This window comes from Camellia sinensis, chromosome 2 (genome assembly GCF_055761805.1).
Source record: "Camellia sinensis isolate YWXY chromosome 2, ASM5576180v1, whole genome shotgun sequence".
NCBI lineage: Eukaryota > Viridiplantae > Streptophyta > Magnoliopsida > Ericales > Theaceae > Camellia > Camellia sinensis.
In genome coordinates, this window is record NC_138962.1 from 56,178,513 (window position 1) to 56,250,601 (window position 72,089).

Sequence of the window (72,089 nt, forward strand, 5' to 3'; positions counted from 1 at the left end):
GAATCCCTTAAGCACCACATGTAGGGATATAATTGCATTACACAATTATAGATCTATCCTTGGTCCTAGGGCCATGATCTGAGTTTTATTCTTATACCTAACTTCATAAAACTTAAGGTGTCATTTAACTTTTTTTTGCATCTCAGAATTTTTGAAGGCCAAGTGTTTGATGAATTGTAAAGTTTCCTTAATTCTTGAGCATAAAGATGAGCAGCTGCAGCAAATGGCTGATGATCCAATGAACCGAGTTTCTCAGTGAGTATTACTTGTACAGGTTCATCTCTCATTCTTTTATTTTTCCTGTTAATTATAGATAACATTACAAATTAGTGCCGTTGAAGAACTTTTCACGATACTGCTATGCTGCCATTATGTTTCCACTTTGGTACAAATTACCATCAATTTACTTCTGTGTGTTGGTTAAGTGGTTTGAACTTATCTACTACCCACCATTTCATTGGATAAGGGCTTAACAGAAGCTGTTGAAACTTCTTGGGTCATGCTATAGGCTGAGTGCTTCTTTGGACTCGATGGCTAGATTCCCACATTAAGCATCATTAAATGGAGGCTTATGATTTCAAGAAATACTGCAACTTGACTTTTTCTCTTGACTAAAAGAACAATACTCAATTTTCATTCCTGAATTAGGGTTTTGCCTTTGAAGGGCAGACAAATAAATCAGGAGTTATTATTTCTTGAGATCTGTTTTTATTTCTTTATTTATTTATGTTGGGTTTATATGGATGGAATTGTAGTGATAGAACATGTGGGGCTTACTCCTCAAGCCACCAGTGTTCTTGGAGGATTTAGGCCTCAAGGAAAGAATATTACTAGTGTTGTCAAGGTCAAAATCCCCCCTTACTTACTATGTATACATGAAAGAGAGACACGGACACTTGTATGTTGCCCTTAGTACGTAAATATCATTCTGTCATTAAAGAAAAACACAGACAATTGTATGAATCATGAAAGAGAGTCTGAACTCCACAAGTTATATCTTCTTCAGCTTTTACTTGATTTTTAACATCTTGGGTAGTAAGTCTGACTTTCTGCAGACATATTGTGTTTAAATATTGCAAGCCAGGTCTTGAGTTTGGTACTAATTTGGGTTCTCATGCTCAAAAGTACCTCATATATATATATATATATATATATATATATATATATATATATATATATATGTATGTATATATATCCTGTTTCTAACTGCTTTGTTTCTAACGCCTTTTTGGTATCAAAGCCATCGTTTTGTTGTATCCTGTTTCTAACTGCTTTGTTTCTTCCAATTAATCAATTCTGTTGTTTATTTGATTAATCTAGTTTTCAGTTCATCTTAATCACCCAAGAGATCAGTCTGTGTTTATCCACCAGGTTTAAGTCACCCACTTTCGTTCCCTGTCCAGAGTAAGTCCTTAGAGTTAGGCAGTGTAGGACATAGGGGTCTCCCGAATAGGGTCTGTACTCAAACCACTTTGGTATGTGATAACATGACTAGAATAGGGTATATATTAAGGTATCTGTAAAACTGATTAATTAAAACAAACAATGAATCGATTATTTAGAAGTAACTCATCAGTCAGTTCTAGGTCCACAACTTTGCCCTCAATACCTAATCAAGGATTAGTAATTAATGAAGAAGATGTTGAAATGCAAAATGATAAAATTGATGCAGGATGGAATATACCCAAACTACAAATTAAAGAAATTTATAAAACTACTTTTATACAAAATGTTTTAAAGTAGCTCTACATGTTAAAACCATTGAACAAGTTTATACTTTAGAAAAACCTCGAGAAACCTGCCGATTATTTGATGCTAAGTTAATCAAAAGACATTTAAATAATTGTTACAATTTTATGCATATTGGTTTAATTAAAGTTGGTGTTAATCCATTAACAATGGTAGGAAAAAATACCTCTGTTTTATTATATTTAAGAGATGCTCGCTTTCTTAATTATAATGATAGTTTAATGGGTATGATGGAAACTGGTCTTCATAAAGGTCCAGTACATTTTAATTGTTTTCCTGATTTTACACTTAGTTTACGTGATCCGCATATTTTAGATGCATTGACATTAAACATTCAATTACATGGTTCATTTACTAACATGAAAGAAAAAGTTCATAATATTGCTTTAATATATCGTGTTCATTATAAATGCATGCAAACTAATTTAAATGTTCATGCTTTACACAAGAGTCCTAAAAATAAAACTCTATTAATTCAAAGCAGTAGTAATCATGAATCCAATATTAATGTTCCTCAAATGATTGAATAGAAAAATATCGATTTACCTGATCAATGGGTTACTGTCAATGAAAATTACAAACATAATCAACAACAATCCTCTATTCAAGATATTTAAGATATTCAACAATACAATGATGGTACTGTCCGTATTAAATTTAATCGTAGTCAATCCTCTCGACATAGTACATCTAGTGTTCCAACTGAAATAGCAACTGAAGATGAAATATTTAATACTCCATTATTTCGAAAAAATAGTCAAATCCATCTTGGTCAAACTTCCACTAGTAAATTAAAAGGCATTGATAATACTACCTCCTCTCAAATTAGTAAACATGTTTATTCTACACACACACATTTACCTGAAGAAGAAATTGCTTCTAATAATTCTCCAACTCAAACTGATTTTGAAGAATTTGTACCTCCAGTCAATCCCCAATTAATGACACTCAAAAAAGAATTTAAACCTGACTTAGATAAACTACTTATTGACTTCAAATCTAAGGCAAATAGAATGCAAAGACATGCTTATGCTAAATATAATTCTACTCAGATGTCCAACATTATTAAACAATGGTATAATTTTATGATTGAATATGGTTTTGAATTACCTCTACTAGAATATGTTGACAAATATTACAAAAAGATTAATACAATCACAAAACATAAATGGAAAACTTCCGACACTACTTCTGTTAGTTCTAGTCATCCTCCTTTAGAAAAAATACTTCTTACTCAACAAAGTTCTGAAATCCTTGCTTCACCTTTCAAATTACCTGGTACTGATAATGAAATTAAAAAAGTTATTGAACAAAATAATTATACTAATCAATGTTTAAACACAATTGATAAACAATTAGACAAGATCGAAACCAATTTAGAATCTGTTCAAAACACATTCACTAAACAACCTTTAGATCCACCTTTACTTAATCTACCCAGTAATCGTTCCAAACGAACCAACTTAGTTACTAATGATCAATCCATTGTCAAGGCTATTGAAAAATTATTTACTAAGATAACTACCAATGATACAGCTTCGCCTTCTCAAGATAAAGGTCTTACTGTTTTAAATCAACAACCTAATACTGAAATTGTTTCTACTAAATCTAAAACCGAAACTACTGATAATGAGATACATCAATTAGCTCAACAATTCCAATCTTCTAATCAGCTTGCAAAAATTCATTATCCCAAAGTTAATCCTCAAACTACAAAAAATTGGTATACTAAACCTACACCACCTGATCTCCAATATGAAGAAAATAATATTAGTAACCAATTTCTGTTTCTGCTAAACGTTTATACGAATGGAATATTGATGGACTTAGTGAAGATCAAATCCTCCAAAAATTAAATCATTTATCTATGGTTTCCAATAGTTATCTCTCGAATTATCCCCAATATTCTCAACCTGAAATTGTTTCCTTGATTACTTTCGATTTTACTGGTATACTCAAATCTTGGTGGGAAAAATATCTTACTGAAGATCAACGTGAATCCATAATTCATGCTCATCAGACTGATGATAATGGTCTGCCTATCTTTGATGAAAATATTGGATGTTGCCACCCTGATGGTATTAATGCATTAATCTATACGATTGTTAGACATTTTATTGGTACTCCTACCAATATTTATTCTCGCATACATGATCAACTTAGTAATCTTACTTGTCCAACCTTAAGTGATTTTAGATGGTATAAAGATGTATTCACCTCAAGAGTTATGTTACGAGAAGATTGTACTAAATCATTTTGGAAAGAAAAATTTATTAATGGATTACCTAGTTTATTTGCACACAAAATTCGAGATGTTCTTAGTCAACCTACTGGTGTTATCGAATATGATAATCTAACCTATGGCAATATAATTAGCACTATTCAAAAGGAAGGATTAAAAATAAGTATTAATCTTAAACTTAGTCAAAAAGCTACTAAAGATAAACATAAAGCTAAATATGAATTAGGAAATTTCTGTGAACAATATGGTTTACCTCCTGTAGCACCCTCTCGTAGAAAATCACATAAATATTCTAAGTACAAATATAAATCCAAATATTCCAATAAATACAAAAAGAATTATTCACCTTCCAAATCCAATGATAAATTTTATACTAAACCCAAAAAGAAATATTACAAAAAATCACATCCAAAATCTAAATCTAATAAAGATATTACATGTTATAATTGTGGTCAAAAATGTCATTATTCTAATAAATGTAAAGCGAAACAAAAATTAAAGGATAAGGTTAATCAATTACAAATAAATGATGAATCTAAGATTCAAATATTTGAAATTTTTCAATTAAACCAATCTGTTAGTAATTTCTCTTCTGATAATCCAGAAACTTCCTCTGATAATGATTCCCCCAGTACTGATTCTGATAATAATATAACATTAGGATGTAATGATGTCTGTTGTAAACCAGTCAAGCAACTTACTGTTCTTACAAAACAAAATCAAGAAGAATCTGCTTTAATTGAATTAATCAGCAAATTGGATGATCCCAAATTAAAACAAAAATACATTGATAAATTAAAATCTTTATTAATTCATTCAGATAATAAACCTAAGTTTGATAAACCTATTATTAGTTTATCTAAGACTTTAGAAAGATTTAAAAATAAAAATATCGACATTACGCTTCAAGATTTACAATCTGAAATCAACCAAATTAAACAAGCTATCAGAAACTTACAGCAAAAAGATAAAAAATTGGAAGATGAAATTATTAGTCTAAAACTTAATCAAAGTTTAGATAATTTCCAACCTAATCCAAATGTATCACCTCATGAATCTGAAAATAATTCTGACCATGATTCTGATCATACGAATCCAGATAAACTCTTATTTGATAATCGATCTCCATCTAATAACCTTGAAGACAAACGATTAAATCTAATCAATAAAATATATATTCAAAAATGGTATTCCAAAATTAAAATCGTTGTTGAAGATTCTGAATTAGAATTAATTGCTTTAATCGATACTGGTGCTGATTTAAATTACATACAAGAAGGATTACTTCCTACTAAATATTATGAGAAATGTCACGAGAAATTAACTTCTGCTAATGGTAGTCAAATGTATATTAAATATAAACTACCTAAAGTTCATGTTTGTCAAGATAATGTATGTTTCAAAACTTCATTTGTTTTGGTTAAAAATATGACTGATAAAATTATTTTAGGTACCCCATTTATCCGTTTACTATATCCATTTACTACATCTAGTGAAGGAATAACTACTCACGTTTTAGGCCAGCCCGTTACATTTAAATTCTTATCTCCACCTGAAATGCTAGAATTAAATCAATTAAAAGATTGTTTTATTTCTCATACTATTAGCAGATTAACTAGACATTTAAATTTTCTTAAAGATGAAATTAACTACAAACGAATTGATCAACAATTAACTGATCTAGTTATTATTTCTCAAATTAATGATTTTAAATTAAAATTAGAATCAACTGTTTGTTCCACTTTACCCACTGCGTTCTGGCATAGAAAAAAGCATGTAGTCACTCTACCATATATTAAGAATTTTAATGAACGACAAATACCTACTAAATCTAGACCTATTCAAATGAATCATGAATTACTTGAAATGTGTAAAAAAGAAATTAATGAATTATTGAAAAATCGGATAATTAGTCCTAGTAAATCTCCATGGTTTTGTCCCGCCTTTTATGTTAATAAAAATGCTGAATTAGAACGAGGTGTTCCTCACTTAGTTATCAATTACAAACCATTAAATGTTGTTTTAGAATGGATTTGATATCCTATTCCTAATAAAAAAGATTTGATTAAAAGACTTAGTCAAGCTGTTATTTTTAGTAAATTTGATTTAAAAAGTGGTTTTTGGCAAATTCAAATTCATCCTAAAGATAGATACAAAACTGCTTTTAATACACCCTTTGGTCAATATGAATGGAATGTCATGCCCTTTGGATTAAAAAATGCTCCTAGTGAATTTCAAAATATAATGAATGACATATTCAACCCATTTACTCATTTTTTTATTGTTTACATTGATGACATCCTGATTTTTTCCAAATCAATTCATGACCATTGGAAAAATATAACTGCATTCTTTTACACAATTAAAAGTCATGGTTTAGTTATATTTGCTCCTAAGATCAAATTGTTTCAAACTAAAGTTAGATTTTTAGGTTATGATATTCATCACAATACTATTCTCCCTATTAGTCGCTCTATTGAGTTTGCGTCTAAATTTCCTGATGAGATTCTTGATAAAACCCAATTACAAAGGTTTTTAGGATCACTCAATTACATTGCAGAATTCTATAAAGACCTTAGGAAAGTCTGTCAACCTCTGTTTGATAGGTTAAAGGATAATCCTCCTCCTTGGTCTTCTGTTCATACTGCTATTGTTCAACAGGTCAAATAATATGTTAAGTCTCTTCCTTGTCTTGGTATTCCTACTGAGAATTCATTCAAAATCATTCAAACTGATGCTTCTGATATTGGTTATGGTGGCATTCTTCTCCAGAAAGTCACTCCACAATCCTCTGAACAAATTGTTCGTTATCATTCTGGTGTCTGGAATAAAGCACAATTAAACTATAGTACTATTAAAAAAAAAAAATTGTCTACTGTTTTATGTATTCAAAAATTTCAAGATGATATTTTAAATCAAAAATTTTTACTTCGTGTTGATTGCAAATCTGCTAAATATGTGTTAGAAAAAGATGTTCAAAATCTTGCTAGTAAGCAAATTTTTGCCCGTTGGCAATCTATTTTAAGTATTTTTTATTTTGATATTACTTATATACCTGGTTGTCAAAATTCTCTTCCTGATTTTCTTACCCGAGAATTTTTACAGGGGGGGTAAGGGATGACTGCTACACCATTTATTTCTTACCATAAATCCCGAATTACCCATTTCAAAACCTAGATTAAGCAACTTACATATCGTATTCACCGCCTCAAATTAGCCCGACCAACCACTAAACGAGCCCAATACATCAATTACCATCAGATCCAAGCTCGTCGCAATTTACTTGCTCACAATTACAACTGTTTGAATCATCATCAAAATTATTTAGATCTCCTTTCTGGTTGCTAATTATTGTTTCTTGCTTAACAGATGTCTCGCCCAAGGCCTCCCTCCAAGGCTTTGATCCCATCTTCTAGTAAACCTAATCAACTTCTTGTTCCTCCTCCTTCAGAGTCAATAACCCAATCTCACCCTCTTGAAATGGTTAACCGTTACCAAGTCCTTGGTAACATTTATCGACCCAATTACTCATCTGCTTTGGCCTCAGACCTTTTTGCTTCTTCCAGCCAAGCAGTCTCAGTTACTCCATTCCCTGCTAACCCAGTCAGGTTATCTCGATCTAATTATACCAAATCACATACCACTAATCTGTTCTACAAAGAACCTAGTCACCCCAAAGGCTAAGTTATCCACGAAATTGCTAAATCCTATTTTGGCTCTGGATGCCATTTCATTCTCTCACATACAGAGAAAACACTCACCTATTACAAAGATATTTTGATCCATCACCAATCAGTTTTGATCAAACCCATTTATGATCGAACCTATGCTAGCAAGGTTCTGTACCATTCTATCTACATTCATAGCATTGTTTCCCTAGCTGAATGGGGTCCTCCTTATCGGCTTCATGATTTACCTGGTCACTCTATTCAATACAATTACCATGATTACATCGATGCTTGGTTCAAGATCTTCTTGTACCAAAATGAAACTTTCAGTCACTCCTAGTTCATTTCTTTTGATCAAAAATTCAAGTCTGAATTACCTTCCTAGTTTCTGAGATGGTGGACTCATTATGGCGCCATTTCAGATATCCTCCCTGGTGATCTTATTGAACTAATTAATTATTTTGCCTTTGTTTACCCATTCACTGCTCATCAAAGAACATTTTCATTTTTGTTAATTTTTATATCCAAATATAAAATCCCTTGGATATTTAAATGGCATTATGGAATTGAAGATAATATAATCATCCATCAACACTCAGTTAAGTGGTGGGCTAAATTCAATGTGCCTCGCATATTTGAAATTGTTCACGAAGAATTCCCCATTGATCAATGTGATCCTACTCCTGCACTTGCTAAAGCCCAGCAGAACCCAACTTCTGCAATCAGCCAAGGAAGTCAACACAGTCTTCCTCCAATCAACCTTGGAAGCCCCTCATCTAGTGGTTCCAAGCCCAATTCATCCAAGTCCAAGATTCAGCCCACAATTGACAAATCAAAGTCCAAGGCTAAGTCCAAAGCTCCTGCAATACCGGCTCAGCCCAAGACTCAATCAAAGCCCAAATCAAAATCCAAGTCCAAGGCTCAGTCAAAACCCATTTCACCCCTACTCAGCACAAAGTCAAATCCAAAAGCAAATCCAAGTTATCCAAAGATGAAGTGCTCCAGTTAGTCCAAAAAATCATGGATCAAGGTGAAGCCTAGTCAACCAGCTCAGAAAATTCAGAAGACAGTTCAGACCAGTCACAATCTTCTGAAGGTTCAACTACTCAACTCATCTCATATGGAAGATCTGAGTTCCAAGATGCTCAGGACCCATATGCCTGATCAACATAGGATTCCCTATAAATACAATTAGCTTCAGTCAATACTCTTTTTGAGAAAAGCTGCCAATTTGTATTTATATTGATTCATTTATTCAAGTGATCCACTGAAAGTGATAAATAGTAAAAGTTACTGTTCACTTTTACAGTTCATTGTCACTATTCACTCAATCAACTATTGTTAAAGCTGCCCATCTATGCAATCACCCCACCGAAAGCAACCAATAGCATCTTCTTTGCCCCATCCTCTGCCAACTGCCTTCATCAATGAAGTCACATGCTACTTTGCTTTTCCTTTCTATATATTGTAATCAAATATAGTCATTCAACACTCTTCAATTTTTCATTCTTCAGTTTTGAGAAAAACAGAGAGCTCTTAGTGAAAATTACCTCTTCCTGTTTGTAACCCAATTAAGATCCTTGCAGTTGCTACAATTGTAATTGTAAGTTATTTTCTGTATTTAATTAAAAGTTTGATTAAATGATTTTCTTTAATTAGTGCATTCCAATTCTGTTGTTTCAATTTTAATCATATTTGATTTCGTAATCCATGTTCTTCATTCTATATATATATATATATATACATTTTCTATTGAGGCATACAAATATATTGCATAAAGATAGCATAATTGTTAGATAGCATAATTTTTTTTTTTTTTAAGATAGCATAATTCTGCAGACATATGTTGCCCTTATCTTATTGTCTCCTTAAGATAGCATAATTGTTATTTATTATTATTTTTTTTTACAGTGGATAAACTTGTTGATTCAAAACTATTGCCATATTTTTTTACAACGGAATGTGTGATCCATTCTTAATCAATTGAGCTCATTTCTTTCATTCTCACACTTACTGTTATATCCCTTTGGCTAACCTTTGAAATTCTTCCAAAACTTGTTTTGTAACTTCCTTATCTGAATTATACTAAGCTTGCAAGTGTTTGGTATCTTCTTTGGATCCTTTTATACAAAAGCCCTCATTTATGTGTTTTTGATTGTATCACAAGGGGAGAAATTGTGATGTTTTGTTTTGGAAAGATGTTTTGGAATGATGTTATGTTTTGCATTGGTGATGATTTGCCTAAATGTTTTGCCTAAGTATTTATGTTTGCCTTAGGGAAGTCAGAACATCAGGATGAACTTTTCATTCTGAAAAGCTGTTATGTTTTGGTATCTTAGCATGTTTGCCTCTTTTATCATCATGTCTTGCTTATATTGATACATATTTTTCACAATTGTAGTCCGAAATGGTTGCGGATCAAGGAAGCAGCAGAGAAAACGAGAGATGCTGCAACTCTAGAAGGAGATGAAATTGGTGAACTGACATGTTCAGAACTTTTGGAAGCTCTTGAGCTAAGCCAATGTCTTTTTCTGATGAAGTGCGAATAGAACATGATTGTATTGTAAATGAGGTGTTATAATGGAGCACCATGGAATACCCTTGCTTCCTTTTCTGCTTACTGTCTACTTATTGTATGTCCCAAGTGGCATAAAGAAGCCAATCAATTTATCTCAGAACTATTAGATTGAATGTTTATTGGATTGAATGGAATACCATGGAATACCCTTGCTTCTTTTTCTGCTTAATATTGGATTGAATGTTTATAAACAAAAATTGATTGTTCTAAAAAAAAAAAAGAGAGAGAGATTTGACGACTAAAAAATTAGTCGGTAAATTCTACACTTTTGCAACTAAAATCATTGGTCGACAATTTCTTACCTTTTGGCGACTAATCTGTTTGATCGTGGAATGTGACAATTGGCGACTAAGATATTTGGTCAGGAACATATCGCTTTTTCGCAACCAAAGTGTTTTACCGACAAAATGGATTAGTCGCAGTAATGATATATTTAACGACAAACAATTTAGTCGGCAAATCCAACTTTTCCCGACCAACAAAAATTTTGATCGTAAATTACTTTTGCCGACCCTCAATTGGCAACCAAAGTAACGACCAAAAAAATTGGTCGCGGATAACTTTTGCCGACTAAAAATGGGCTTTTAGCAACCAATTTTTTGGTCGGCAAATGTGTTATTTCTTGTAGTGGTAAAACTAAATCACAATCAAAAGCGTAAATCATGATAACTGCCAAAACAGAAAGATAGTAAAAAAAGGAAACGTGTATATCTTTCTTGTTTGTAATATATATCAACAATAAATATAAGGGTATAATAATCTAACAAATAATTTAGATCAAGAAAAAATGACCTCATAGAATAAAAATATAAATCTATGAGACTAATTAAGTTATAAATTTCCTACATGAACCTATTAGGTTAGAACACTCTTAAATGAGATTTATCAATAAAAATTCTTAAAAAAAAAAGAAGTGTGTAACGCAAAATAATTTGTTAATTTATTAATATTAAAAATACTGTGAAAGGGTCAAATAATTTTGAACCTGTTAACATAAATAAATAAAATAAAGAATTGCTACTGTTCAATGGACACGTCCTGTAATTCCGCAAATGGGGACAACAGGACAACAAAATGCTGTGGAAAAGCGCGTCACTGTTGGTGAAGGACATTTTCGTAATTTTGTGTGCAAACACCTCATTCCCCAGTCAGTAAAAACAAATCGAAAAGTGGTTACTCAACAACAAAATAGTTAAAAAAATCAAAAAAAAATTAAACACATTCCAAACGAAAGTTAAATTAAAATAACTTTTTTAATCTCAAAAAAATAAGACTAAGGGGCCGTTTGGAAAACTCATAAAAATTAAAATTCAATTTTTAACTCATTTTGAATTACATCACTTTTCACATAAAAACAAAATTAAAAAATACTAAAAAAATTTAAAAAATTAACTTTTAACTCTTCAAAACAACCTTAAACTGCACAGATCAACAGGCGAAATTAGGGGCGGAGCCACCTAAGGCATGGGAGAGTCATGTGCCCCTAAACTTTCAATATTTATATTGTTACTCACATAAATAAATATTATGTATTATTTATCCTTTATAAAATTTAAGAGTGACCCTCCTTAAATTATGTAAAATTTCTTATATTTTAAAATTTTTAAAATTTTTCTATTTTATTATTTTGATTATTCTTGTACACTTTTAATTGATAGGTCAAGATAAGAATTCAATCAATTAATAATTCATTTCTTATTATAGGATTTGTTTAGTTGCTTATTTCTCCTCATTGTGGGTACTATTTTTAAGTTGATAGGATTGAACTTATTAATTATTTGGTTAATAGAATTTAGTTATTGATTGTGAATTTATAAGTCACATTAATGTATATCTCAAGATCATTATACTAAAAATAAAAATAAAAATATATAAATTTAATAATATCTCATTATTATTTATTATGAAGAAAAAAAATTAATATTATAATTAATATATACCCTCTCTACACAAAACTTCTGACTCCGCCATTGGGCGAAATCTACCGCCCCCTGCCAAACCAAATACGATCCCCTCTTTGACTCTCTCGCTCTCTCTGTCTCTCTCTACTATAGTCCGAGATGAGAGACTGTTTTGTACTCTTCATTTCCCGCCAAATGTACCAGCTGAAACAGTACTATAAACAATCAATAATTCAAAATAAGGTTACCATCTCAATTTCAAAGAATTTAAGGGTTTGTTTTAATTATTGAAATTGTGCATTTTATAGAACTCTTAATTTATATCATTTATGAAAAAAAAAATTTGCTCAATTTGATAATCGTAACACTTATATTTTATCATATTTTTTAAAAAAAAGAGACGATAATTACATTTTTTAAAAATAGACCATCAATTCATTTATAAACAAACAAAATAAAATAAAATAAAATAAAATTATAATTATAATTATTGAATCAACTTAATTTTTTTAAAGATGATATATACAAAGAGAGTCCTACAAAATGAAAAAAAAAATTAATTAATTATTAAAACAAGACTTGTGATAGATCCCATGGACCTCTCAAATTTTTTTAAATTCAAATAATTATCCTATCTAAGTTTTGAAGTTTATCTCAAAAAAGACTGGTAAATAAAACTTTATTTATTGATTCACCATTTAAAATTTAAGCCTACGGCCTTTAATATTTGAGTGAGACTCGGCCTCGTTTGGAAACAAGTTATTATAGTAATTTTTTGATTTTTTATGAAAAGATATAAAAAAAAAGTAGAAAGAGTAATATGACAACTTTTAGTAACTTTTTTACTAAAATATATAGTTGTCAAACGAAACCTCATAGTAGATTAGGTCTCGTTTAGAAAGTAGGTTGGGACTAATTTAGTTCACTAAAAGATAAAATAAACTAAAAAGTTAAGAAATTAAAATGTTGCATTTAAATCATAATTATTTCACTTTTTCTCTCACAAAATTACAAAAAAAGTCAAAATTGCTTCCCAAATAAATATTTTGAAAAATGCTTGGGAGCACTAATTAGTGCTCCCACTAATTAGGTGGCAGTGGGTCCCGCCATTAATGATGTGATGTTTTGGTCTTGGAGTTATATTTTTTTTATTTATTTTTTATTTTTTTAATGTATTAGTGCTATTAGTGGTGATGTTTTTAGTGGGATGAATCATTGTTGAAATATTTTTTAGCCAGACTAAAATAACCAAAAAGTCAGACTAAAAAAGTTCTTTTCAAATGAAGGCTAAGGCCCGTTTGGCAAGATGGTTGGGATTCAATTAGCTCACTAAAAGACAAAATAGACTAAAAAATCAATAAGACAAAATGTCACATCCAAATCATAATCATTTTATATTTTTTTTTCATAAAACTAGAAAATAAAATAAAATTTCATCCTAAATGGAATTTTTTTAGCTAATCTAAAATAGTCACCAAAAAATACTGAATTTTTTTTCCCAAACAAATACTAAGAACAATATTCTAGCTAAGCTAAATTTTTTTAGCTAAGCTAAAATAATAGGATCTCTAGAAGATTTAGGCTTCATTTGTAAAGTGGAGGACTTTTTGGCTACTTTAGCGTGAGGGTTAAAAAGATCGTTTGGGTAAGGTTTTTTGACTTTTTTTTTTATTTTTGTGAGAAAAAAAAATAATTATGATTTAGATGTGATATTATATATATACATATATTATTAAAAGTAGCGTTTTTTCTTTACTTAGGTGGCATATTCTAAAGGCTTTTTTTTTTCCTAAAAAAACCATATCAATGTCTTACATATAAAGTTCTACACAAACTCCAATTATAATAATTCATTTTATACCGACTCTATTTAAGAAATACTTATTTTTCATATATTTTTATATAGTTGATATTTTAATTTAATTATTATGATATTTAGAAAAAAAAATATTTTGATATACAAATAAATAAATAAGACAAAATTTGCTTAATTATATGTATCGTATGGATCAAAATATATATATATATATATATATTTTTTTTTTGTCTGTCTTATTAATATCTTAATATTAATTTTTATTTAATTTTTTATTTAGCAGGATATTATTTATTACAAAATATTTATATTTAAATTAAATTTTATATACCTATATAGAATATGTATGAATAATTCAAAACAAATATTAAAGAAAAAATTAATACTCTACATAATTAATTTATTTATTTTCTTTTTAATCCAATCACAATATATTTATATTTATTCTTTAAAAAATTTGTGTAGTTCTATTTACACATATTTTCATCTTCCAAATAAAAATAAGTAATTAGAATCACTTTTAGTTTTATATTACTAATTTTCTTTCTAATTTAACAATTATTTTTAATCAAAATTAGTGTTTATTTTACTATATTATAATTTAATATATATATATATATATCATATAAAATCATTATATGATAATTATACTTTTATAGCACAATAGAACTAAAATGATCAAAATAAGCAAATAATTTAACTAATTTATTATATATAAGTATTCAATTAACACTTTTATAGAATGATAATGCTAAGATTATTAAAATTAATAATTAAAATTAAAATTTTATTTTAAATTAAAATTAATATTATTCCTTTGTAACACATATCATAATATAAAATACTATTACATTGATTAAAATTAACCTTATTGTGATTTTATGTCAGACATTCTAGAAGTGATTTACATACACATGTAGCATCCAATTTGATATTGATTGATTAAAATAATAGAACTCAATACTTTTTTTTGTTAAGTTTTGGAAGATAAATTGACAAATGTTAAATGATAAATAGTGTAGAGTATTATTTTAAAAAATAATGATTCATCGAAAATGATTGTACATTTTTGAGGCACATATTGATGTTTCTTAAATAATTTTTAAATAAAAATTTTGAATTTAAAATGTGCTACCTAAGACCATCTCCAACGGTTCATCAAACTTTGCATCAGATTTGAAATTTGGTGAAAAAGTCATTCTTTGGAGCTCCAATGGTTTCACCAAATTGGTATCAAAATGAGAATGGAACAAAAAATTCATCAAAATTAGAACAGGCTTCAGATTTCACTATTTCACTGTGCGTTACCGTTGAGGTGGGCCAACCGGTAAACCAACCGGTTGTCCGGCCGGTTGACCCACCGGTCGATCAGTTCCCTCTCAAATAGGTATATTCAAACCAGTCAAAAAGGTTCAAACAAGTATAAAAAAATAAAAAAATTACCCTTACCGATCGACCAACCGGCCGACCCTTCACTTTTGATACACGGTTGGAGCAAGCCATATCAGATTAAGAAAATTGGCTTTTTTTTCCTCAAATTTGGTAAAAATTTTAGTTCATCGTTGGAGATGCTCTAAGTAAAGAAAAAATACTACTTATATATATATATATATATATAATTAGAATCCATTTGAAGACTGAAATTATTAAGGTTATAGAGAGTTTATGCCTGGTTTGAAGACACTGTTTATGATTTGAATTTGTAATTTTGTATGCATCAATGTGAATAATTCTTACAATCTTACTAATACAAGGATAAATCATACCTTTGAGTCAACCCATCTTAAATACTTTTCCGTGTAATAAAATACTTAAATATTATCACATAAAAATATTATAATAAATCATAATCAAACACCACTTGAAACATATATAATTAAAGACCTATTGCACCTTTTTTTTTTTTTTTTTTTTTGGAGAATATAAAAAGCATTTATATTAAAAAACAACAACATACACTTTAGACCTAACAAAGAACATAAGAAATTAGTAAAGATCTTTTTGATTAATAAACATAATACTTTGTATATTACGGAATTTTTTGATTTTTTATTTATTTTTTAAAAAAAAATATTTTGGTGCATGTGGAATTCATGATTTTTGATAAATTTGATTAATACAAATGATGATTTGATTTCAAATTGGGAATATACTTTTTTTTTTTTTTAAAAAAAAAAAACTTTGAAAGAAATTATTTTTATAAACTTTTTACATAAGGTCATACACAATGACAAAAAATTTCATCAGTTATTAACAAATTTGTTTGTATTTAACTTTAAATTATTAAAATTTTCTACACATAAAGTATTAACACTCAAAATTAATTTTTTATTTTAAAAATAAATTATCATACATAGTACAAGTCAACTATTAACTTTATCTTATTAATTTTTTTAATTTATTTTGTCGTTAAATTGACTCCAATCTCAAAAAAAAATTCAGGTCAAACGAAGGCTTATTAAAAGAATTCATTAGCGTCTGTAGTTAGCACAGATAGCAAACAAACAAATGTAACCAGACCAAAGTACAAATGTACCAAAATATATTGGTAGTAGAGTAAAACTCACTTTTTATTAAAAAAAATTTGAACAAATTATAAATTAATAGGACAGTAAAAAAAATAATTACATTATAAATATTTTTAAAAAAAAAATTGGTGTAACTCTTTAACACATATGAAGGATTTGTGCTAAACACTGGGCTCATTTGGGAAATTAGTTCAAAGTTAATTTTTGACTTTTAATCTATTTTAAGTCACATCACATATCATATTTTTTACTCATAAAAAGACAAAAAAATAAAAAAATTAATTTTTAACCAACTTCTCAAAACATCCCACAAAAAGGTATTTGCATTATATACACCACAAATTTCCATTACTATAAATATTTTTTCATTGTTTTATTGATCTGCAATTTTCTTAACTATAGACTCATTAATGAACATACAATCTTAATATATTAAATTTTTTTATAAAAAAATATATTAAAAACCCATTTTTTGAAAAATTTTACTTTCTTATTTTTGATATTTTTTTTATTTTTACTGAATTTTTTAATATTTTAAGCAATTTTTTTTGTTTTTTAGACATATCTAACATAAATACACATAAAAGTATAATTTTTGTGAAAAAAAATATTTTAAAAATTCACTAAATATCAATAATATAAAAAAAACGAGAATTCAGTATATTTTTCATATTTTTATGTATTCATTAATTTTTAAAAATATTTTTTCATAATTTTTTTTTTAGATAAATCTAAGTAAGGTGCATCTAAAAATCAAAAAAAAATTAAAATTTTAAAAATATTCACTAAAAAAATATACATATAAAAATAAAAAATTTAATCTAAAAAACTCAAACTAAACCCACACAATTTGATACCTTATACAATAAGAAAAATGCTTGGGAGCACTAATTAGTGCTCCCACTAATTAGGTGGCAGTGGGTCCCGTCATTAATGATGTGATGTTTTGGTCTTGGAGTTGTGTTTTTTTTTTTTTTTTTTACTTTTTTAATGCATTAGTGCTATTAGTGGTAATGTTTTTAGTGGGATGAATCATTGTTGTATACAATAATGCTACATACCACTAAATTCTTACCACTAACACCACCACTAATGATGTGTCAAATATAAAAAAAAATAAAAATAAAATTAAAATAAAAAACACATGTTACAATGAGTGAAATCCACTATCGCATTCCTAGTGCAACCACTCATTAGTATGGTATCCATCATTTTTCTACCTTATAAGGCCTCGTTTGGCAAGAGGCTATTTTAGTCAATTAGTCAAAAAGTTACTAAATTAGCTAAAAAGCCAACAATCCATACCAAAAAGTCAAAGATTCTCTTTTTCTTCTACTTTTTGCACATCTTTTTGTAATTAGCTAAAAAATTATCCCAAACATACAAGTTTTTTTTACCTACCTTTTTAATCAAATAATCAAAAAATTACTAAATTAACCTGTTACCAAACGACGCCTAAGTTTCAAAAATGTGTGAAATGAGCGTATGAAAAGTCAGGGGGTGAGTTGTATCAGCATTTTTTTTTTGTTTTTTTGTGGCAGCTTTTTATCATTGATTAAACCTTTTGGAAAGCATTTACTCTGTTTGGCAAAGAAAGTAAATATGGGGAGTTGAAAAGGTCAAAAGAGGAAAGTAAATGGGAACAGAAAGAAATGAGGATCAACATTGAATTATCATTTAAGTGCCACTTGATATCTTCACAACAGTTGGGTAATTTCAGTATTGTACTAACCAATAATAAACACTGTTTTCTTGAAGTAGTCCAACTGTGGGGCTTGCATACTTCTGACAGTACTGTCACAGTATCATTTGAAATTTGATGTAGTATTTAATTTTAAAATTTTGTTAGTTGGATTAGAATTGAAGAGAGAGAGAGAGAGAGAGAGAGAGGAGGAGGAAAAAAAGACGCCAGGGAAGAGTCTCTATCAAAGATGGTATGATATGTATGAACAATAATTCCACTGTGACCACTGTCCTTACATAGCTGACACAGTATTAAAATTAAGGAAAATGATTGGTGGCCTTAAAAAATTTGCCCCTAATGCCCCTAATTTCCATTTTTGGAAACTGTTTTCTTTTTTTCTTTCTTTTTTCCTTTTTTTTTTTTTTTTTTTTACCAAAAGTGGAATTTCGGGGCATTCGAGCCCCGAAATTTAGGGCCCTCAAGCAGCGCTGTAAAATTAAAAGAAATAAGGGTAAATTATAAAAACAACATTCAAAATTTACTTAAGATTCGTTTGAAAAGTAGATTGGTTTTTTAATTTTTAAAATTTTTTAATTATTTTAATTTGAGATTAAAAAATTTGATTTGAAATGGGTTTTAGGCTTTTTAGTTTTTTTAAATTTTTTGTAAGAGAAATAATGTAATGATTATAGGTTGAATGTGATGTTTTGTCTTATTACATTAAAAAATTTATTTTATTTTTTGAATATTATAAATACCTCTTTGTTAGCATTTTTATTTAATGAAATTAATTAAAAAATAAGATTCATATGCAATAATAAAATTACTTAAATTATTAATTGAATATATTTCTAATATTATTAAAAATTATTAATTGACTTGATAATTTATTAATAAAAAGAGCGATTTATTATGAAATTAAAAATCTCGGGAGGTGGAATGTAATTTCCAAAATCACAAAGAGCGATTCATATGTTAATCAAACCTCAAGGGGTGTATTTGTAATTTATCCAAGAAATAATTATTAAAATTGAATACAATTTTTTAATTTAAAAGGTTGTTTAGTGAAAGTAAATTAATGATTGAAATAGGATACAATTTTTAAATTTACATGCATACCCATTTTTCTTGTTTTGTATAATGAAAAAAAACAACAAAAAAAATTGCCAAACAAACTGTTTTTAAAAAGATTTTTGAAAAATAACGTAATTTTTAAAAAAGCACCAAAAATTAATTTTATACAAAAATGAGAATAGTATGAAATAAAGCGTGCTTTAAATTTTTTTTATTCTTTTGTTTTTGAAAACATAAAAAAATGAAAATTGAAAACAAAAATATAACCTAACATGCTCCTATACTTTTATTTATGGAGAGAAATTATATATGCACTGCAAGTTGGTTTGTAACTATTTTAGTCACAAAAGACAAAATAGACTATTTTAGTCACAGCAAACAAAATATCACATCCAACCCATAATTATTACACTCTTCTCTTACAAAAAAATCAAAAAAGTCAAAAAAATCCTTCCTAAACTAAACGTTTTAGTCCAAGTTAAAATAGTCAAAAAAAATTAAAAAGTTAAAAAGCCAACCTATTTCCCAAACGGAGGCTATATATAATATTGGTGGAATGATTGAGGATGAGGATGTGTGTGGGTTGGGTTTGTGTGGCTATTTGAATTCATATTATATCTGATGATTATCTATTCAAATTGATATAATTTAAAAGAGAGGAAGTGGGTCCAGGTGGAACTACCTGGCTAATTAGTGTTTATGAATCATATTATATTTGTGTTGGTTTGAAAATTTATACAGAAAGTGATGATGATTTGAGAGCACCTCTCATATTTTAAAATATGGGATTTGAGTTGACAAAAATGTCCCTCTATCTAAAAAAGCATACTATAAATGTATTAGGTTATAATCATTGATTAGCTGGCTCACTTGAGCTTCATCACATCTTATATCACTTTATTTATTGCAGTTCATAGAGGCTGTTTATAATTTTTTTTTTATTATAAAAAATGTGTGTTTTAATATTTGTATAGTTTCTATTTATAATTTATAAGATAAAATTAATTTAAATAAATTAAAAGAAACATTTTTACTCTCTGACTATTTTCTTCCAATTTGTAAAAAGTTAGTATTTTAAAAATGTAAAGTGTAGTTTTGTCTTTTCACATATTTCCTACAATTTATGAAAAAACATGCATGGGTAGCCAAATTGCCAAATTAAATAAATAAGTAAATAAAATGTTATATAAATAAATAATTTATATTAGAATTTAAAAAATAATGATATTTCTTTTCATTTCAAGCAAAACACTTATTATTGTGATTCAAAATTATAAAAATATTACTATCACATTAATTACATTTTAGTAGGACAGTGAAAAATATAATTACACTACAAATAAAAATATTTCTTAGGCTATGTTTGGCATAAATTTTTTAGGCTAAAATAACCACAAAAAGGTAAAATAGGTTAAAAGGTCAATAAGACAAAATGTGACATGCAAACCATAATCATTTCATTTTTTTCTCATAAAAGTCAAAAAAAAACAAAAAATCAATCCCAAACGAGACTTTTTAACCCCAAATAAATAGCCAAAAAATCAATCCACATCTCAAACGAAGGCTTAATACAATTCTGACATATAAAAAAAACTTACATCATATGCATAAAAAAACTTGCACTTCATAAAAATAAAAATATTTGTTTATTACTCCACACATTTAAATTTTTCCTTAGTTTTATCTATGAAAAAAAACATACATATATATATAAATAAAAATAGACAATGTGGGGTTGGGGTTGGGATGAGCTGTCCAAATGCATTAGATGCTTTTTATCTGATGCTCACCTGCCTGTCATCTGGCACACTGGACTCGCTCTCCATATTCACCGCACATCAAATTTTGTTTGGTTTAAATTTTTTGAATTTAATTATTTAGAAATTAAAAATTTTATTTTAAATGTTTTTTGATTTTTATGAAATTTTTTAGTATTTTAAATAATTTTTTTAAGTTTTTAGATATACTTAATATAAATATAATTAAAACGTATATTATTTGTGAAAAATTTTTTACAAAATTCACTAAATATCAAAAATATATTAAAAAAAATTCAGTATATTTTTGTATTCTTGTTTATTTATTAATTTTTAATTTTTTTTTATAAATATTTTACATTTTAGGTTCATTTAGGTTAGATACATCTAAAAAATAAAAAATAAAAAATTAAATTTTCAGAAAATTAAATTTAAAAAATTAGTACCAAGCAAAGTGATTCTATTCTATATATCTTGTTATTTTCCCTACCAATTTTATTATTGGTTCTACATTATTTTAGAGGGGAAATAAACAGCGTTTTGAATTTGAAAATTTAAAAATATATATTTTTAACAACTGCCACCTAGCATTTTTTTTGAGTTGAGGGTTTCATGAAAAAGAGGGGAAAAGGTAGATGAAAATGTGTGGTAGATGGTGGTAGTTAACAAAGGGCTGTTCTTCTGCACTTTCTGCCCTGCTACTGTAGCTCTTCTCTGCACAATGCAGTTTTAGAGAGAGGAGTAACTCATTAGAGAAATAGTAGTACGTATTGAAAAATATTTTTCTTAAAAAAATTGATTGATAGTGCATATTTAAATTTGATGATAAATAAACGATAAGGTTACTCATTTTCAAGATTCTTATATTTAAAAATTCTTATACAATTTAACAACTGTAAATAAATTAGGGGAGAAAAACTGAGACAGAAGATTATTAATGAAGAACCTCCAGTAACCAATAGACTATTCTGGTACACTTTTAGGAGTTGTTTGGCATGACAGATTTTGGCTAAGAGCAAGGTTAAAGATCTCAAAAATTCTACCAGTCTTACATGAATGTAGGACCCACACAATGTGGGTTCCATGTGGGTTTCACATGAGACATTTGGTAGAATTTTTGATAAAATTTTTGAAATCTCTAGCATTTTTGTTGGCTAAAGGATTGTTTTGAGAAGTTAGTTAAAAGTTGACTTTTTAATTTTTTTTTTAAAAAATGTGTAAAAAATAAAGAGTTAATGTGATCCAAAATAAGTTAAAAATCGAAATTTGGTTTTAACCAAGTTCCCAGATTAGCTTATAAAAAGACAAAAAAATTAAAATAATTAATAAGACAAAATGTCGCATCCTAAATATCAATCAATTATTTTTTTTTCTCACAACCATCTATTCAACTATAAAACAAATTCACAAATCATCTAAAACCTAACTTTCATCTCATAAAATAGTTAAAAAACTAATTAAAATAGTCAAATTTTCAAATAAAGTATTATTTTTTATTATAGCTTTTTTTTTATTTTTTATTTTTTGTTTTGGGTTGTTGGTATTAGCTTGTGAATATGTATCGTTAAACTTTTTTAAATGATTTTAACATAATTATCTTGATATTTATAAAATTCTCTTACTGATAGAAAAAAGAAAAACATAAAAAACCCACCATAATAGAGTATTTGGATAATTTGGATGTTACCTATATAATTTTTTACCAATTCAAAGTCGATAATAAAAAAAAATAGAAGTAAAAAAACTCATATATTTTTCTTTAAATAATTAACTTATTTAAGTTATTTCTACTTAATAGTATAAGCGAATCTGCACCAAATAGTATGTAACACACTTTCAAAACAAAAAATATAAATAATTTTTATATAAGTTGCACTAAACAATCTCATGGTATAATGGGGCACTTTGGTAAGCTGCTTAAAAGCGAGCTTTTAGCTTTTAACTCATTTTGAATCACATTACTTCTCATATTTTTTACTTACAAAAAGACAAAAAAAATTCAAAAAGTCAGTTTTTAACTAACTTTCTAAAATTGTGTATATAACATTAAGGTCTTTAATGGCACAAAACGACGATAAAATTTGAAAGATTTCAAATATTTTTCACATATTTTAAAAATAATTTTAATAATAAGTAGTGATATCCAAACAAAAAATTTATATAAAAAAATTAGGTTAATTTTTTTCAAGTTTAAAAAAAAAATTATTATCTATTTTTTTAAAAACAAACGAGTTAAATTGAAAATGTTGTTATTATTGGATAAACTTAAGTTTTTCCATAAATAAAATAAATGAAGAATTTTATAAAATGAATAATTTAAATCATTAAAATGAGTTCTTGGGACTCGAATAGATCTCTCTTAAATTTGAACTTGAAACAAATTCAACACAATATAATGGGTGATCATTCAGTAGTCTACGAGTACGGTCACATGGTACTCTGTGATAGTATAATTAGTGGAGAAGATGAAATATTAATTATTTATATTGGGTGATTGAAGAATGTGAGGAACATAATAAATAATAATTAGTGTTAAAATATGGTCACCTGATGCTCTAAAATTATTGTATAATTTTCCTAATATAACATACTGCATAAAACCTTTTACATGATTAGACAATAATTTTCCTATGACCTTCATAACTCTTTTAACATTTTCCACATGTACAAAGTTTTTTCACGCCAAATTCAATATTAAGCAATTTACAAAAACACTTGTTACCATTTTCCATAACATTAACAGTAAAGTAAAAATAAAGTAGTAGTAATAGTAACACAACAACGACAAAGACAAAGACGAAGACTCCGTTAAATAGAATAAAATGTTATATTTAATTTATAATTATTTTATTTTTTTTTTTAAAAAAGTTTTAAAAAGTCAAAAAACTTATTCGAAACGAAATTTTTTTGCCTAAACTAAAATAACTAAAAAATAAAAAAGTTAAAAACTCAATCTACATCCCAAATGAGCTCAAAATGGCCTGTTTTTGAAAAATATGTTAAAAATTAAAATTTTAATTATTTTTATTTTTTTTAAGAAACCGTTTAAAAAAATAAACAAATAAAATAACTCAAAAAAATTAAAACAAAAATGTTTGGAACCTCCATTTGGGAATGACCCCATACCCTCAAAATAATCTTCACCCTCTATGCATGTGTAGGGCCCACTCATGTATGTATATAGTCTTGTGAGATAGAGATCTCAATCATTGCTCAAGTTAAGAAGCCACTTTTTTAACTTTTAGACTTCATTTGGAAAGTAACTATTTTAATCAAAAAATCACTGTAAATTATCACATTACTTTCTTTAATTTTTTCCATATATTTTCATAAAAAACCAAAATAATTTATTTTCAAACCAACCCTTAATCAAATTGCCAAAATAGGCCGAGGATCATTTTTAACATTCCCTCTTTACTTACTCCTAGCCTAGACTAGAAAAAGAAGACCCCACGAGCGGCTTCTGCTACTTTTCTCTCAGGTCCCCGCCTGCTTCCCCCCTCTCTTTCTCTTTCTCTCTCTCTCTCTCTCTCTTCCAAAACTTGAGAGTAAAGAAAGAAAGAAAAACAACAGTCAATCACAACCCCACAAACTCCTAGTCCCAGTTAGGTCCCCAGACTTTAAAAAGCCTTTTCTCTCTCTTCTTTCTCTGCTTTCTCTCTCTACCAGGAAAGAGGAGGAGGAAGAGTGGTGGAAGAGAGTGGTGGTGGTGGGGTGGGGATGGCCTGGTTGATCATCATCATTCATCAGCAAAGAAAGAAGAAAAAAGCAACAAAGAAAGATCACCTTTGAATTTCAATTTCAATTTCAATTTCAACCAACCCACAAACAAACCCCACCCAAAAAAAAAAAAAAACAAAAAAAAAAAAATATTCCTGACAAAATACATACCCATTAAAAAGCCCCACACATGGAACTTACAGATATGCAAGGCAATAAACACAGCACCACCACCACACCCACCACTTCTCAATCCCACCACCACCTCCACCATCACCTTCACTCTGGTTTTGATGGCCGATCTCATCATCAACCTCCATTCATTGGCTCCATCTCCATCCAAGCTGGCCTCACAAGCACTGCCGGTGGCGGAGGTGGAGGTGGAGGAAGTGGATCTTCCTCTGTTTCACCATCTACCTCCTCTACTAACACTTCAACCACCTCCACCACCACCACACAACTTCCGCCGCTGCAGCTCGTCGACGCCTCGCTAGCCATCGCCACCAGATCCGAGGGTCTGGCCGCCGTAGATCCCTCCAAAAAAGCCAATAACCAGTTGCAATCGCCACCGCAGCAACTAACAATCGCCACCGTGCCTCCCAAGAGGTCCACCAAGGACCGCCACACCAAAGTCGACGGAAGAGGGCGGCGCATCCGAATGCCGGCGACCTGCGCGGCTAGGGTTTTTCAATTGACGAAAGAATTGGGGAATAAATCTGATGGGGAGACAATTGAGTGGCTGTTACAGCAGGCGGAGCCGGCGATTATCGCCGCCACGGGCACCGGCACAATTCCGGCGAACTTCTCGACCCTCAACGTGTCGCTACGGAGCAGCGGATCGACGATTTCAGCGCCGCCGTCGAAGTCAGCGCCTCACTCGTTTCACGGCGCCTTAGCCCTAGCCCACCACCACTACGAAGAAGGGTTCTCTCACATGTTAGGGTTTCACCACCACCAGCAACAACAACAACAACAGCAGCAGCCTCATCTTTTGACCGCCGATCAAATTGCCGAAGCCATGCCTGGCGGTGGCGGCGATGGAAGTAATTCGGCGGAGAATTATTTGAGAAAGAGATATAGAGAAGATTTGTTCAAAGAAGAATCGCAGCAGCAACCTCAAGGGGAAGTATCGGAGTCTACTTCGCCTTCGAACAAGCAATTCAAAGGCGGTAATATGCAATTGCCGAAGCAACAACAAGAAGCCGGACCATCATCCAGTATGCTTCGGCATACTAACATGATGCCCGCCACTGCCATGTGGGCAGTGGCTCCGGCTCCCAGCAGTGCAGCCGGCAGCACATTCTGGATGCTGCCCGTCACTGCTGGTGGTGCAGGTGGCAGTGCCCAATCTCTGGCCGCTGCCACCGGCACATCTCCATCTGAACCTCAGATGTGGCCCTTTGCCACTGCGCCAACAACGAGTGGAAACACGCTGCAAGCACCGCTGCATTTTATGCCGAGGTTTAACATCCCGGGGGCATCACTTGAATTTCAAGGGGGAAGAGCCAGTCCATTGCAATTGGGTTCCATGTTAATGCAACAACAACAACCACCACCTTCTCAACATCTTGGGTTGGGAATGGCTGAGACTAATTTGGGCATGTTGGCTGCTCTCAATGCTTACTCGAGAGGTGGTTTGAATATGAATTCTGAGCAAAATAATCCATTGGAGCATCACCATCATCATCAACATCAACATCAACAACAACACCAGTCTCAAGCTACTGATAGTGGAGAGGATGACCCAAACAGTTCTCACTGACAAATTTGAAATTAAAGTTGGTTAGTTGATCTCAATTCATACATTTAATAAATTTATTTGAAATTTTGAATTAATAGGGTTTAGAACTGAAGAATGATGGGTTTGTTTTTGCAGATTTTGAAGTTGAATTTGTGATGATGGGTTGAGTGGCTGATCAACATAGAATAGAGGTATCGAGTTCTCATTTTAGTTTTGTTTTGTTTTGTTTTTGTTTTTGTTTTCTGTTTTGGTTATTTTTGTTAAGATTGTTGTGGAGGATTTGAGATGTAATTTGTTAGTTGGGTCTTGAAGTGAGGAAAGAGAGAGTGTGATTTGTATAGGAGGATATTGGTTTGTATTTAGTATTATTATAATTTGCTTTGTTTGTATGATGAGAAAGTGGAAAAAGGAAAATGAGAGAAAATTCAAATAATTTCAGGGTTTACTTTGCAAGATATGTGTTCTACTTTTCATAACAAAGTCTAACACGTTCTTTTTCTCATCCATGAAAATTGTGAACAAAACTAAAGGGTCGTTTGGTTGCAGAAAATTGGTTTTACTTTTCAGAAAATCAATTTTTTTATTTTTATATTTAGTGATTTGTTTTAATATTTTACATAATTTTTTAATTTTTTTGATATATCTAATCTAAAAACGCTTAAAAAAATAATATTTGTAAAAAAAAAATTTTAAAATTCACTAAATATAAAAAATATATAAAAAAAATTACAAAAACTTAATATATTTTCGTATTTTGTTATATTTAATAAATTTTTAAAATATTTTTGTATAAGTTTTTTTTTACTTTTTAAATATATTAATTAGGATCTAAAAATTTAAAAAAGTATATTAAAAAAATTTTAAAAATTATTAAAATATAAAAATAAGAATTGAAAACTCAAAATGAAAAGAGAGATTAGCATTCTCCCTCTTTCTTAATGAAGATTTGATGTGCTTATACTTTTTTTTTTTTTTTTTTTTTTTTTTTTTTTTTGAGGAGTGATGGATACCCCTCCGATCACCACCCCACCACCCCACACACACGTGACGGGTAGTGATTGGAGGACAAAGGGAAAAAAAAAAAAAAAATTCAACCAATAAGAGAGAGAAGGGGTAAAGGGGGTGGGGGAAAAAAAATGTCTTAGACATTTTTGTTTTTATTTTTTTTTTGACATTTTTTTTAACGGACATAATTTTTTGGACATTAAGGATTTGATGCTGCTCGTCCTGGGGAGTGTCCCGGGAAACTACTCTTTGTATTAGCGATAAATTGTTTATATATAAATTTTTTTTCCCCTCCAAATATACATCTATATCTATACTATACATTAAGTAAAATGAGGTTTTTAACCCTCATGATTTGTAGGAGTTATAATATTTCAATCCTAATTTTTTAATTTTTTGATTTAAAAAAAAATCTCAGCATTTATTAATTTCTCTCAATTCCCATGCCTTTTGGGAGATTTGGTCAAAACCTCCTCATAATTAAACTTTAATGCATTAAAGACCAGCATAAACAAAATTTCTTGAAAATTTCAACACATCTATCTATCCATATTATATTATCTATATCTATATCTATACTATATATTAAGCAAAAGGGGTTTTTTAACCCCTAAGGCTTGTGGGAGTTTCAATATCTCAATCTGAATTTTCTAAATTTTTTATTAAAAAAAAAACTCAGCATTTATTGATTTGGTCAAAATTCTCTGATCAGCATTTATTAACTTTTTTCAATCCACATGTCTTTCCACATGCCTGCATTTATTGATACAATCCCCTGATCAGCATTTTAAATTCCCTTATACATACAATACGTGTATAACTACTGCAGTACCATTTTCAACTTCTTACATACACTATGGTTAGTGATAAGATTGTTAAATTATTTTTATAAAAAATCTTAAAAGCATAATTTATATATTAAAAAAATTTAAAACAAATATAAATATCTATAATTATCCCGTGCATAGCACGGGTGATAGGCTAGTATTATATAAGAAAAATAGAGTTTTTAACCCACAAGCCTTGTAAGAACTTCAATATCTCAATCTTAAGGTTTGTTTCGTTTGTAATTCAAACCATGATTTCACACCTATTATCAACCTTCTGTTTGCTTACAGTTTTCAAATCATAATTTCAAATCAATTTCAAAACACATTTTGAAAACATATTTGGCAAATCAGAAAATTTTTCAAGTTTGATCTAACCAGTCGTCCGTCCGGACATCCGCCTAGACAATTTCTGAATTTTTAGGTCTACTCGGACATTCGGCTGGTTAACCGAAATAGTTTTTTTTTTTTTTTTTTTTTCAATTGGCACCTGTTTTTGATATTTTTAAAATACAGAAAATATTTTTTTGAGATTAAAATGACAAATTATTTGGACATTTATTTAAAATTAACAAAATAAAAATTGAAATAAAAATTAATTTGTCACAGTAATTTTTAAAAAATTAAAAATAATAATATTTTTTAATATTTTAAATAAATAATATTTTCGGAATTTTTTTAATTTTTTAAATAAAAAAATTATTTTTGTCAACAATTATTTTTTTGAATTAAATTTTAAAAAGAGTTTGATTATGAGTTTTGAATAGAATTTTCAATAGAGTTTTAAGTTGTGTGTTTAGTTATGAGTTATAAGTTTTTGAATTAAATTTTGAAAACTCTTTTCAAAACTCATAATCAAATAACTTTTCACAAATTTAACACTCATTTCAAAAATTCAACAGTCAATTCAAAATTCAATTCAAAACTCTTTTCAAAACTTATAACCAAACAAATTTTCTCTTTTCAAATCATAATTTCAATACTCACAAATTCAAAATATGACTCCACACTCTAATTATAATTCTTAACACAAACCAAACGCAAACTTAATTTTCTAATTTTTTGCTTTAAAAAAAAAATTCAGCATTTATTGGCTTCTACCAACCCACAAGCATTTTTAACTTCTTTCATACTTACTATAGAACCTTTGTCAACTTCTTCCATACACTATGGTTAGTGATGGAATTGTTAAATTATTTTTATAAAAAAATCTAAAATAAATATAAATTCTTATTAAAAAATAACATGTTGCAATTGCAAAAAAAAATTTAAAAAAAATTATACCATGCATTTCATTAAAAATGTTCAAAAAATGTACTAAGTGTTTGTTTAAAGACTTGACACGTATCTATCCCCAAATTATGAAGTGAATATAGATGAAACCAAAGAATTCAGCTTTAATTGCTAACAAATGTAAGAAACCCGATTATTGAAGCCTAATAGCTATTAATTAATAGAAATCAATAATTGAAATGTCTCAAACCACATCTCTTTATCTTCTCAATATTTTTTTTTTTGGTTCATTCATTCATTCTAATATTGATAGTGAATTGGACGTATGAAAAAGTAACAGACATTAAAATCATATATTGAGTTATGTAATTGTTGTGATGAAAAATAAAGGTTGTCTTCCCCTTATATGACGATTTATCTAGTTATACCTCCAATTAAAATGTCAGGTGTGCTTCTATATCATCATTAAACATTACTTTCACAATTGTTTGTGTTTTTGTATTATGAAATTTATTACATCTATGTTTGCTAAAACTATTATTAGATGGACCTAATGCAAAAAATGCAAACTATTTCAATGTCATTCACGAAATTAGAAGTACAAAAAACATATACAAAAAGTATATAAATTGACAAGATTTTATAAAATTTGTTTGTGAGTCTCACTTTTTGAAAATCTTATAATTCATTTATTTTTTGTATTATATTTTATATTTGGTTTCTATATTTTTTTTAAATAGTTTTATTTGTTTTCTTTAAAAGTGTATTTTTAAAAATTAATAAATAAATAAATCATTTTCTATTTCAAACAATTTCATTTTGTTTTTATTTTTTATTTTTTCTTAAAGTAGGCAATTACTTTCTTTTATATATATATATATATATATATATATATATTGTAATTTTGTGCATTATAAGTGTATGATATTTTCAATAATACACTTGAAGATGCACTATGAAATAAGTATCATGCGAAAATCAAGCAACACTTCTTACAAATCCTATAATTCATTTATTTTTTGTATTATATTTTATGTTTGGTTTATGTATTTTTTTTAATATAATTTTCTTTGTTTTCTTAAAAAGTTTATTTTTAAAAATTAATTAATAAATAAATAAATTATTTTTTATTTCAAGCAATTTCATTTTTGTTTTTATTTTTTACTTTTTCTTAAAGTAGTTTTAGGCTAAGTTTGGCATCTTCAAAATAAGTTAAAAAGTCAAAAAGTCACTATCTTATTTAAGTCACATCATCTTATTTAAGTCACATCACCTCTCTACCACATCACTTCAAACCCAACCCATATTTCATAAAAAGTCAAAAAGTGCACTTATTTAGAACATCCCAAACAACCTATTAGTTTTGGACAATTACTTACTTATATATATATATATAGACATTTTAATTTTGTGCATTTTAAGTGTATGATATTTTCACTAATACATTCGGAGATACACTATGAAAAAAGTATCATGTAGAAATCAAGCAAGAAGAAAATAAATAAATAAAACAATATAGTGAATGTGGAGCAAATATCAAAAATCAAAACTCCCAAAATAAGCAAACAAATAAACAAGCAAGTAAAACATAATATTTAACAATAGACATTTGAAAATTTGTAACAAAATTTTATAACTTTCCTTTTTGCTAAGAAAATTCTATTTGGTACTAGCTAAATAAAATGCTTCTAAAATGCTTTTCTTTTTTTAAAATTTGAAATTAAAATTATAGTAAATTTATGTGAGCATAATTGCTAATCACATTTTTTAACTTAATGTATACTATTATATTGACTACCTCTTTCAAGTTTATTTTTTTAAGTATTTATATAAAAGTAAAAAAATGTCATTAGGAATAAGTTTTTCCTTAAATTTGTTATAAATTTTGCACGTACATTATTTTTAAATTTTGAATAAAAGCAAACATAAAATAATTAATTAAAAATATGCTGCATTTGTTATATTCCTTATCTGTGTGAAAAAAGAAAAGAATACATTTAAATATCATAATTCACATATATATAAATAATTATAGACACAATTTGTGCATAGCATGGGTGGAACACTAGTTTATATATTAAAGTAATGTAATATATATATAAATTTCTTATCCGATTTATTATCATTAGAGATAAAGATAGTGGGGCGAATTGTTTGTCCGATTTATTATCGAATTGTTTGTGGCTCGAATAGCCAGAATCTCTTTCTCTCCCTCTGTTCATCTCTCTCACTCCCTCTATTTGTCTTCCTCTTCCTCAGCACATCATACTCACTCTCATCTCTTTCAAGATTTGCATCATCGTCGTTCTCCACCGGCGACCACCGTCCATGAGCAACATATTCAGCCAAAAAAAGCAGCAATTTTCGCACAAAATAACAGCAAAACAACAATAAAAAAACAAAACAAAACAACAGCAATTTCAGTAGCAAAACATCAGCAATTTCAACACCAAAATAGCAACAAGAACAACAACAAAACAGTAGCAATTTGAGCAAAAATAAGACCAAAACAACAGCATTTTTGAATTATTATTTTTAGTTAATCTGATATGTGATTTTTTTTAACAAAAATCAAACCCATTCTCCTTCTTCGTCTCCGATATAGCCAAATCGCGACTTCCCATTCGGCTAGCGAAGCCATCTCTGGCGTCCTCTCTTCCTCTTCTTTCTCCTTCTTCTTTGTTCCTCTTTCTCTTTTATTTCTCTCGCCGTCACCTCACCTCTCTGTTTGTTTGGATTTGGTTCTCAACATTTGAGAGAGAAACGAGAGGTGGAAGGAAAAGAAGAAGAAGAAAAAAAAAAAATGCCAAAACGACATCGTTCATGGCATTCGAGCCATTTAAGACAGTGAAATTTCGAGTTACAAAACATTATTGTTAATAAATACTGGTGAAACTTATTGATTGTTATCTCAGATAAGAGAATCAAGTAAAAATAAAAGCATTTATATATAGCACTTTTTTCATTTGCTTGTTTTTTAACAGTTTTGAGTCATTGTGGCTACAAAAATTGTGACCCTCTAGCATTGTTGTTTAAATAAACCTACTTCTCCTAGATGTCTTGCTGGTTTCAAGGGATATTATTTTTATTTCCACATGAAATCTCTTGGATTCTTTCAATGTACTGCATTTTTTTTCCCCCCCAATAATAATGAATTTGAAATAAAGAAGAATATCTTTTTCCTTTATGGTAGTTAAAGAAGAATATCTGGTGTACCAAACTGTTGCGGTCTCAGGCTTAGTGGTTTATGAATTTATTTTTACTTTTTTAAACCCTAATATATGTTGTAAGAATTATGAGAATATTGAAGGGGGGAAGAAAAAAAAAAAAACACCTATTTGATTGTGTTTTTATTTTTTACTTTTCATTTTCTGAAAAAAAAAAAATTATTTGACAAACTACTTCTGAAAATTCAAGATTTTTTCTGAAAACAATTCATTTTTAGGAAACATAAAAAAAATGCACACAAATAAAAAATTATATGAAAACAATAACCATTTAATTTTTTTTTATTTTTTCAAAAACCCAAAAAAAATATTGAAATTAATAGAAATGTGTAAAAATTTTAGATTTTTTTTTCTAGAAATAAATCATTTTACGAAACGTTAGAAAGTTAATTTAAAATTTTTAAAACAATTTTGGCACAAAAGTGAATGTAATAATATAAAAAAAAATTAAAAAAAAAAGACGAGTATTTTTAACTCCATATTGTTTTTATTTTCAAAAACTCAAAAAATAAAATACAACCAAATTATGAAACTTTGAAATGAAGAGGAAGTTAGAAGTGTGCGAATGTAAAAATTTCAAAATAACATATAAGATTTTAAGTGTGAATTTCTTAATGAGTTATTAGAGGTTTATCTGATCGTTAATTTCAAAATATAAAGGTTAGTTATTAAATGTCTAAATACAAAATAATTTGAATTTAATTAAATTAGAATAGTCAGGGGTCAGGCCAAGTTTGGGTACTTTCAAAAAAGTCAAAAAGTCAAAAAGTTACTCAAAAAGTTAAAAAGTTAACATTATTCACCAAAAGTCAACAATTACGGCTGCACAACTCCCAATTCAAATTTTTCCCTACAAATCAATTTTTACAATTTTTTATTACACATTTTTCAATAAAAAGTCAAAAAGTTAACCCAAACATCCATATTTTCAACCTCAATTTTTTAGTCCAAAAAGACAAAAAGTACACTTTTTTAGTCTTCCCAAACTTGGCCTGAATTATAAATAAATAAAAACTGTATGGGAGACTAAAAGGACACGTCGTTTGGTGGTTTTGAAACACGATCATGTAATGTTTCAAATAAATTATAATTAATAAAAAAAAAGTAAAATTTATAATTTTATATTAAATAATTAAGAAATTAAAAAATATCATAAATTGTGAATGATCAAAGATAAAACCATGTGAAGTGTCTGGACCACGATATAATTTTTTTGGCTCAAAGGATGTACAGTTTCTTTTTTCCACTTGAGCATTCACACACAGAAAGAGGACGGTGAGAGTGACATTTTTTGTTATTGACTTGCACAGTCAATTTGTATGACTTTCTGGTTTTCATTGCTTAATCATTTTTTTCACATTATATTATTGTGTGTGGGGGGCGGTTTTGCACTGAGCCTCCCTAGATATTTCCCTATTTATTATTGTCCCCACCAATTTATTTTTTTATATGTTATTTGTATCTTGTTTCAAGAAAAAAAAATTATAATGATAAGGCTGCTTCAAACAGTGACAACAACCACATGACATCACCTCACCCACATGAATTTGATCAATGCAATATTTCAAAAAAAAAAATTAGAATTTAAAATTTTGATAGGTTTGATAATTGTCAAATGAATATTTTCTTCATAATTAAAAAGTTAACTTTTTGAATATTTTTACTTAATTTTTTACCCCAAGACAAATGGGACGCTATTTCATGCGATTATTATATTAATTTAAGGATGAAATATCAATAAATCTTAAAATATGATTTTATGAATTATTTAATTCTTTATTTTTTTTATGAACCTAAAAGTTTTATTAAAGTAAAAGTATATAAAAGGATAGTCATTTACATATTTAATATAATTTTTTAGGAATAAAAATGAATTTCTCAAAATGTAAAATTACACATTTAGATAATTTGAACTATAAAAGTTTTGAATTTTCTCTCATTCTAAAACAAATCCCATGTTACGAACAAAAACCTAACACTCTAAGGGAATGCTCCAATAACGTAATACTTCAATATAACACACTAAAAAACTCATTGATGTACTTTTTCCAAACGTAACAACGTATCACTAAAAAAAAATTATTTGGTGTAATTTTCCAAAACGTAACACTTTAATGTAACACAAAAAACAAAAAAATGTATTTTTCTCAAACGTAACACTTCAATCAGTGTAATCCCAAACGTAACACTTCAATGTAACATACTCCAATGTAACACACAAAAACATTAAAAAAACTCATTAGTGTACTTTTTTCAAACATAAAACTCACAGTTTGAAATTATACATTTGTCCAAAGCTTACTAAGGAATATTTATATTCCTTTTGAAATGGTTTGAAGAATCTCACTTTTTTTTTTTAGTGTTACATTGGAGTGTTATATTTAGGAAAAGTACACTGTAAAGTTTTTTTTTTTTGTTACATTGGAGTGTTACGTTTGAAAAAAGTATACCAAAGAGTTTTTTTTTTTTTTTACGTTAAAGTGTTACACTAAGATTTTTTTTGGAATATTGTATTGAAGTGTTACGTTTGGAAAAAGTATACTAATGAATTTTTTGTGTTTTACATTAGAATGTTACACTAAATAATTTTTTTTAAATATTATATTAGAGGAATTGGGGTGCCTGTTGTGCACCCAACACAGCAGGCACTGTTGTGTGCCTTTATGGGCTTATTTCGGGATTTATTTTGATAATCTGAACTATTCACATTTTAGAATATATTTAGTAAAACATACCTGTAAAAAATTAAGTTAATTGGATATCGTTAACCCTTTCATCCATTTACATTTATATTCATTTTAATACTTAAATCACAATGTCATTTATTGTTGAAGATACAAATATGAGTGAATGAAAGGGTTAATGATATTCGATTAACTTAATTTTTTATAGGTATGTTCTACATGATATACTCTAAAATGCGAACGGTTCGAATTATCAAAACGCATTTCGAAATAAGCCCATAAAGCCGCACAACGGTGCCTGCTGTGCTAAGTGCACAACAGGCACCCCAAACTCTATATTAGAGTGTTACATTTGAAAAAAAAAATATACTAAATTTTTTTTTGTGTGCTACATTCGATCGTTATACTAAAGAGTTTTTGTATGTGTTACATTTACACTAAAGAGTTTTTTTTTAGTGTTATATTAAGATGCTACGTTTGGTAAAAATACACTAAGAAATTTTTGTGTGTTACATTAGAGGGTTACAAACAATAAGAAATTTTTTATGTATTACATTAGAGTGTTATACTAAGGAGTTTTTTGGAGTGTTGTATTGAAATATTACGTTTGAGAAAAATACAGTGAAGAGTTTTTTTATGTGTTACATTAGGATATTACACTAAGATTTTTTTTTTTTAGTGTTACATTGGAGTGTTATGTTTGAGCGTTACATTGGAATATTACAATTTGAAATTATACATTTGGTCAAAACTTATCAAATAGTTTTTGTACTCCTTTTGAAATGTTTCAAAAATCTCATATTATTTTAGAATGTTTGAAGAATCTCATATTTTAAGTCATTTTTGTATTTTTTTTGAAATATTTTCCAAATAAAAAAGATTTTTATATAAAAATTCATCCCAAATTTGATTCAACCTTACCTTTTTAGCACAAAAGAAAAAAAAAAAGGAATATAATAGAAATAAGGGTATAACCGTAAATTTAATTTTTAAATATTATGTTAAATCTACATTTTCAAAATTAATAGGACTAATTGGTCTATAAAAAAATCATTAGGACTAAATGGATCACCATTCCTCAAGATGAGATTTATAGATAAATTTTCCTTAATTTAATAGATCTCATTACTCATTATTGTGATTATTATTATTATTATTATTATTATTATTATTATATGTAAATTAAAATCTTGTTTGGAGAGTGATTAATATATCAAAAAAGTCACTATAAGTTATCACATTACTCTTTCTATTTTTTTTTTATATTTTTTCATAAAATATTAAAAAATCAAATAAAATTATCAATTTCCAGACGAGCCAATAAAATAATATGATAAATATAATATTAATAGAAAATTTGGTGTCATTGTTGTACCCAATTAGGATTCCACACAAGCTACATTTTATAATCCGAATTGTTATTTTGTAGACCTATCAAATGTGTATCTTTCACACCAAAAATTAAGTTGAACATTAGTAACTACATTATCATATTACATTTTGTCTAACAAATTGAACGTAAAAATATAATTTCGATAATAGACTGTCTAATTTTTAAAAAATAAATATGATTTGATCACTTAATCATGTCATTATTGATATTTAATAAACCTTATTTTTTATATAAATAATCTATTCAACATGCCTACATAGGCCTATTTGATGGGAAACGTGGATACTGTTGCGCTCTTTGTGAGAGGTCGTCTCGAGTATTTTTCGATGATCTGAACTGTTTATATTGTAGGATTCGTCGAGTATATCATCCATACAAAAATCAAGTTGATTAGATATATGTAGTCCTACACCAAAGCACATTTGTTTTTATAAAAATTAACGGTTAACATAACTTTCATAAATTTTTAAAAGTAATTAGGACCTAATTATGAGGTTATGAATATCCGATTAACTTGATTTTTTACATAAATAATATTATTGACGAACTCTACAATATATACGGTTCAGATCATCGAAAAACACTCGGGACGACCTCCCACAAAGAGCACAATAGTAGCTGCTGTGCCTTAGGCACAATAGTAGGTTTTCACTATTTGATGCAATTTATTATAAGTTAAAAAGATAATAATAAAAAGCAAAAGTCAAAAAGCACCTTTCCTCTATATTTTAGTTAATCAAATTTTCTTTTCCAATTATTTCTACTTAAGATGTATGCAAAAATTGAACCAAATAATCTAATATAAACTCCTTGCTGCACAAAATAATCTAACACACTCTTAAAAAAAAAATTAAATTTTTTTTTTTTATAAACAATGATATTGGATCCAAAGATGTACTCTGTAGCAGTGACCCCACAGCTCGGTTATAGGGGTCAAACAATTTGAGATTGGGTTCAAGACTCACCACAGATATTCTGAGTCATCTTACGCACACTAGACTAAATCCCTATAATCCAAACAAGTCTTCCAAAACAAGACTTACGTCCTGCGGTCCGTGGCTCCAAGATAAGCATTTGCTGATTAGAGGATTCGAATCTGAGACCTGAGAAGGAGCAAACCTCCAGACCTCAGTCGTCATCCACTAGGCCAACTGGTTGACTCACCACAGTTACATTGGGTCAAAATCCAATTTTGGGTTCTATGAGCATGGTTTTAGGCATTTTGTTTCATTTAATAATAAAATAACAATGTAATGTTTACATTGGACTTAAGAGGACTAACCTTTGTAGTCGCTACCTCTACATTCACTGAACTGAACTATTACTAAAAAAAATTCAAAATTAGGTTCAAAATGTTATATTGACAATTTCACATCTCACAAAATATTCAAAATATTAGCATTCAAAACTTTAAAAACATTTGAATGATAAGGTTGTTCAGGATAGAGACTTCAGTATTCGGTTTCATGTATTTGGCATTTGAACCTAACATCTCTCTCATCTCTTAAATTGATTATAATTTTCTTGACTTCTTCATATACATCAATTCTATTCTATAAAACAAAAAATTATAGATTTCTTTTTAGTTGAACTGATTGTTCAATTTAATTTTCATGAAAAGACCAATTAGCTTCACAATATTAGGGCCCACTATGCGACCTATTAATCTCGTCACAAAAATCGATCTCGTCTAAATATCTAATTCAACTAGAGACAAGTTCCCAGAGAAAAAAATATACATCAATAAAAGAGTTAATTAAACTAAGTCTTCCTTAACTATTAGTAAATGTCAATTTATCCCTCATCATAAAATCATATATTTTGACCCCTTCGATTATAAAAAGAAAAATTAAAAAACAAATCATTTCTATCATTCTAGAAAAGAGATATTTGTATAATTTTTATAACTAATCAGGTCAAAGAGGATAAATTGATATATTTATAACTAACCCTCATGAAAAACCTGAAAACATTCGTTCATATATATTATTTGGCATCATGCCGATAATTATGAGTCTAACCAAAATAATCTAACATTATTTATTTTATTTATTTTTGGTTGGCAAGATAGATTTTAACTTCTTTTTTTTTAACTAAAATTTACAAAAAGACAAAATAAGTTAAAATAATTAATAAAATAAAATGTCACCTCAAATCCATAATTATTTCACTTTTTTCTCACAAATATCATATCCAATTATAAAAAAATCTAACTAATTTTTTAAACATAAAAATTTTAACTTATTAAAATAACAACTTCTCAAGCCCCCCACTAAATAAGAAACTGTTTGGGGGACATAGATATAAATTTGCTTTGAGTAACTTTCTCGCCATTAACACACTTTTGAAAGTTTTCCACTCGGCTAGAATTTTCTCAATAAAATTATTGACTTCTTTTTTTCTTTTCTTTTTTATCAGATACTCGGCTTATGAGTTTAATTTCAATTGTCTCAAATTTTATTCTACTAGACTGAAAAGGACAATAACAATTTAAATGATTATATTACCTCTATTTATTTGTCTATTTGTTTTCTATCCACTTATTTGGCTGCATGTTAGTTATCACTTCATTTAAGTTTTTTATTTGTCCATATCATCACCACCACCACTATCACCACCACCTCCACAAATTTTTTTGACACCAGACCAACGGCAGTATGACAACAATAAGATAAAAAAATCGCTCAAAACAACAATTTATCATTTTCTTCAAATAATTTCACTAATTATGTCCTTGTAATCAAAACAAAATAATTCTTAGAACTAGTGGCGGAGGTACAAATTTAATGTAGAGGGCAAATATTAATCACAACGTTGAATTTTTTTTCCCCCCATAACAAGTAACAACAAGATATTATTAAATTTATACATTTTTGTTTTTATTACAATTATCTTGAGGTTTACATTAACGTGACTTATAAATCCACGATTAATAATTAAATTCTATTAACCAAATAACCAATAAGTTCAATCCTATCAACTCAAAAAAGTGCCCCCACAATGAGGAGAAATAAACAACTAAACAAATCCCATAATAATAAATGAATTATCAATTGATTCAATTCTTATCTTGACCTATTAATTAAAAGTGTACAAGAATAATCAAAATTATAAAATAGAAATATTTTTAAATTTTAAAAATATAAGAAATTTTACATAAATTAAGGAGAGTCACTGTTAAATTTTATAAAAAATAGATAATACATAATTTTTATTTATATAAGTAACAATATAAATATTAAAAGTTTAGGGGCACGTAACCCCCCTTAATGCCATTTAAACCCAAAAAATAAAATTTTCTCCAGTTTTGTCCTTTTTATAATCTAAAACATATATTTTTTTTAAATAATACACATTTTAACCTCTATTTTGGAAAATTTTAAAACAAATATGATTTATTAAAAATTGTGAGGGAGCTTATTACACTGTTCTCGGAAACGACAGCAGAGGGGCCATCATGGGGAGTTTGTTTGTGTTTGGAAGTAAATGAACGGTCAGGATTTGTCTGTTTGTCCGGTCGGTAATTTTAAGACTCAAAATTATCCCAGAGATGTATATAAATTGACTTAGACACCTCATTATTAAAAGTTTAAAAAATAAAATAAAATGGAATAAACTAGACCAGAAGACAAATTGCCTAATAACTAAAAGATTAAATTAAAAAATAAATAAAGTACAAAGCCAAAAGTAAGAATTGAATAAGAGTACGAAACCATCTTTTGACACAATTTTACTTCATCAAACACATATTCTTATTACTTTATTTAAAAAAAAAAAAAATTTATTCTACCTCTTTGCATCCTCAGGATCCCAAGTCTATCTTTACACCCAGTCTTCTTCTCTTTCTCATTTTTATAGTTACTATCTCCTTCTCTTTCTCTCTTTCACTCTCCTTTCCTCCTATTATTCTATATCTAGGATTTCAAATGAAGTGGGAATGAGTGGGGGTTGTATAGTGGGTGGAAGTGTTGTGCAGATAAAGGAAAAATAGGAAGGCGATGTAAAATGAGTTGTAATTAAGGGTGGTTGAAGAGTATAAGAATGGTAGGAAACATCAGAGAGAGGGAGTGGTAGTTGAGAAAAGAGAGAATGTGAAAAATGATGCCCCGGAGGTGAGGAGGCAAGAAAATGAAAGGGTTAAAGTCTGATAACAAAGGGGATGAAAAGGACCCCCGGGTGGTGGCCTAGTGCAAAAGGCATCTTTCTTCACAAGCGTGACCCAAGTTCGATTTTTGGATTGGGTTAATTTTACTGTTTTGTAACTGACTCTTTTCGAAGACCTCGCCGATACTCTCATCAAAATCCGAGCTCAATTGTGACGTGTGATTAAGTTTCATTAGTGTCTCAATGGTGAGTCTCTTATCTTAGAATTTGAACCTACGGATGCGGCAATGACACCTTATACCATTCTTTTTTCTTGTTGAAAGAAAAAAAAAAAAAGGATGAAAAGGAAAGCTTTGTCAACTCGCAGAAAGAGAGAGAGGGGCTATGGGTGAGTCTCATCTCCTTTTCATTTTTTTTTTGGTACTTTGTACATTTGACCCCATACACACTTTAACTTATTCATAACCCACTAAATTAAGAGGTGTTTTGAGATGATTTAAATAAATATATTTTTTAATTTTTTTATGAAATATGAGTTAGATTTAAAGTAATGTGATAGAGAAATGATGTGACTTAAATAAGATGATGTGACTTAAATAAAATAATAACTTTTTACCTTTTGACTTTTTTAGATTATGACAAATAAAACCTAAATCACACTTGCATTAGTTTTATTATTAATTAATAAACAGGATCTGCATTAGATAAGAAGTTATTTAGTGAATCTAACCTATCAAGTGACAATATTTCCATTGCGCAAAATACATAATTATTATTATTTTTAAAAAAAAAAAGATGAAAATGAAATGAAAAAAATAAAAAAAGATTTGTTTCTTGTCAACATTTGAAAGGTTACACACCTCCTATAAGTGACATATGTTGAACCTAGTAGATATTTTATTAAATAATATAATTTATATTATATTAATATGTTTATATTATATTAATAAACTAATTAGTGTATTGATGATATGATATAATTTTAAATACAGCAATGGTTGGTGGCCCGAAATTCAGTGGCTCGAATGGCTTGAAACTGTCAAAACGACGTCGTTTTGGGGACGTCATTTTGACAGTTTCGAGCCATTTGAGCCACTGATTTTATGGCCCTCAAACATTTTTCTTTTAAATATTTTAAGTTTTTATAATTTATATAATTAATGAAATCATAATTTTAAAATAATAATATCATAACTATATTAATACACTAATTAATATATCAATTAATAATTATAACAACATGATATTTTATTATATGGATGTGATTCTTAGGATTCCTACCGTTGCACGCACTTTACGTGCACCAATCAATGGGGTTCAAGTGTGGTTGAGCCGCGTGGGTTGCCTATTGTCTGTTGTTCGTGAACAAACTACGATTGGAGTCTGTCGGGTTTATTCGAATTGGATTCGTTAAATTTTTATTACATTTAAATTTATTAAAATTTTAATAAATAAATTTAAAGATATTAAAATTTGGCTCGTTATTTTTTTATTTAACATTTATTTAAATAATAAAATAAATATATTATTATATATTAAATAATATAAAAATATGTATAAAAAATAAGATAAATATGTTATTTATATATTTAAATAATGTAAATAATAGCTAAATTTATTTATCGACCCCGCTACATAACTCGAAAGAGTTTGGCTCGAATTTGGCTCGACACCAAAACGATGTCGTTTTGGTGTCTTTTTTTTTTTTTTCCTGTGTTTTTGTTGCAAAAGGAAGAAGAAGAAGAAGGGTGGAGAAGAAGAGAAGGTGAAGAGAAGGAAGGAGGAAGGAGGAGGACTTGAGGGGGCATAATCACAGGGGGAGGAGAAGGCGGAGGCGGGGCCGGAGGCGACGGCGGTGGTGCTGCGACGATCTTTGGTGCTGCGAAGATCGGCAGCGGCGGTGGTGCTGCGACGATCTCCTCTCCTCCTCTCTCTTTCTCCCTCCCTCCTCCTCTTTCTCTTCTCCTCTCTTCTGTCCCTCTTTCTCCTCTGTCTCTGTCTTCGAATTCGAATTCGAGCCAAAATCGGGCCACTTTTTTCGAGCTACCAGTCATTTTCGTTTATTTATATGGAAATAATAACTAACTCTAGATAATACATTTATATAATATTAGTGGTCAATATTATTATTTTTGTAAGATATTGGTTTTTCTTTTATTATGTTCGTTTATATTATATAATATAATTGTATAATCAAAATTTTAATTATAACTTTAGTCTCATATGTAAGTATGATTTTATAATTTTTTGGGCTCATTACGACTAGTGAATAGGTTCGAGCTTGAGTCAAGCTTAAGCCAACTCGGCTCAAGTTCGATTCGTTAAATTTTCATTGATATCAAACTGAAACTTGTTAAATCTTAATAATCAAAGTCCAAACATACCAAAGTTCGGCTCGCCTTGCCTCTTTTGTAGCATTATCTATAGCTAAGGTTATCATGTGATCAAGTTGATTACAGTGAACCCAGTAATTCATATAATTATTCCTTGGCCAGTGAGGAAATTAAAGATTTAGGATTCAAGTTGATTGAATGATTATTACCTTTTCGTTATAATTTAATTTACTAATCCCTATGGCTCCCCCCAAAAAAAATGAACTCTCCATTTTTAATTGGTCCATTTGGCATTTATTCACTCACTCGCAATAAAATGAGCAAAAATGAGTGAACGTTATTTTTGGGGGGAAATTTTTTTTTTTTTTTTAAAAAAAGGGTTGGTCCCTAATAAGGAAAAAAAAAATTAACTTTTAAAATGTAACTTAAACCCTAAATCCTTATTTTTTTAATTTAAATTATTTACATATTTTTGATAAATAAAATTGACAAAAAAAGCATTTTAACCATAATTTCAATGTAATTATATATAAAATATCTAAAATACCCTTTTTGTTGAGTTTAATACTTAAACTATTCATTTTTGGTCAATTTTATTTGACAAAAATAGGTAGATCTTTCTATTGAAAACAAATTAAAAGATTATAATTTAAATTGACAAAATTAAAAATTTCATATTTATTTTGTTACAATAGTCAAACCCTCTTTTCTTTTCTTTTTTTTTTTTTTTTGTAATTTTCCTAATTTTTCGATTAATTAGTACAAATGTCCAATGCTTTATTAGGTGAACTATTTAGAAAAATTAATCATTAAAAATAAATTGTTATTATTAATGTTGATTTTAAACTAGCATTTATTTTTTTAATTTTTTTTTGGTTTCAAAATTCAAATTGATAAAATCTTACCTAATATTGATTAAAAAGATAAAATGGATAGATGATAAATCAACTAAAATATATATATTAGAAAACTTGAATGCAAAAACCTAATTAATAATTTTGCATCTCAAAAATCAAGAAAAATAATTTTAAATTAAAAATTTACAATGTATATATGTAAACAATCCCATTTAAAATTTTCTTCTTAACACACAAAAAAGTTGAGCCGCCATTAATAATGCAATATGTAATCAAAAGATTAATTGGGTGTCTCAATCTTTAATCAAAAGTTAGAAATGACAAGCTCAAAGCTAACTAAGAAATTATCCTCTGGGTTAACACCACATCAGTGGAATACCCGACCAATAGCAGCATAATAGTAGGGGGAACCAAAGGGGGGAGGGGAAGTTTGTCTTTGTTTTTGAGGAAGAATTCTACATATTATACACATCCCTCAAATAATGTGTGTATCATAATCTTTCTCTTGTTTGAGAGTTTCTATTTAAACATCAATTTTCTTTTTTCAATTAGGGAAATGCTGGAGACCCCCAGCTCCAGGGCACCCCCAGCACCCCCACCTCCACGTGGGGGCTGCTTGTGGCTGAAAACCAAAACAAAAAAAAAAAAAAAAAAAAAAAAAAAAAAAACAGTTTTTTGGACCAATCAGAAGGGACCCCCAGTACCCCACTGGGGGTCTCATGCATTTTCCTTTCAATTAATACTATTTTGTTTGTTCTGATATCAATTATTGAATTGAATTTTCATTCGGTAATAGATATCAAAATCACAAAAAAAAAACCAATAATCAATTTTCCTACCAAAAAAAAAAAATTTGTTAACTAAGAAATTTTGTGACATGCAAATAGAAATTATTATTGATTGGCCCTAACTTTTATGCATCATTTTTTTTTATAGGATACTAGGATGTTAGGTGATTAGTAAGTTGACGAAAAAGGCATAATCGCTCCATCGACTTGCATTTTAAATCTCTGATCTTTTTACTATCTCGAGAGACAACTACATAAATTATTTGGCCAACTACCCTGTCCTTTATGCACTCTTATTAATCGAGCTCAACTTTCATACTATTTTGAATCTAAAAAATAATTTATTTAAAAAAGCTCAAGCTCCATTTGGCAAGCAATTAAAATAATTAAAAAACCACTAAAAACATTAAAAAAAATTATATAAAGAAATCAAAAATTCATTATCACTCTCTCTACTTTTTACATTTTTTTTTTCCATTCCTAAACACTTCAAAAATAAAATAAAATAAAAAGCCACTAAGAAAATTACTTCCAAAACGAACCCTCAATCTTGATTGGTCTTTCACTATTTTGCCACTTGTACCCTCATCAATTATGAAGCATGTGATGCTGAGTTGTAGTATTATTATCTTAGAACAAAAGTAAAAGAAAAGGGAAAAAGAAGGATATAGATCATGCACATATGCGTATCTTTAAAGATTAAGACAATAACAAAACACAAAGTACAAAAAGCAAAAAAGAAAATGTTGACGATTACAAGTCTTATCTGCTTCTTTAAATTAATAATTAATTAATAAATAAAACATTTCTTTGTAAACTCGTTTTTCACGACTACTAGGTTCTATTGGGAGTGGAGATGTTGTATGGCAAAATGGACCTATTTTAAGGTTTATTTTGATAATTCGAACCGTCCACATTTTAGAATACATCAGGTAGAATATACTTGCAAAAATTCAAGTAAATTAGATGTCGTTTACCCATTCATCCACTCACATTTGTATCTACAAAAAAAATAATAATTATTATTTAAAATATTAAAATGAATACAAATGTGAGTAGATGAATGGGTAAACGATATCAACTTAATTTTTTACAGGTATGTTTCATCTGATATATTCTAAAATATGAATGGTTCAGATTATTAAAATGAGTCTCGAAATGAGCCTATATTATCGCACAATAACATCTCCACTTCTGATTCTACCAGTGCTTCAGCTTGTTTGTTTCTATGGTTAAAAATTACGTCCGTTGATTCTCAAAATATTAAATTTTTTTAAAAATAATTCAACAGCTAATGCCTAATGGCATTATTAATTGAGAAAAACTAAACTAAACTAAACTAAATTAAAAACCAAACTAAACTAAAAAAATATGTTTGCAAAAGTTTAAAATATATTAATTGAGAAAACACCCAAAACAATTTAAATCCAATTTTAAAAAGTAAGTAAAAGAAAAAAAAAACTTATTGCAAATTTTTTAAATATTTGCACTTGTCTAGGTGACGTTGAAAGATTCTTTCATAAGACACGAGGACAAAATAGCAATTATTATTATCAACTGAAGTCAATGACCGACTACTTATAACAATTACCACACATTTCACTGCATGGCATTATTGTGAATTCACCAAACACATTCCAAATGCAATCATCAAATTTCTCTATACAATGCACAAATTCAATGAATGCTAAAACCTTTAATCTAAAAAATTGGTTGGCATTTACCAAAAAAAAAAAAAAAATTAAGCACGGAATTTAATCAAATTAAATGATATGTTAAAAAAATAATCAGTGTGTTTGATTTGAGTTTTTTAGATTAAATTTTAAAAAAATTGAGCTTTTTAGTTTTCGTATTTTTTTGTTTTTAGTGAATATTTTTAAAATATTAAACTTTTTTTTTTTACTTTTTTAGATACACTTTACTTTGATGTATTTAAAAAGTAAAAAATTTGTGAAAATATATTTAAAAAATTAATAAATACATCAAAATACAAAAAATTACAGAATTCTCGTATTTTTTTGTATTTTTGGTATTTAGTGAATTTTTAAAAGGTTTTTTTCACATTTTTTTTACTTTTTAGGTATATTTATGTTAGGTGTGTCTAAAAAGTGAAAAAAATTGCTTAAAATATTTTAAAAATTCAGTAAAAATAAAAAAACACAAAAAATAAAAAAGTAGAATTTTTTGAAAAATGTTTTTAGAAAAGTGAAAACAAGCAAAGTGAATAATATTTAAATTTTATTAACTTAATCCTCTCTTTTTCTCCACTTTATATTTGTGGTGATACATGCAAGCTAGGGTGTTTGTAATTCGGTTGAGGTCGAAAAATCTTAAATTTGTCATTCGTCCGTCAGCTGGACAGATTGGAAAAAAATCAATCTACATTTGTCTGCCGAATTGAGGGATGCGAATTGAGCAGATTGGCAGATTGACAGATGGATGCAAATCGGTTTAGCAGTTTAAACTTTTACAAATTTTGAACATAATACAACAACTTATCAACATTTTTTTAGATAACAATCCAATTCAACATAATCAAAAGATTATCAAGTAAATTGTTAGATATCAATAATAAATACATATAAGAAAACCATGCATTATCAAAATTATTTCATTACTTTTTTTCATTCAAAAATTATTTAATTTGATTTTTTTGTAAATAAAAAAATTAAGCCTTATATTTTTCACACAAAAATACCAAATATCAACCATTGTCATTTGATAGAAAGATTTTCAAATTGAAAATAAATTGAAAATACAACAGAATTTCTAAATTCATTTTCAATTAAAAATACAAACAAAACGTCTAAACAAATTAAAAACACAAAATTTTGCAAATCAAGCTATAACAACAGTAACTGATGATAATGAAATAGCAGTGCCAGTAGCAACGACGATAATGATTGTGTGCTGATACGGTGAGGTGGTGTTGTGGCAACATTGTTGGCTGAGATGGGGTAATGATAGTGTGTGATGGCAATACTAGCAAGTGACATTGATGAGACACTTTGTTTGGTTCTTATTTTTTGTACGGGGGTGAAATACTCTTAGTTCTCCGTACTCCTTGAACCCAAGCTTCACGTAACGTAACTTAACCTGAAAACCAAAAGATGGTGAGCTGCCTGGTAGTGTGCTACCGGATAAACCCTCCAACGATCAAGTCAACACACTTGGAGAAGAAGAAGAATAGAGAGCGCTCTAGAGAGAGAGATTTGGAAATTCTTTTAGATTGCTTACCTCTAGTGAGAGGGTGATTTATGATCTGGAGTTGGGCCGTGGTGATGGCCGAGCAGGTTGAGAGCCCAACGGTGCATGGGGCCGAGATGATTGACTGTTCGCCAAGAGATGGGCTGCCAGAACTTGGGCCGGGCAGAACTTGGGCCAAGTGTGAGCCGCCCCGGACCGAAAAGAAGCTCGGCAAGGTAATGCCTAGTTGAACCGAGCTGCCTGATCAGGGGATGGCTGAAGTCAAACAAGCTGAGTGACCGCCGCCCGGGAAGGCGTGGTCAACCGAGGAGACCGTTTGATCGGCAGGGAGGCCGACCAAAGGAGGAGCCCAGGCTAGGCTCTGCCGAGATGCCGCCTAGCCCGGTCCTCCTTGGGTTTATCCAGTGAGGTGCTTGGGTATGAAGCATAGCATGGCCGTGGTAGAGCAGCTCGGCTGCCGAGCTCCAGTTGTGTAGTCGGGCAGTTGAGATTAGGTGATGTTCAGCAAGGTTTATGCTGACAGATGGGATAGCGGAGCCACGTGTCAGGAGATGACAGAGAGTAGATACGGGGCACAGAAGGTATATAAGCATGTCTGCGCCCCCCATACGCGACAGATGAACACTTTGTAAGGATTTTCTTACACTAAAACACCTCTCTCTCTCTCTCTCTCTCTCTCTCTCTATCCTAAAGTGTGTGCTAACTTGATCGTCGGAGGGTTTTTCCGGCCACACACCGCCGGGTGGCTCACCATTCTTTGCGCGCAGGTGATCGGACATAAACGGAGCTTAGAAGAAAGGAGTACGGGCTTGCCGGAATATTTGCTCCCCGTACAATTGGCGCCGTCTGTGGGAAGCTTGACAGACAAAACCTTGTCTTCCAGGTTCATCTGATCGCCGTCCATGGCGAACAACGATGAGTTTCCGTTGTCTGCCATAGATGGAGCTACCCCGGAGTTCACCCGAAGGAGAGAAGGTCCTCTCGCCATCCATCCAATGGCGGACTTGGGGACGCCTACCGGAGGACAGTCAGGAGACGCACGGGACAAGCGCGCGGAAGAAGTCACGAACATTCACGGAGTCCAGACGGTCACCGGCAGAGGAGGGACTCACACGCCAGGCGACTGGAAAGTAAGTTAAGAGATCAAGATGCTCTCATCCGGCGAATGGCGGCGGAGATGGAGGATCTCAAGAGGCATGTCAAAGGGAAGGGTGTAGTTGGAGTGGGAGACCACAGTGAGCGCACCCTATCCCGCCGTTCAGGCGGTCAGAGTCAGCGATGTACTCAGTCCATATCCATTACCAGAAGTTACCAGGTTGGTGATTCCGACGCGGGTGCAGAGAAGTCTAGCGCGCAAGACAGCACCTACAAACCCTCACGTCCGGAGACGACGTCGAGGTACTCTTACTCTGCTCAGTCAGAGGATCTACAGGCGGTCTTAAAGGAGCGGGCTCGCCGGCGCGAAGCTCAGAGAATACCTGCCTTCCAGCGGCTATCCTACGGGGTTCACGCCAGCGAGGAGGTCGGAATGCCTCCACCCCGACAAGCAGTGCCACTTTTCGAAGATACGGACTTGGCTAGGCTGAGTGCCACCCTTTTTTCCCTGGATATAGAAACAACACCGCTTCCGGTAGGCTTTCACCAACCAAAGTTCACACTTTACGACGGAAAGACCGATCCATACATGCATGTGAGCCACTTCCGACAGGTTATGGCCGGACATAGGCGCAATGACGAACTTATGTGCCTAATCTTCCCGTCAAGTTTAGGCGAGCTGGGCTTAAAGTGGTTCGAAAGGTTGCCGGAAGGGAGCATACAAAGGTGGCATCAGCTGGCCGAGGCGTTTGTTACACGCTTCAAAACCAACACAAAGACACCAAAGGAAGTCGATCATTTGCTAAGTGTCAAGATGGAACCGAGCGACACACTGAAGGTATATAACTCAAGGTACTGGGAAACCTTCAACGAGATCTTGGACTGCCCGGTCAACCTTGCAATCACGCAATACAAGAGTGGTCTCCCGGTCGGACATAGACTGCGGGACTCGCTTACCATGCACCAGCCGACCTCCATGGGCCAGCTCATGCAGCGCATCAATGAGCACATCCGAGTAGAGGATGACGCGTCAGCCTCTACCGTGAAGGCCACTCTGGTAGCAACAGACAAGAAGACAGCAGGCAAAGTGCACGCAGTTGGGCAAGAGTCCAGCCGCTCAGGTGACCGAGCAGAGGAATCGGACCGTGGTTCGAATCGTAAGAGCCGGGGTAGAGGACGTCGTAATGACCGGGATGACTACCCCCGAGATGATGTAGCGGACGCAAACAGAAGGATGAAGGCAAGGACTGGTATAACCACGGTCTTCAAGATTCCAATCTATCGCATACTTAGTGAAATCCGAGACGAGGAGTATGTCCGGTTTCCTGCTAAGTTGGGCGATGGACAAAAGGGCTATAATCCATGGTATCGTTGCACGTTTCACCGGGAGAGAGGCCACCGGACTGAGGATTGTTTGCCTTTGTGGCAACACTTGGAAGAGCTGGTTGCGGCCGGGCATCTAGACCTTTACATTGATGGCAGCGTGAAGCCGAATCAGGCTCCGGTCGATCCCAGGGGACAGGATGACCGAGACGCACCACCACAAGGAGTTATTAATGTCATCCACGGCATCGTGGAACCGGAGCGTGTCTGCGAACTCCGGGGCATGATAAAAAAGGCAGAGCATATGAGGGAAGTTTTGTCGGTACAGCCTGCCATCAAAAGGGGGAAGACTGAAGAAAAAGACGTGATTAGTTTCACCTCAAGGGATCTAGAGCATATCCAGACGCCGTACAACGATGCCCTAGTAGTAACACTACGCGTCAAGGACTTTGATGTTAAGCGGATCTTGATCGATCAGGGAAGCTCGATCGAGATCATGTACTATGATGCGTTCAAGCAGCTCAAACTCCGGGAGACAGACTTGGCTCCGGCAACTTCGCCACTGGTCGGATTCAACTCGCAACCAGAGTGGCCTTTAGGAAAGATTATCCTGCCGATCAAAGCGGGATCCGTGCTCAAACAAGTTGAGTTTTGGGTGCTGCAAGTGCCTTCGACGTACAACCTTATCCTTGGAAGAGGATGGCTACACGCCATGCAAGCTGTAGCATCGAATTTTCACCAAGTAATGAGATTCCCCTCGGTTATGGGGGTAATCGAGGAGATTTGGGGCGATCAGGTCATGTCCAAGCAGTGCTTCGTGGCAGTCAACGGGAGCCGGGCTGCCAAAGGATTCGTTCAAATGATTGAGGGACCGGAGGACCTAGGTGTCTTGAATGATGTGGGCACCGAGGCCAAAGACAAGGTAGTTGAGGAATTGATTGAGATGCGAATTGATACAGGACAGCCGGACAAGTTCTTCTTGCTCGGCTCAAGTCTCACGGCCATAGAGAGAACCGAGATGGTTGAGTTTTTGGTGGCCAACATCGAAGTCTTCGCATGGTCGCCTTACGACATGCCTGGCCTCGATCCAAGTTTTATCTGTCATCACCTCAACGTCTTCCCTGGAGCAAAGCCAGTCATCCAGCGAACAAGGAGATCGGCACTGCATCACGCCGAGGTAGTTGCGGAGGAGGTGAAGAACCTGCTTGAGGCACGAGCAATCCAGGAAGTGCACTACCCTCGGTGGATTTCCAACACAGTTGTGGTGCCGAAGAAGAATGGAAAGTGGCGAGTTTGTGTCGACTATAAGACGGTCAACCGAGCTTGTCCCAAAGATAGTTTCCCTTTGCCGCGAATTGACCAGCTCGTGGACTTGACGGCTGGACATAATAGGCTTAGTTTCCTGGATGCCTACCGCGGCTACCACCAGATCGCCATGCATGGGCCTGACCGAGAGATCACCTCTTTCACGACTCCAAGGGGACTCTTCTGCTACCGAGTCATGCCTTTTGGTTTGAAGAACGCCGGGGCAACCTTTCAGAGGATGGTGACCAAAATGTTTGCTCCTTTGCTTGGCCGGACAATGGAGGCTTACATCGATGATATGGTGGTAAAGAGCCGACTGGAAGCAAACCATTTGTCCGACTTAGCCGAGATGTTTGCCATTCTAAAGAAGCACAAGCTGCGTTTGAACGCGTCAAAGTGTGCCTTTGGCGTGGGATCCAGGAAATTTCTGGGATTCTTAGTCACGAACCGAGGCATCGAAGCAGACCCTACTCAGATCAGAGCCGTGCAAGAATTGAAGCAGCCTAGCTCGGCTAAGGACGTACAGCATCTGGCCGGGATGGCCGCCGCGCTTAATCGGTTTATAAGCCGGTCATCAGATCGCTGCCGCCCTTTCTTTCAAGCATTGAAGTCAAAGTTCTCGTGGGACGCAGAGTGTGACCGAGCTTTGGCCGAGCTCAAGGAATATCTGTCTACTCCGCCACTGTTGGTTACACCAAAGCCGGGATAGGAACTTTATCTTTACCTTGCCGTCTCCCAGCACGCAGTCAGTGCGGTGCTAGTCCGCGCTGAAGGAATCAAGCACTTCCCAATTTTTTATGTCAGCAAGACCTTGCTGCCGGCTGAGACGAGATATCTGCCGCTGGAAAAGCTTGCCTTGGCATTGATGATGGCTTCAAGGAAGTTGGCGCATTATTTTCACGCCCATACCATCATCGTACTGACCAAGTTCCCCCTCAAGGCCTTGTTTGAACGGGCGGACTTCTCAGGCCGAATTCTTAAATGGGCGGTGGAGTTGGGGCAGTTTGAGGTGAAGTTCCAGCCGCGCACTGCTATCAAAGCTCAGACTTTGGCCGACTTCGTCGCCGAGTTCTCGCCTGGCATTCATCCGGTATGCCCGGTCGATATTACCGAGGCAGATGATGAGATGCACGCAAGGCCAACCAAGGTACAACCAGTTAGAGGAGGTAACGACGCGGAGTTTGCGCGCATCATTGACGCACCCTCAGTCTGCACAGTTATACCACCTGGTGATGCGATGATGGAGTTGAGTATCACCGACCCATCCACTCTGTCCGGTCCCGCATCACCAAGAGGGGAAGCAATTGAACCATACAGCTCAGGACCTGCGGCCGGAGTAACACCGCAACCTGATGATTCGCCCACGGACTTGAGCATTACAGAACTTGCTAAGTCCGGTGCCGAATCACCAAGGGGGACTGAAGTGGAACCAGTTAACACAGAACATGAAACCGCACAGCCGAGCAGTTTTGATCCCATTGCCCTTCGCAACTCTCAGGACCCATCCGACAGCTGGAAGCTTTTTGTGGGGGAAATGTGGAAGCTTTTCGTTGATGGAGCGTCCAACCGTCATGGTGCCGGCCTAGGTATCGTTCTTATCTCGCCGGATGGCCTAACCATTGAACATTCTATCACGCTTGGCTTCCCAGCATCTAACAACGAGGCTGAGTACGAGGCACTTCTCGCCGGGCTCAAAAGCGCAATTCAAATGAAGGCTGCCGAGCTCTTGGTGTACAGTGATTCCCAGCTTGTGGTTAACCAAGTCTCTAGGATTTACGAAGCAAAGGACGACAGGATGGCGAAGTACCAAGCTCTGGTCAGGGAACATATCAAACAGTTTGAGGCAATCAGAGTCCAACAGATTGGCTGAGAAGAAAACAGCCGAGCTGATGAACTGGCTGGCCTCGCTTCCATGGTAGATAGTACGTCTCCAAACCCCCTGTTGATTGACTTTCTTCCGCGGCCAAGCATTGAAGACGCCGGGCAGACGGATGTACTCTGCGCCGCGCTAGTTCCTTCTTGGATGGACCCCTTGATCTTGTTCCTCAGAGACCGAACTCTTCCCACTGACAAGAAAGAAGTGCACAAAATCCGGGTGAAGTCAGCGCGGTTTTGGCTCTCTCCATCTGGCGCGTTGTATAAGAAGTCCTTCACTGGTCCTTATCTCAAGTGCGTGCACCCGAATAGTGTGGAGGCCTTCTTGTTTGAAATTCACGAAGGCATTTGTGGCAACCACATAGGGGGCAGGTCTTTGGCATACCGAGCTATTTCGCAGGGATACTAGTGGCCATGCATGCAGACCGACGCACAAAAGTACGTCTGCAAGTGCAAAAAATGCCAGAAATTCGCCCATCAGATCCATCAGCCTGCCAGGGAACTTCTTCCCCTCACCAGTCCTTGGCCCTTCGCCATGTGGGGGCTAGATATAGTGGGGCCACTGCCAACAGCACCGGGCAACCGAAAATTCTTCATCGCGGCCACAGATTACTTCACGAAGTGGGTTGAAGCTGAGCCCTTGGCAACCATTAAAGAGAAAGACGTGAAGCGGTTTGTCTGGCAGAACGTGGTCACGCGGTTTGGCGTCCCCAAGATCTTGATCTCTGACAACGGCACCCAGTTTGATGGTCGCCTATTCAGAGGATTTTGTGAAGATTTAAAGATAGAATTCTACAACTCCACCTCGGCTTACCCGCAGTCCAACGGTCAAGCCGAGGCATCAAACAAGACTATACTGGATGGGTTGAAGAAACTGCTGGAAAAGGCCAAGGAAAAATGGGCTGAGGAATTACCCAGCGTCCTTTGGGCATACCGAACAACCCCGCGACGTTCTACCGGGGAAACTCCATTTGCTTTGGCTTACGGCATGGAGGCGGTCATACCTTTGGAAGTTGGAATGCCCACCCTTAGAAGCGAGAGTTTTGAGCCCGAGCTGAATGCCGAGGCTATTGCCTTGGAGCTGGACCTAGTGGAAGAGCGTCGGGAGAAGGCCCTCATCCATGTGTTTGCCTACCAACAAGAGCTCTCAAAGAAGTATAACAAGACGGTGCACCCCAGACCGTTCAAAGTTGGTGATTGGGTTTTGAGGAAGATTATGGGCAACACCCTGGTGCCAGGAGAAGGCAAACTAGGGGCAAATTGGGAAGGACCCTACAAGATCACCGGTCTGGCGGGCAAGGGGGCTTACCACTTGGAGGATTTAGAGGGAAGAGCAATACCCCGGCCATGGAATGCGGCCAACTTGAAACTGTATTATTTTTAAGCTTTTGCTTTCTTTTCTTGTGCAAAGAAATTTTCTGGCTTGCACCACAGCATGTAATTCTTTTTGTCAATTTATAGAAGTAATTTTTCTTTAGCACTTGGACTGTTGTTTTAATGTTCCCAACCGAGATGATGTACTCCGGTTGGAAGAGTTGGTGTCTTGTCCAACATCGCATTCCCAACCGAGATGATGTACTCCGGTTGGAAGAGTTGGTGTCTTGTCCAACTTCGCATTCCCAACCGAGATGATGTACTCCAGTTGGAAGAGTTGGTGTCTTGTCCAACTTCGCATTCCCAACCGAGATGATGTACTCCGGTTGGAAGAGTTGGTGTTTTGTCCAACTTCGGATTCCCAACCGAGATGATGTACTCCGGTTGGAAGAGTTGGTGTTTCGGCCAACTTTGGATTCCCAACCGAGATGATCTAATCCGGTTGGAAGTGTTGATGATTTGTTCAACTTTGTTACTACCAACCGAGATGGTTATTTCGGTTTATGAATTTGTTGTTTTGTTCTGCTTAAGTGTTTCAACTGAGGTATGAATTCCGGTCGACGAGGTGTTTTGTTCAAACAATGATTTATACCGAGATGTTTTGCTGAAGATAGATTGGATGACAACCATGCAAACACTTGGCAAAATTTGAATTTTTCATTGATAAGAAAATCACTACAAAAGGTGGGGACAGAGCCCGGTTACATCAGAAGCGTTTGAAAGCAAAACTACAAAAAAGAGAACAAAGAAAACTAAACTAGGGGGGAGAGATTGGTGAACTCGTCATCACCAGCATCAAGGTTGATGGTTGGACTTACGTCTTGGGCACCGGGCTTAGCATTGCCGGGCTGCTCTTGCACCTCGGCCTCCTCTGCCTCAGAATCTGTCTCACCGTCTCCATCTTCAAGTCCTTCCTCGGCCTCAGCTTGCAAAGCGCTGAAAACGTCGTTTGCATAAGGCACGAGGTAGACCGGTAGCGAAGCTGGAGGAGGGTTGGCAAATACATCGGTGTCAGAGCCCTGGCCGAGGTGTTCGCAGGCGGACTTCCAGCCGGCCTTGAAGTAGATGTCTTGTGTTGCAAAGACTTGCTTTTGTAGCTCTGCCCGGCCTCGTTAAAACCGGCATTGTAGGCAGCCCGGCAAGCTTTCTTCTTCGACTTTTTCAGAGTGTCCACCTCGGTCTAGAGCTCATCCCGTTTTTTCTCGGCCGCATCCAGCTGGCCGAGCAGTCTGTTATTATCGGAGTTGGCCATCTCAAGGGAAGCCTTAGCCCGGCCGAGCTCGGCTTGAAGGCTCTCGACCTGGCTAGCTGTGTCGTTGGCCTTTTGCCGAAGCCTGTGGATGCGCTCCAAAACCAGGTGTTGTTTTTGAATGGCATGCAAAAAGCAAAGTTGATTAGAAAAGAAACCGGACAAACACTTGTGAAATTTTCAGAGGAATATCGACTTACCCTGGCCACAGACTTCACAGACGATTTGACCAACCGAGTGTCAGGGACGTGGTCGCTGTCGACTACGTCGCTCGGTAGTAGCAGAGCTTTGGACAGATCGAAGGCGAGCAGATGCTCTTTGTCAGCCTTGATCGAAGCCGTTACCGGGATGTCTTGACCCCGGTGCTTATATTGTGGACGCCAGGCCGGCACTGAGACGAGGGCGTCAGCTGGATGCTCGATAGTGAGCTCGGTTACTAGCTCGGCGGATGGGTCTGCCCGAGCTCTTTTACTGGCACGTCGTGCAGAGGATTCTCGGCTGGATTGCCCGGTCGCTTGAGAGGCAAGGGCAACCACAGCGGAACTGGATTGACCGGCGGCTGGTGACCGAGTTACAATGCTCGGCAGCTCGGCGGATGTGGCGGTGAGCAGGTTCTTGATTCTGCTGTGCTTGGCCATTTCTTGTTCCTCGATCAGGCGAATGAGGGGGACGTCTGGCAGAGTAGGATCCGGTGGAGGTGTTGGAGCTCGGAGGAAGTCAGTCACTTTACTCCGGCGGGGAGCGGAGTATCTGTAGGTGGGACTGTAGCCGAGCAATTGATTGCAATCTCGGTCGCGGTAGCGAAGCGCGGTCCTGATTGCCTCAACGTTGGGGAAGTTATAGTTGGCTTGCAAGGCTTGGATGGCTGCAAAAGAAACAAGAGAATGAGTAAGATACAGAAATATCAAGAAAGTGTATTAACCGAGATAATTTGCGCGGCTTACATGTGCTCCCAAAATTTTTGCTAATCATCCAGCCCGGTACCTCGGCTGTCTCGTAGTTACCAGACACCCAGAAGAAATCATCGTCGTGAAGATCCTTGTCTGGTGTGCCGGTCACGATTTTCTCTCTGCTCGGTCTAATCTTGAGATAATAGGCAAGACCGTCGCCGGTGTGGCCTAGGGTGTATTGGCGCAGGATCTCGGCTAAACCAAGGCTAATGCCTAACCGGTTGTTTAGCTCGTGCACGCCGTTTATTATCCGGTAAGTGTTGGTAGACACTTGGGTGGGTGCTAGCCCGGTTCGGCGTAGGAACTCGGTGATGAGCGGGTTCAGAAGGAAGCGCAGTCCCCCTTCGACGACCGACAGCACGGTGAAGGGGCATTGTTCTGTTCTACCCCAAGGCGTGGTCTCCTCTTCTGCGAGCTCCAGGTGGACATCGGCCGGGACGCCGTACTCCTCCCTGAAAGCAGCTAGCGCGGCCGGAGTATCCACTAGGAAGCGAAATTTCCCCATTTATGGCCGGCTTGGTATCCCGGCTGAGGGGTTTGGCACTGTGTAATTGGTTGCTGCTCGGTCCTGAGAGCCTCAGGAATGACAGTGGTCCCTTTGGACTCTGCAGGAAAAGGATGGCAAGTATAAGTGTGAGCGCGGTCGTGCAAGAGGAGATGGAATTTAGCTCGGCAATTAAGAGTGCCAAACCACCTCGGTTTTCTATTCTAACTAAGGAGCCCGGTCGCCCAAGCAGACCAGATGTTAGCCCAGTTGAGCGACCAAGCCCTTTTTTTATCTCAGTTTTGCTAGGGTTGAGACGAACTTGTTATTTGCTCGGTTAGACTGGTTTTTTGGATCAAAAGAGGACCAGGAGCCCGGTTCGCCCCAGTTCTTCAGTGTTCTTCATGAAGATGAAGAACACCAAGAACAGTGGGAGGTTTGGGACGGATTCTATGGCCTATGCCCTAAGAGCTACGTTTTTGTACCCTAATGTGCGCAATATGAAAGAAAATAGCAACTCAAGAAGCATTGAAGATCTTACCTATGAAGGGCTGGAGCTGTTCTTCCAAGCACGAAGAATGGCAGTCGTGTATGAGAGAAAATAGCTTGAGCTCTAAATCGTCAGGTAGAAAAGAGGCAGTAGAAAGAAATGACTTAAGGGGGGTCTTGTATATGTAAGCACGAGAGGCCGCCCAAATTCAAATTCTGGTAAAAACGGCGGGTTGGCTGCTCGATGACCAATGGCAGCCCGCCACGTGTCCCCATTTATGGAACGTCAGAACTGAAACGACGGGTTGAAGAGTCGAAGAGCCAACCGAGCTACTTCTGAAGAAGAGGACGTCAGCCGTGGCGCACAACCGGTCAAGTTGACAACCGGTCAAGTCTGCAGACAGTAATGTTAACTAGCCCGGTCGCCGTTTCTCATCTTGGAGACCGGAGGAATGTCATCTCGGTCGAAGTGAGTAATCCCAGTCACGCTTTCGTGGCCGGAATTAAGGGGCAATTGAGAGGGTGATTTATGATCTGGAGTTGGGCCGTGGTGATGGCCGAGCAGGTTGAGAGCCCAACGGTGCATGGGGCCGAGATGATTGACTGTCCGCCAAGAGATGGGCTGCCAAAACTTGGGCCGGTCAGAACTTGGGCCAAGTGTGAGCCGCCCCAGACCGAAAAGAAGCTCGGCAAGGTAATGCCCGGTTGAACCGAGCTGCCTGATCAGGGGATGGCTGAAGTCAGACAAGCTGAGTGACCGGCGCCCGGGAAGGCGTGGTCAACCGAGGAGACCGTTTGATCGGCAGGGAGGCCGACCAAAGGAGGAGCCCGGGCTAGGCTCTGCCAAGATGCCGCCTAGCCCTGTCCTCCTTGGGTTTATCCAGTGAGGTACTTGGGTATGAAGCATAGCATGGCCGTGGTAGAGCAGCTCGGCTGCCGAGCTCCAGTTGTGTAGTCGGGCAGTTGAGATTAGGTGATGTTCAGCAAGGTTTATGCTGACAGATGGAATAGCGGAGCCACGTGTCAGGAGATGACAGGGAGTAGATACGGGGCACAGAAGGTATATAAGCATGTCTGCGCCCCCCATACGCGACAGATGAACACTTTGTAAGGATTTTCTTACACTAAAACACCTCTCTCTCTCTCTCTCTCTCTCTATCCTAAGGTGTGTGCTAACTTGATCGTCGGAGGGTTTTTCAGGCCACACACCGCCGGGTAGCTCACCATTCTTTGCGCGCAGGTGATCGAACATAAACGGAGCTTGGAAGAAAGGAGTACGGGCTTGCCGGAATATTTGCTCCCCGTACATCTAGCGTCTCCACGTTTCTCCTTTTCTAGGCTGGCCATGCAGCCTCAGAGATTGTGGGCGTACAACCCCTGATGTCCTTCTCTAGGCAGGCGACTGTGCTCCCATCTACTTTTCTTACACGTGTAGAAACCAAAACTTCCAAACAGTGTTTGTCGAACTGCCAAACGGCATTGACGCATACTAGGAGTGGATTTTCCCTTCTTCACCATTGGTCCAAGTGGCTTACACAACCGGGCTATCACTTGGAAGAAGCAGACATCACAACGGACTGGGATGGCTAAGCTATAATACACCGGTCCATCCGAATTAACTGGTCGCAGGGTGCGCGGTTCGGCATCTCGGCCTCACCTGCTATCTCGCAGGACGTCTCGACCCTACGTCAGCTCGGACTATCCGTAGTTCGGCCCGACGCATCAGTGTAGATCTAACCGAACATCGGATTTCGCTGAATAATAGCTCGGTTGAGCACCTGCACGCCTCCATATTCTGGTCAACGGTTTGCTCGGCCCAACGTAATAGGCCGAGAAGCCACGTTGGTTTAATTTGGTCAGGTACATGGTCTTTCGCCCTTGTAAGGCCCAACACCATATCTCATGCTGCCGTAACTCGGCCCATTGTTCGGTGCAAATCTCTCTCTCAATTGCCCCTTAATCCCATCCGAGCTGATCGTGATTAGGATTACTATTCTGACAGAGCTATTCGATTTGGTCAGTCATGAGAATTACGCCAATAGCCTTGTCATCGATCAATCAGCCGTACTGACAAACCATCTTTTCAATGCCACGTGGCTTTCACTGACTAGCTCCGTGCATTCCTACAGCTGTCCCACCATCTCCGAAATTCGAAAGGTTGGCGTCCTTTCGCATCATTCATATATACGAAAGGTGTACCCCTCCTCTCATCTATCATTGTTCATCTTCCTTGAGCAAAACCCTAAACCCTTTTAAGTCCTAGCTTGCTCCACCATTGTTGTCACCATTGTCATCCTCGTTTGCATCATTCCTAGTGTTTTCCATCTCATCGAGCATCACAATGAAGGTCGAGGAAGATTGGAGCTTGATTTGGTACTCAAATCTGTAAGTCTTTCTTACTTTCATTACCATTTTCGTGTTCTTCACTTACTTTTTTTGTTTAGGACCATTGATATGTTGCCAATGCTCTTTTCAATCGATTAACATCTATAGAATTTAGGCAAAATTAAAACCCAAAACGCGTATGGGGCCATCATGCCCCTCATCTTCCTTAGCTTCTGCATCTAGCCTCTATTTTAAGATGAACAGATTGATTTTAGGGAAAAACCAAGCTAGGTCCCAATCTAGATCCTCAAATAAGGTTGAACCGGGCTGAAAGTAGTTTGTAGATCTTCTATTTAACAGCCACTGCGCTAGAGAATTGAGGGTCTCATCTAGCCAAGATAAGTTGCCAAGTAATTAGGACTTGGTCCCAAAACCGACCTAACATATCACGACCAGTCTAACACCCAAAACCGTGCAAAAGTTTAGTACGTGAAAGCTTTTGAGAGCTGTGCACTCGTTGCCGTGCTAACGCTTGCACTAATTTTTAATAATGCAGAACAATGACCGACCAAGCACATCCACATCCACATCCACATCACATCGGTGAGGTCAAAGACCGAGCAAATAATAATCTGACCAACTCAATTTTGACCGAGCTACCAACCAATTCACTATACGAATAAAATCGGGATAGATGCAGAAATACCGTTTTATGGTCAGCTCTCCTGGGGCAATGGCTGAATTCCGTAGAGAGTACAACATCCCAGACGATGTTCACTTAGAGTTGGCCAAGAAAATAGACACTCCCTGGGGTGAGCTAGACAAATGCCCCTTCATGGTCATATCTATCGTGGAAAGCGGCTTACACTTCCCAGTCCAACCCCTGGTCTGCGAATTTTTGAGGCAGACTAGGTTGTGTCCCACCCAAGTTTCCAACAATACGTACAAAATAATAAATGGCGTGGCCGCGCTGAACTGAATAGTCGGCCTGAATCTTGGCCTTGCCGAGATATTTCACCAATACACCCTTAGTAAAAATAAAAGCGGCTTCTGCTAGTACCTCAAGATTAGAAGAGGCCAAACAAAGTCTATTGAGGGCAATCTAGACAAAGAGGTAAATGATGATGATTTCTTGTGGGTGTTTGGGAATTATGAAGACACCGAAGCGCCCACACCGGGCTGGGTCATATATAACAATTTTGGGAGAGCTGGTGAGCATCATAGTACGGTTTAATTCTTTGGATTTGATTTGTTTTAACCGATCTAACACTTGCTTCTAGTTTTGTAGATTACAAGTTTTTGGCTGACGATTATTCTAACGCCAACCAAGAGGCTATAAGGGTTGCTCTTCGGCATCCGGCAAAAGAGCCCAAAAACTACTCGGTTTCTAACCGAGTTATAAATATACTGTACACACAAGAGCAGGGTCACCGATTTTCTTCGCGTTCCTTCTCCAGAACCAGATCCGACTCTCCCACCGATCAGACTAGTTCCCCTTATCGCCGAACAAGAGATGGCAAAAATTCGTGCTATCAAATTGATGATTATGGGCAAGTCGAGTGACTCTCAGCCTGTGGAAGCTGCTAGGGGTCAATCCTCCGCGCCAAGCGTGCTAGACAAAAGATTGGTGCTGGCTTTTGCTAGCGAGCGAGCTACTGGTTTGTCTAAGAAAATACCGAGATCGACACAAATCGAGCAGCATCTGGTCAATGAGGATTCAGCTGAGCTGCCGTCGTCTGATTAGGGAGACCAGACTGAATCTCTTGCCGGACAATCCATCCAATCAACAGCCCCCCTAGTCTAGTCCCCCGAATTGAAGTACAAAGACTGAGCAGTGTCGGTGGCTAATTCAGTATATGCCGACAATGACTATTTGCTCGGCTTTAACATGACCAAGGGCTTACTTTTCCTTGCGGACATGAAGAAGCACGACAAATTTTCCGGTCTAAAAGTTTTCCCATCAGCGGCAAAGTCAATCGTTCTAGTAAGTAGTCAAGTCTCTCTCTTTTCGTTGTTTTTCTACAAGTTATTGATCAGTTCCCCGTACTAACTGCTGCCCATCTGCAGGCCGCGTAGAAAAACTATCTCACTCATGAGTGAATGATTTCTGTTCGGAAAAGTCTGTGTGAGACCATTGCGGACAATAAAACAAAAATGGCCAAACTGGAAAAGTTAAAGATCGCACAGGAAGAGACGGTGGCCGAGCGCGACCGGCTCGCAGAGCGGCTGGCTAAGGCGGATAAGGATAAGCAAAACGCCCTGCAAGTGACCAAAGCCAAATACATCGCCGAGCTATACAAACTCCGCGAAGCCCACAAAGCCAAGCTGAAGAAGCAAGTCGACGATGCTAAAGACCGCGGCTATGCGGAGGGTGAAAAAGCTTATGAACGGCAAGTGGAGGGGACCAAGGACATCTTTTCCCAGTGCAGCTGGAAAGCTGCCGTAGAAAAACTTGGCCTTGGGCCAAATGCCGACATATTCAAAAATCCCTGGGCCGCCTTCATTTCACCCTGCATGCAAGCTTATGCCAGCGCCGTGTAGTAAAAACTAATCGAAGAGGCAAAACTGGCAACCGCGGCAGATTCTTCACCCGCACAACACACCGATCAACATCCTCCTCCCAAGGTGTCTGAAGAAAGAGGAAACCAAGCCCAACAAGAGCCCAAACAAGAGTTAGATACGGCGGTCTGCATGGAAGAAAAAAATGTTAACGTAGGAGTGGCCGACCAAGAGAATGCTGTGAAGCTGGATTGATGTCTCTTCTCCCTCTTGTAACCGCCTTTTTTTTTTTTGTGACCGGGCTACGAACCCCTCTTTTGTAACCGCACTTTTTCATTAATGAAAAACGATGAACTTTTTGCTCGCCATTTTTTTGAATTTCTGTTTGCCTCATCGTTTTCTTCGATATGGCTGAGTTATTTATCGCTCGGTTTCATACATTATGCCGAACGCACATGTAGCAAAGAGAAAACCTTCTCGCTGCATTCCAAGTGCATTGATCTTGTTAGAACGAGCTGATTTCTCTTCAAACCCGCTCAAATGCAAAACCCTTTTTCGAAATTGGGGAATGGTAGCTGCCTTGTGGGCAAGTAAATTAAGCTCGGTTACGAGTTCAACTAGCAAAATCAGCTCAGGGATGAAAGCACCTTAACGAGCAAAATCATCTCGGGTTAATGAGCAAACTCATCTCGGTTTAAAACATTCGTTGAACACAACACCAACTGTTTGATTGAGGCAAGCAATGTCAGTTCAATTTAATGAGCAAAATAAGTACGGTGTGATTGAGCAAAATCAACTTTACGTTACAGAGCAAAAATCAGCTCGGTGAATCATGAGCAAAGTTAGCTCGATGTAATGAGCAAAATAAGCTCTACATTAGTGAGCAAAAAATGAGCAAAATCAGCTCTACATCAGCAAAAATCAAAATTAGCTCGGCTTCAATACAAGTTTGGCACAACTCGAACTATTTGAACAGACGAGCAAAGCTAGCTCGGCTTTGGGTGAGCGAGCGAAACCAGCTTGTTTTAATGAGCAAAAATCAGCCTGTAGCCAGGCTACCGCTCATACTGCAAAAGTCAAGCCGGTTTTGAATACTTGCCCCTAGCACCCATAGTAGCTTAATATCCTTATAATATTTTTGTATAGAAATGCATAGTATAAGAGAAAGAATGGGCTATCTTCTATTTCACGTCACAGATTACACCCAATGCCGAAAGGCCAAGCTGCAAAAAGTAAAAAAGTAGAAAAGATTACATTTTTAAAAGTAAAATGGCTTGAGGTTGGCCGTATTCCATGGTCTGGGGATAGCTCTGCCATTTAAGTCCTCTAGGTGGTATGCTCCTTTGCCTGCAAGGCTAGTGATTTTATATGGCCCCTCCTAATTTGTTCCTAACTTGCCCTCCCCAAGAATCACTGTGTTGCCCATTACTTTCCTCAAGACCCAGTCTCCAACCTTGAATACCCTAGGATGCACGGTCTTATTGTATTTCTTGGAGAGCTCTTGTTGGTAGGCGGCTATGTGGATCAGAGCCCGTTCCCTTCTTTCTTCAGCTAGATCAAGTTTTAGGGCTACAGCTTCATTGTTTAAGTCTAGTTGAAAACTTTTAGATCGGATGGTTGGTATGCCGATTCCAATGGTATGACCACTTCCATGTCGTAAGCCAAGGCAAATGGAGTTTCCCTGGTTAAGCACCTTGGTGTTGTACGGTATGCCCAAAGCACATTGGGGAGTTCCTCAGCCCACCCCCCTTTGGCCTTCTCCAATCGTTTTTTCAGCCCGTCCAAGATGGTTTTGTTTGAAGCTTCGGCTTGACCATTTGATTGATTGTAGGCTAGTGTAGAGTTGTAGAACTCAATCTTTAACTCCTCGCAAAACCCGCGAAAGAGTTTCCCATCAAACTGAGTGCCATTATCTGAAATGAGAGCTTTTGGGATGCCGAAGCGAGTGATGACATTTTGACAAATAAACTTTTTCACATCCTTTTCCTTAATGGTGGCCATCGGCTCTGCCTCTACCCACTTAGTGAAGTAGTCCGTGGCAGCGATGAAAAATTTACAGTTGCCTGCAGCGGTCAGAAGCGGCCCCACAATGTCCAGCTCCCAAAGCGCAAATGGCCAAGAACTTATAAAGGGGAGCAACTCTTTGGCCGGCTGGTGGATTTGGTGAGCGAATTTTTGACATTTTTCATATTTGCAAACATATTTCTGTACGTTGGCCTGCATGCATGGCCACCAATAACCCTGGGAAATGGCACGGTAAGCCAAAGATCTGCCCCCAATATGGATTCCGCAGATGCCTTCATGAATCTCAAAAAGAAAAGCTTCAACCTTGCTGGGGTGGACACACTTCAGGTATGGCCCAGTGAAAGATTTCTTGTATAAGGCGCCAAATAGAGAGAGCCAAAACCTCTCTGACTTGGCCCTGATCTTGTTGGCCTCCTTCTTTTCAGTGGGTAGAATTCGATCCTTCACGAAGGTGATGATTGGATCCATCTAGGACGGTCCCAAGTCGGCGCAAAGTACTTTGGGCGCCTCCGGTTCCTCAATGCTTGGTCGGGGTAAGAATTCTATCATCAAAGGATTGGGAAATGTCGTTTGCATAGATGCTAGGCCGACCAATTTGTCAACTGCAATGTTTTCTTCGCGGTCAATTTGTTCAATTCTTATTGCGGCAAACTTTTTGATCTCTGCTCGTACCAACGCTTGATACTTAGCCATCCTTTCAGCTTTGGCCTCATATTCCCCGGAGACCTGATTGACCACCAGCTTGGAGTCGCTGAATACCATAAGTTCTGATGCCTTCATTCTTAAAGCACTCTTCGACCCAGCGATGAGGGCTTCATATTCCACCTCATTGTTGGATGCTGGGAAACCGAGTGTAATCACATGCTCAATGGTCAACCCATCCCGGGACGTTAACACGACCCCTAGCCCGGTGCCATGTCTATTGGAGGCCCCATCGACAAAGAGTTTTCACATCTCGCCAATGAACAACTTTTAGCGGTCTGAGGGATTTCGAGAATTCTTCAACTCCAAGGTACTGGTCGGCTTAGTCTGGTCTCTTCCTATATCTCCCTCGAGCTTGTATTTTGGTAAATTGGCCGATTCTTCTATTTCTTGCTCAGTTTTATCCTGACGTTCTGCTACTTGTTGTCCACCATTTATTTCTACTATCCAAGCCGTGGGCTGCACCAAGTCCGCGCTAGCCAAATTGACAGGGCAAACAGGGTGTGTTCCAGGGGCAAATTCTGCCACGAAGTCGGCAAGAGATTGAGCTTTGATAGCAATGTGCGGCTAAAACTTGATATCGTATTGTCCCAATTCTACGACCCACTTCAAAATTCTGCCGGTGAAATCTGCCTTTTCAAAGAGCACCTTGAGCAGAAATTTGGTTAGCATGACTATCGTGTGGGCATGAAAATAGTGCGCCAGCTTTCTAGAAGCCATCATGAGAGCCAGAGCCAGTTTTTCAAGCGGCAGATATCTTGATTCAGCCAAGAGCAGTGTTTTGTTGACATAGAAGATGGGGAGGTGCTGGATCCCTTTAGCGCGGACGAGGACGGCGCTCACCGAGTGCTGAGAAACTGCCAAGTAGAGAGACAACTATTCGTCTAGTTATGGTGTAACCAGGATTAGGGCTGAGGAAAGGTATACATTTAGATCTGCCAGTGCACGATCGCACTCGTCATCCCAAAAGAACTTGGCTTTCAAAGTTTTGAAGAAGGGGCTGTAACGATTCGAAGACCGGTTGATAAATCGGTTCAGTTCGGCCGCTATTCCGACAAGATGTTACACGTCCTTCGTGGAGTTTGGCCACTCTAATTCTTGTATTGCCTTGATCTGGGAAGGGTCACCCTCGATTCCTCGATTGGTGACCAAAAAACCTAAAAAAAATTCGGTTCCGACTCCAAATGCACACTTGGAGGCACTTAAACGCAGCTTGTGATGTTTGAGTATGGTAAACATTTCTGATAGGTCAACAAGGTGTTGAGATTTTTCTTTTCTCTTCACCACCATGTCGTCAATGTAAGCCTTCATAGTGCGGCCAAGAAGGAGAGCGAACATTTTGGTTACCATTCTCTGAAAAGTTGCCCCGGTATTTTTAAAACCAAACGGCATGACCTTGTAGTAGAACAAGCCTCTTGGAGTGGTGAACGAAGTGATCTCTCGGTCTAGTTTGTACATGGCGATCTACTGATAGCCGCGATATACATCCAGGAAGCTAAACCACTGATGGCCAGTGGTTAGATCCACCAGCTGGTCGATTCTTAGGAGGGGGAAGCTGTCCTTTGGGCACACACAGTTGACTGTCTTATAGTCGACGCACACCCGCCATTTACCATTCTTCTTCGGCACTACCACCGTGTTAGAGATTCATCTGGGGTATTGCACTTCTTCTATCGCCCCAGCTTCCAGCAAGTTCTTGACCTCCTCTGCCACTATTTCGACATGGTGTAAGGTCGAGCACCGCATTCTCTGGATGCCCGGTCATGCATTTGGAAAGACATTCAACTGGTGGCAAATGAAGCTAGAGTCGACACGAGGCTTATCGTAAGGTATCCATGCAAAGGCCTCAATGTTGGAAACCAAAAAGTTCACATAATCGAGCCGCTCGGCGCTGGATAAAGATGATCCCAAAAGAAAGAACTTATTTGGATCATTCTCATCAACACGTACTTCCACCAAATCTTCAACCAATTTCTCTTCGGCTTTTCTTCCCACGTCTTTCAGGACTTCCTTTCCTTCTAGCCCTTCTATCATTTGGGCGAAACCTTTGGCAACCCCATTGCCATTCACTGCAACAAAGCATTGTTTTGTTATTACTTGGTCCCTCCAAACCTTTTCTACTTGTCCGGCTAGTGCAGGAAAGTGCAGGACCTGGTGATAAGTCGACGCTACTGCTTGCATGGCGTACAACCAGCCCCTTCCTAAGATTAGGTTGTAGGTTGATGGGACCTTAAACACCTAGAATTCCACTTGCTTCGTGACCGACCCAGCTTTGACCGGCAATATGATTTTTTCGATTGGCCATTCTAGTTGAGAGTTGAAGCCAACCAAAGAAGACGTTGCTGGAGCCAAGTCTTTGTCGTCCAATTTCATATGTTTGAACGCGTCATAGTACATGATCTCGATTGAACTTCCCTGGTCAATCAGAATTCTTTTAATGTTGAAGTCTTTTACGTAAAGAGTCACAACTAGGGCGTCATTATAAGGCGTTTGTATTCTTTCCAAGTCTTTGCTTGAAAAAGTTAAGACATCCTTTATCTCGGTTTTCCATTTCTTCACGGCGGACTGAACAACGAGCACCTCCCTCATGTGCTCGGCATTCTTGATCATCCTCATCAGCTCGCAAACCCATACTGGCTCGATGATGCAGTAAATAACATTGATCACTCCTTGGGGCACCGCGTCCAGGGCGGCAAGACCGTTTGGCTCGGCTTGCCCTTGTGGAGCAGCCCTCATGCCCTCGTCAATGTACTACTCCAAATGCCCAGCTACAACCAGCTCCTCCAAATGTTGCTTGAGCGGTGCACAGTCCTCCGTTCGATACCCTTTTTCTTCATCGAAGGTGCAGCGGTACCTCGAGTTAAAGCCTCTCTGCGTGTCTCCCAATTTGGCAGGCCACGCACGTATGGCTCACCTCGGATTTCACTGAGAATGCGATAAATTGAGATCTTAAAGACAGTGGTGATGCCGGTCTGTGCTTTCAACTTCCTCTTGGCATCTTCCTCTTCACTTCGAAAAGCATTAGCTTGGTCGTTTCCTTGGCTCTTGTTTCTATCATTGTGGTTTGAACCGCGATGTTGATCTCTAGCTCAGTTATTGGGGCGGTTGTCCGCCTTCCCTTCAGAGTGAACCTTTCCAGCCACCCTTTTGTCTGCCGCAAAGGAATTTGCCTTCTTAGTTGCGGTGATGGTGGCGGCATCATCTTTTACTCGGATATGCTCGTCGATCCACTGCATTAAGGACTCCATGGTTGTGGGCTGATGCATCGTGAGTGAGTCTTGTAGCCTATGCTCGACTAGAAGACCTTGCTTGTATTGGGCGATCGCCAGATTGGTGGGACAATCGAGGATCTCATTGTAGGTTTCTCAATACTTGGCATTGTATGCCTTTAAAGAACCTCCAGACTCCATCTTAATGCTCAGAAGGTGATCGACCTCCTTCGGTGTTCGAGTATTGGTCTTGAACCTGGTGACACAGGGCTCTGCTAATTGCTGCCACCCTTCGATGCTCCCCTCTGGAAGCTTTTCAAACCACTTCAGGCCCAGTTCTCCCAAACTTGCTGGGAATATGAGACACATCAAGGCGTCATTGCGCCGGTGGCCAGTTATTACTTGCCGGTAATGACTCACGTGCATGTATGGATCCGTCTTGCCGTCGTACAGCGTGAACTTAAGTTGGTGGAATCTGGCAGGGAGTGGTATGCTCTCGATCTCTGGGGACAGTGGAGTAACGGTAAGTCTTGCTAGCTCTCTGTCTATCGGCGCTGGGGCTATCATTCTAGGTGCCAGCATCGCCACTTCCTCACTGCAACGGTTTTGGGGGCTCAGCCTTTGCAACACCAGCAATCTTTGGATCTCTCTACGGTGAGCTCGCTCCTCCAACACTATCACGACCCAAACCCGCCCCTATAGGTTTAGCATCGTAACCAGCTAGTAATCCTGAGATTACCGAAGGCCTCTGAGACAGATTAACATAATATTAGGGGCTAGAAAAAGCAAATAACAAATATACAACGTCCATTGAGCTGTGCAGACTTATATGAGATAGAAAAATTTTAATTTTTTATATACATGTATACACATCGTCCCTACGTCATAATATATATACAGATCAGACAAAAAGGACTTAGCCTCTTTTACAAAATACACAAGACTTGTTTAACCAAACAAGAAAACAGAACTAAAACTTTAAATCACATAGCAACAATCACTTGACATATCCGGAACCTCCACAGGAGGCACAACGGTTGGCTGACAAAAATAGAAATGAAGGCCGTCAACTCTGGCCCTGATCACGCGCCGGCTCACCTACATACATAATATAAACTGTGAGCGAAAGCTCAGTGAACAATAACAGAGTAAAGGGGTTTCAATGAATGAGTCCGTACAGATTCAGAAATCATAATTCAGTTTCATATCAAATTCATAATTTGTCCAGATCATATACAGAAATCATGAGGTATGCTTAAATATACGTGATACATCCATTAGCATTAACAGAGTAGATACAGACACGTGAGGGTTACGAATAACCAGTTCCATAAAGGAACCTCCAGATCCGGGTAACAGAGTAGAGATACGCTAAGCCCCCATGACGGGGCCTCCGATACGGGTAATAGAGTGCTGACAGAATTAAGTTCCATAAAGGAACCTCCGATACCAGGTAACAGCCAACAGATATCACATGATGCTAAGGATGTCACGAATACATAACAGAAATTGGACAATTATTCATTGTACAGAATATATCATTTCAGGAAACAGATCTCATTTTGTCACACAGAAAATAGATACAGTTGAACATAACTTTACTAAGTTATTACTCACAGATAGTTGTAGAAGCAAATCACACAAACTGGACATATCAGATAAACCAGGCAGACAATGGCGCGTGACCTACACAAGCACATAACATAAACCCGTTGAAATACCTTCCTTGATCAAACTTGACTTTTCTAGTCTTTTTCCGTCTAAATAGTCCGAAGTTCTACTATACTGATTCTTTCTCATTCAAATAAGCCAGGTTCTTATTTCACATATTCTTTCATTACTAAGTCCTTCTTCCAAATAGATTGATCTTTTACTTGGCTTCTTAAACAATTACCACTAGATCAATAATTCATTCTTTAACTAACTAATCTATGTGATTGGTAGCTTATTAATCTTTATTGAATCATAAATCATGTCCAGAATGCTTCGGAAAGAGATGAGAATAAAAATGTGACCTAAATGTAACTTTTCAAAATATGCTGAAAATGGGGTCTCCGCTCGAGCGCCACTTTGGTCGCTCGAGCGGACTATAAAGTTTGAAAAACTTCTAAGAGCTCGATTTTCACGCTCGAGCGAGACTTTCCTCGCTCGAGCGGACAGCGTAGATTCTGAAATTTCTAGAATTGTAATTGAAGTTCAAATTTGATGTTCAAAGCCTCAAAATATGTATTTTGGTACACAAAAATGGAGAATCATTGTATAATTTAGTAAACACTCTCAATTAGAAATCATTTATTCAAAATCATGCTCCACTTGTCCAAATTTAGTTTTAACTCATTTTCTCCCCATCAAACCCACAAATTTTAAAACATGAATTAGGCTCCTAAAACTCTTGCAAATTCATGATGCATGTGTGATTGAAACTCAATTTCATATAAGAAAAATAAATTCAAACCCAAAATGGTTCTTTTCAAATTAACTTCTATGATTTTGAATCTAATTCAATTTCTACACCATTTTACTAATTCCTTTTAATGTACATGAAATTGAAGTTATATGACTCTTAGGAAAGTATTTGCATGTGTGACATTGAGATTAAAACTAATTAATTTTCTATATTCAAAATTAAATCAATGTTTAATCTTTCATAAACTCATACTCTTTAATTTAAATAAAACTTTTAAATTAAAATTAAACCAATTCCTGTCTTTCATAGTAAAATCAAGAACTTGTCTAACTTTAGGATTAACGCCAAAATTTCCATAAACTTAGGCTGTGTTTGGTTGTGCTTTTGAAACGTGATTCTACACCTGTGTTTCAGTATGATGTTTGTTTAGGATTTTGTAATCACGTTTCAAAAGCTCTGCTGAGAGCTCTGTACCAAATCTGTCTCAGCCGCTCTTTTGCTCTGTTTTTTTTTTCAAAATTTTTGCTAAGGGGACGTCCGGCCGGTTGACCGGCCGGCTGTCCGGAACAATAATTTTTTTTTTTTTTTTTTTTTTGCAATTGATTTATATAATCGGAAAAAATATTTTCTGAAATTTTTTTAATTTTTTATGTGCTTTAAAA

At 34.9% G+C, this 72,089-nt stretch overlaps 2 protein-coding genes across 5 annotated transcripts in view; one reads left to right on the plus strand and one right to left on the minus strand.

Annotated features, from left to right (window-relative positions):
- Positions 1-24,388: 24,388 nt before the first annotated feature.
- Positions 24,389-26,911, plus strand: LOC114289391 (transcription factor TCP8). 2 transcript variants are annotated; one of them, XM_028233114.2, is made up of 2 exons: positions 24,389-26,495; positions 26,594-26,911. In XM_028233114.2, the coding sequence occupies exon 1, from the start codon at positions 24,908-24,910 to the stop codon at positions 26,477-26,479; it is 1,572 nt and encodes a 523-aa protein (XP_028088915.2). In that variant the 5' UTR covers positions 24,389-24,907; the 3' UTR covers positions 26,480-26,495; positions 26,594-26,911. The 2 variants fall into 2 exon arrangements, with proteins under 2 accessions (XP_028088915.2, XP_028088914.2); XM_028233113.2 differs by having other exon boundaries at positions 24,394-26,499.
- Positions 26,912-69,847: 42,936 nt separating this feature from the next.
- The window catches only part of LOC114289393 (etoposide-induced protein), an 18,763-nt gene continuing 16,521 nt past the window's right edge, over positions 69,848-72,089 (minus strand). For 2 of the 3 annotated variants that reach the window (XR_014360966.1, XR_014360968.1), the window contains exons 13-14: positions 70,638-70,706; positions 69,848-70,118 (exon numbers count right to left, since the gene is read on the minus strand). The gene's annotated coding sequence lies outside the window, so the exon portion shown is untranslated. The remainder of the gene's footprint in view (positions 70,119-70,637; positions 70,707-72,089) is intronic. The other variant, XR_014360967.1, reaches the window with a different exon arrangement.

Coding starts and splice junctions, on each gene's coding strand:
- LOC114289391 (XM_028233114.2), top strand. CDS start 24,908: ATGGAACTTACAGATATGCAAGGCAATAAACACAGCACCACCACCACA.